Source organism: Leguminivora glycinivorella, chromosome 13 (assembly GCF_023078275.1).
Source record: "Leguminivora glycinivorella isolate SPB_JAAS2020 chromosome 13, LegGlyc_1.1, whole genome shotgun sequence".
Lineage (NCBI taxonomy): Eukaryota > Metazoa > Arthropoda > Insecta > Lepidoptera > Tortricidae > Leguminivora > Leguminivora glycinivorella.
This window is the reverse complement of record NC_062983.1, coordinates 10,277,602-10,349,690: the sequence shown is the minus strand read 5'-3', so window position 1 is coordinate 10,349,690 and position 72,089 is coordinate 10,277,602. Positions and strand designations below refer to the sequence as shown.

General features: G+C 37.8%; 3 protein-coding genes across 4 annotated transcripts in view; all 3 read right to left on the bottom strand.

Annotated features, from left to right (window-relative positions):
* Positions 1 to 24,707, bottom strand: part of LOC125232753 (zinc carboxypeptidase-like) — a 36,912-nt gene extending 12,205 nt beyond the window's left edge. The window contains exons 1-5 of one of the 2 annotated variants that reach the window (XM_048138522.1): positions 24,655 to 24,707; positions 10,467 to 10,642; positions 9,641 to 9,867; positions 9,335 to 9,418; positions 8,827 to 8,919 (exon numbers count right to left, since the gene is read on the bottom strand). In XM_048138522.1, coding sequence (XP_047994479.1) covers positions 8,893 to 8,919; positions 9,335 to 9,418; positions 9,641 to 9,867; positions 10,467 to 10,642; positions 24,655 to 24,671 — 531 coding nt within the window. In that variant the 5' untranslated portion in view covers positions 24,672 to 24,707 and the 3' untranslated portion in view covers positions 8,827 to 8,892. Of the gene's footprint in view, positions 1 to 8,826; positions 8,920 to 9,334; positions 9,419 to 9,640; positions 9,868 to 10,466; positions 10,643 to 24,654 lie in introns of those variants that run through there. The other variant, XM_048138521.1, reaches the window with a different exon arrangement.
* Positions 24,708 to 28,900: 4,193 nt separating this feature from the next.
* LOC125232754 (zinc carboxypeptidase-like) lies at positions 28,901 to 41,732 on the bottom strand. Its single transcript, XM_048138523.1, has 7 exons — positions 41,712 to 41,732; positions 32,185 to 32,474; positions 31,550 to 31,940; positions 31,376 to 31,460; positions 30,891 to 31,093; positions 29,937 to 30,021; positions 28,901 to 29,659 (listed from the first exon to the last, which is right to left on the bottom strand). The coding sequence occupies exons 1-7, from the start codon at positions 41,715 to 41,717 to the stop codon at positions 29,418 to 29,420; spliced, it is 1,302 nt and encodes a 433-aa protein (XP_047994480.1). The 5' UTR covers positions 41,718 to 41,732; the 3' UTR covers positions 28,901 to 29,417.
* Positions 41,733 to 60,796: 19,064 nt separating this feature from the next.
* On the bottom strand, positions 60,797 to 67,107 carry LOC125232756 (zinc carboxypeptidase-like). Its single transcript, XM_048138526.1, has 7 exons — positions 67,085 to 67,107; positions 64,077 to 64,366; positions 63,443 to 63,833; positions 63,265 to 63,349; positions 62,786 to 62,988; positions 61,832 to 61,916; positions 60,797 to 61,555 (listed from the first exon to the last, which is right to left on the bottom strand). The coding sequence occupies exons 2-7, from the start codon at positions 64,358 to 64,360 to the stop codon at positions 61,314 to 61,316; spliced, it is 1,290 nt and encodes a 429-aa protein (XP_047994483.1). The 5' UTR covers positions 64,361 to 64,366; positions 67,085 to 67,107; the 3' UTR covers positions 60,797 to 61,313.
* Positions 67,108 to 72,089: the final 4,982 nt, after the last annotated feature.

The window sequence follows — 72,089 nt, the reverse complement described above, 5'->3', positions numbered from 1 at the left end:
ACCCAAAATCTAGTGCGTTACGAGGCCCAATCCGCCCCGTAATAGTTTACACCGTAGTGCGTTACGGGTATAAAAGTGCCCCGTACGCCTAAGTCTGTTAAAAGTGCTGTAAGTTCCTGAAATATTAGATTTTCCAATATTTTTTTCGACTAACTGTAAGAGTATGAAATTTCCTACGTCTCATTATCCCCGCACGTGGATACGATAAAAACTCACAAAATTATATAGGAAAGAAAATACGGGGTTATTTTATCCCCGTATCGCACTAAAATTGAAAAAATACGGGGCTTAGTACACCCCGTAACGCATGTAATATATTAAGGTCGATAAATTAGTAGTGATGGGAAATAAAAATATCGATGTATATGCTGTATTAATAAAAAAAAAACACATCAAAAATATGATACTTCGCACTCTTGTATTTTTGTGAAAGTAGTTAATATAATTAAGTAACAAAGATAGATAAAATAAGATAAACCAACACCGTTTTTACATATTAAAAACATATATTTAATTACCTGCCTGTAATTAGATGTCAATTTGTGGTGATTTTGACGTATATTGTGTGGGATAACCTTTGTTTTTGGAATATAGTAGTTCTAACGTGTGGTTCGAGCGCTTCATTTTTAATTTGCCGATAACAAGTATTTCAGTAAGCACTGCACTAGCGATAATGTGCCCACAACCCCGTACGGGCCAGCAAATCCTTTTACGGGGTTCACGGAGAACCGTATCGCACTAGAAGGTAATTTTTGTCCCCTGGTCGGTACGGGGTTCCTGAGACCCCGTATATAATTAATATATCAATAAATAATACTTTTGAACAGAAATCCAAATGTATATTTCGTCCCATTACTGCAAATAACGACTATGTGCTAAAAAGTGATTTTGAGATAATGCAGTTTTAATGTTTGAAGGTGTGTTTTTACATTAAAACATGAAAAAACGTACAATAAGTTTATGATATTCAAGAGCCAATATTGTCTTATTTACTATTTTATCTCAAAAAATGTCCTGGCTGTATTAGATTGACAATAAAAATACGATTGTAATGAAACAGTCGCATACTTGGTTGGTTTTTCCTGTAGAAATATTTTTTTTGGATATTTCTCTTATTAATACATGTAAAACAGTTATTCCTTTCAATTAAGCTTTGCTTCATACACAACTTTCTTATGATTTACAAAAGGAGAAAAAAAAGTCATGGGTTTTGAAGTTAATTTAAAATTTACTAAAAATTCTCAATGACATAAGCGGTTTTGGCTGTACAAAATGAGCTTTGTATAATTTTATGTTTTTTAACTTCAAATAACAGCACTAATTACAGTGTTACATTAAAATAAAACGGTTTTTTAAGCTTTCCATCTTAAAATCATACTTTATTTCTAGACTTCGTAGGTTTATCACGAAAAAAAAAAATTGAAAAAAATCTGCTTCAACCGATGTTTATTTTGTTTTCATAAACTACTGAACCGATTTCGATAAAATTTATTGAGTACCACCATGAAGGTACAACCTTTGAATAGTAAAATAATTTTGCAAATCGGTTAAGGCGTTTACACGTAATCGCTTGATATACATACCACTATATTATTTCGCAGGCTCAGCGACCTGAAATAGATCCTTGCTAACGAAACAATTAATTACAATAAATGCCAAATTTAATGTACCTAAGTGACTTCATAACCTGTAGTAACTTTTTTTATAGTTTTGTAGGGAATAACAAAGCCAAAAACCCTGTATTTTAAAATATTTATTAAAAAAAAAATCAAGTTATTACACGCCATGTTTCTTCAAAACTGTGTTACATGAAATCAAAATAATAATAATTAAATGTCCTCTTCATCGCTGCTGGATTCGGATGCAGGGACATCCGGCACACGGTCGACAATGCTAGAGTCACTTTTGAGTGTGTGGAACCACCCGTGGTACTCTTCTGGTATAACACCTTTGGCACAAAGACTGAGTAAGTCTTTTTTCTTAGCCGCAGAGATAGCCCGCCGTTGTTCGTACAATTGATCAAGACGTTCAGCGATATTTACAGGGGTTGCGGGTGGTTCCACAGAACTTGGGTTTGATCTGCATTTTCTTATGCTTTGTCGAGCTCCGGACTGAGGTGTCACTTTCTTGCGACACGGTTGCACAACACTAGTGTCGAAGTTCAAGTAAACGTCAGACACATCGTAATTGAAGTATATTTTTGTATCATTTTTCACATACTTCATTTTTTTAATCTTCAACCAGAGAACTTTATTTCCATTGCAGTCTTTCGTTTTATTTTGTAATGTCACTTCTGCTAGTTTCTTAAGATCATAAAATTCGTTGTATTTAAATTCTTTAACACGGTAAGGAGCTTTATTCACTTTTTTGTTACCAATTTTATAGGTACCTTTCGATCTAGCACTTTTAAAGATGTTTTTCCAGTCTGTCATAGAGAACACGTCTTTGTTTTTCTTCGCACTTTCAATGCTGCTGTGCATTGAATCGGCTTCCATGTAAGAATGCCCAGACTCCAGAAACTTCTGTTCTATAACTTGCAGATGGTCTATTTTATTGACAGCCCAAAGCAATATTGCTGCAATATTCTGGTTACGATTTTGACCACCGCATGTATCAGAAAATAAGGACACACTTGTTACTTCAGTGGAGATACACTTTGATAAGTAATGGTATAGAATTGTACCAATCTCGGCGCTCCCTTTTTTCCCGTGTACTTCAGACCAATTAAAGCAAAAGGCGTTATTAGGGAGTGCACTTTCGTATATGGTTAAATTATATACCGTCAATTTTCGCACGTAATAAAGCAAGCCAACTTTCGAACAAGGTATTTGTAGTATAGCTTGTAAATCAAACGAGACAGATAAAAATGTATTATCGACCCCCGCTTTTTTTTTATCCTTCTCTTTCTCCGCCTCGCAAAGAATTTTTCTTTCTATATGTTCGTTATAAGACGCTTCTAGCGTAATTTTATCGTTTTCCTTTGCTGTAGTATACTTGTTACATACTTGACACTGATCCTTTTTTGGGACGAAGAAACTCAAATTGAACTCAGTCGAGAAAATTCTGCGGTAAGTAATCTCAGATACCGGGTCGTCTTTTTCATACTGGTCCAAGTAAAGTCTATACATTTTGCCTATTGACAGAGTGCTATCTAGATACTTACGCTTAGATTTTTTTCTCACATAGTGGCCCTCCATTGTAGGAAAGGAAGAAATGTGATCCACTACTTCTTGCACCTTTTCTGGAGAGGTCTTGTTTGGTGGAGTTTGATGGCCTCGTCCGTCCTCTCCGCAGTACAATCCAAGATCATTTTTCTGTTTAATAGCGTCTTTAACTACCGAAGGTGAGATCCCTAAGCTTGAGCAAAAGAATTTCTGGCAGACCTGTCGCTTTTCTTCCTCCAAAACAAAATAATATTTCGTAGTGTATTGCCTAACAGGGCGTTTTCTCTCTACTAGAACCTTTTTCGGTGGTTGTACTAAAACACGAGACAATATAAAGTTTTTCTTGCTCACAAAGTCTAAATTCCAATATGATCTGCAAAGTTGTGCTCGATCCTGCTCATTGAACGATTGTGTACATTTGAAAGTGCAGTTGTCACAATCAATGGTCTTTGGGACTTTTGGTGGTCTTATTTGGTTATTGGTTGTATACGGTAATCCTTCTGCACGTCTTTTTTTTGCAACATTTTTTTTCCATCTATGCGGATTAACAATACGCCAACGGGTAATCGTTTTCACTTGATCCCAAACTAAGGCTAAAACATCTTCTAATATAAGGGTAGCGATCTCGGTGGCTGTGCCATCGTCTGCTGCATCTTCATATTGATGACTAGTACCAGGTTGTGGAGATATAGAAGTAGCCGGAATATTTTTATTCGTCTTAGATGAAAGGGCATCTTCTACTAACAGAGCAGCGGCCTCAGTAGTGAAATCGTCATTAAATGCTTCAGATTGGTGATCGTAGTCAGATTGTGGTGAAATAGGGACAGACGGAATGCTTACACTATCGTTTGAGCCTAATAAGTCCTGCAAAGTAATTAAATCACTGTCGGAAGACAACTGTTGTTTATCTTCCTCTGGCCGGTATGAAGGATCGTTATCAGAAAAGTCACCACTGAATAACGACTCTGAGTCGGATGATGTTTCTGAGACTCTCCTTTGGGGTATCTGTAAACTTATCTGTGGTCGCTCTAGATCTGACTCGGCGGTATTATCATCATCATCCTCATCAAAAAAAGTATGACTAATGATTTGCTTCATATCATTAGCAATACGTTCCTGGGACTCGTCGAGATCAGAGGCCTGGTGATGCTCTGCTTGTGGATTGCATACATCTGAAAACAAGTAACAAAATTAAAAGACTGTAGCTTGATTGAAATTACTTTTAAATCTACAATGTTAACTTTAAAATCGGGAACTAATCGCGTGTACTTAGATCAAAACTAATCCCCTGGACCACGGAGACACCTCCGTCCTAGAAACGTTCAAGGTTAGTTCGTAGTTGTATGTGTAATAATCGTGAAAGTTCAAACCAGTAAAACCCACAAACAATTAAATTAAACAATTACATTATAGTTTTTTTTAAATAACACATTACTGAAAAAGAGCATTAAATAAAACAATACCGGTCCTAGCCAGCATCACAATCACCTACGATTCGTAAGCGTATCGTAGCTAACTCTCCCTATCGGTCTTTGATCACCATCTAAATATCACCTATAATAAATATTGTAAAATCATGCACATAGCATTATTAACGTAACAACAAATGCTAAGTAGGTACTTACGAGCAGTACCTACAACGACGAAACCCTTAGGCCGGCACACGACCGAGCAGACGATAGGTACCTACTTATCAACATTAGGTACAACGAGAAATACATTTTCGTTACACTACAAAAGTCTTTATACAACACATATTTATAAGAAGTACTCTTATTTTTAATGTAAAATGACGAATATTCCATACACTTCCCTTTCAAGTAAAAACCTAACCTTAAATTTAAACAATGAAAAAATTCAATAATGTTACTTACGGTCAGTATTCTTGTTCCTCGTGGCGAGGCTAACGAGTTTTCTGCTCCTTGCACTCATTATTACACTAAACTGTCACTCAATTGCCTTTTAAATATTATTTTAACTAACATTTTCGAGAAACAACAACCTGCGACACGGCGCCGGAGTCGCTACTAAGACGTGAAGTTGCTACGGCGTGACGTTGTCCGCGCGCTTAGTTGCTTCTTCCTGTAGAACTTAGCGCCGAAATTCAAATAAAGTTACACGCAAAATCAACTAAGTCGCTAAAGATTCTTTTGGCAGCATGATACTGGCGTTGTTTGAAGTCAAATATGTTCTGGAAAAACCTGTTAAAGACAATTGGTATATATAGCCTGTCGTAAAATGAAAAAAATATTAGATGTCTTAATTTGCAAAAACCAAGTTTGTATACATAAAACTTTTTGCCTGTTGTACAATGTTAAAAAATACTAGATGCCTTAATATGCAAAAACCAAGTTTGTATACATAAAACTTTTTTCTAGAATTTAAAATGGCTACTATAACAAAAGTGTAAAACTGCAAATACACACTATATACCAATAACAGTTTCTTCATGGCGGAAAAAGCAAAAGGCTTTTTATTATAATATACATGTCATATTCTGGCAGTTCATATTGGCTAAGAATGACCATTAAGTGTGTTTAGGGGAAAGCTATCTTTTAAACGCAGAGTCGTATTAAAACATGGGTTTTACCATATGATAGCTCTTGAAAACCTTATTCTAATGGTGTCAAAATCACGATTTCGACAAAAAGTGACTTAGTCGGTATTTGCATTAATGGGACGATTTGTCATTTTCGTAGTTGTAAAAATGATCAAAATACAGCTTCCGCACCAGCGGAGTGAACACGATTTTTCTCACCCGCACTGAGTGATGACAGTGTACGGGGTTCAAAAACCCCCGTAACGCAGTGAACGTGTTAAGATATGTAACTATGTAAACTTTTGTACTTCGAGATCGAAGTACTTGTCAGTATGGCCGTGTTGGATTTGCCATTATAATATTTAATAATTGTAACATTTTAAGGTACGTTTCTCTCAAACATTTAAATTTATGGCAATAATGTCGGTAGACAAAGAAACCGGGTCGGTTGGCAAGTTTACCTGGACTGGTTATAAAAGGGACTGCTCGTCGGCGAGCAGTCACTTTTAGTTCTACCAGCGCCACGAACAGAGATAAGTACCTTAATCTGATTATATAATAATAATAATTGTCTGAATTAATTTATGAGATTATTTGAAGTACCTTAATCTGATTATTTAATAAATACCTGAATTAATTTATGAATTTATTCAATGAAAATTGTCTGAATTAATTTATGAAATGGATTAATGAAAATGTAATTAAAAAGTTAATGTTTTAGTGTTTCGTTATAAACAACTCTACAACGCTGTTTATGTCTGATTATTTAATAATAATTACCCGTATTTAACTATGAAAATTAATTAATAAAAACTACCTGAATAAATTGATGAAACTGACTAATGAAATTGTAATTAAAAATAAGCATATTTTACTATTTCATTATACGTAACTTAATAGTAACCATGTTTATGATTTTACTCCCTTGTTGAGTATTTGATGTGTTTCTAAAGAGTAAATATATAATTGGTGTCATTGCTTTATAACCAACGCAGTTTTATTATGTCCCATATTTGCTAATTGAATTACATATTTAAATTTATCCCAAAAACAAATTTAATTAGGATCGCTTAAATGGAGAATTGCCCGAATTGTAATACAAATAAATGTTTACAATTATTTTATCATATTAGTCACTTCAGGTCATATGACATTTGGGTAAAGCTAATTTGTTCTTTGGAGGTTAGTTATTTCGTCATATTAGTAGTCACTACAGGTCATATGACATTTGAGTAAAGCTAATTTGTTCCTTGGAAGTTAGTTACCTTTCTTGAAGTAAAAACGTTGATTATTATTTTGGACAAAAGGCTGCATATTATACACCTTTAACATACTCGGTCGCATAATTGAATTGATATGATCTCTCATACAAGCATAAAATAAAAACGTTTCATTATATAACCAAAATGCTAAATAATTCAGCTTAGAGATAAAATAATGAAAAGGCAAAAAAAAAATCTGGCTTAACTGCGGTGATGTGGTCGTGGGTTGAAGAAGTTCCATCCAAACCAGTGAATTTTCTCTCTTTTAATTTAGGTATGTACCTTATAGGTAAACATCGCTTGCAGACCAGAAACGTCTGCTTGTTTCGAAATTTATTCTCGAATTGTGTACAGATACTAAACTTAATTGTTAATAATTCAAATTCAATCACCAAGTTTCAAATATTTTATTACTCATTATTTTAACTTAAGTGCGTTTTCACATTATCCGATCCGATATCGGATATCGGACCGATAATCCATACATTACAGGCGCCATCTTGGATTTTTTCTATTGAAATCCTTCCGACATCCGATATCGGATCGGATAATGTGAAAACGGTCTAAAGCTGATATATTTCGCCTCTCTAATGATAGCTATGACTGCATCATATGTCTCCTCACAGGAAGGCAAGACCTGTGCGACAGGTAATATGTGTCCCCAACCGCTGTTGTCTCTCAGCAGGAAAGTAGCTGCTACTGGAGGCTTAAACCTGTATTTTGCCCAGTCGACAAGCACGCCTGTTGATCCATCTAGAAGGAAATAATATCAATGAATTAAAAGACAAAAATATCTAAGTTTAATAGAACCGTTTGCAGATGTCTGCGTTAACATATAGTGTATACAATATTAATCATTAATTAATCGAATCTAATCGAATCGAATCGATGCAGTCTTCTGGCCATAATGCGAAATTAACGGAATCGGCTGGACGAAACCCTATAAGCAAAGAGATACTTCTGCGGAAATGGCGCTGGATAAGGACATGTTACTTTACGAAGGCCAGACGACCACCTGTCCAAGCAAGCTGACTTGAAATATTCCCGGATCAGTGGAAATCCTTCCTAAGAGCTCTATGAGGGACAACAGGATATAATCATCATCATCAATCGTTAATTAAATTAAATGACAGTATTTGGTAGGCATTGAAGAACTGTAAGTAACGATAATACAGTGAAAGAGCCTTTGCATAATAATATATATACCGATGTCTATATGTCTATGATTTTTCAATTTTTTTTTATTGGATCCATCTTATTCTAAAAATCACAAAGTTCGTAGCAAATATTCAAATTTATCAGATAAACGGAATTTAATCCTTATATTTGAAAAATTTCTTACCGTGGACTGCAGCGGAATTTCCAACTAAATATTGAGTGTCATGTTTCACTGCTAATGAACCCATTGCTCTCCGTCCGATAGTAATCTGAAATTATTTATTTCATGAAACTATAGTAAAAAATATACTAAATAAGAAGTAACTGTGATGACATTTTAAACACTCATAGATATCAAGACAATTTATATAATAACAAAGACTTCCAATGGGTCCAATAACCAAGACGAATATTAATGAATTAATTCAGTTTTGTTCTGAATATTATTATAGGATTCTCCTAAGATATACTTTCGCTTTAAGAATTAAACAGTAGCATAGCAGTATTTGGCAAATATGGACACTTGTGACTAATAAAAAAATAGTAACCACGAAATTTTAAACAACTCCATTAAATTTTACTAACCATTTCATTGTAGTTGTCCAAAGGCTCTGACGTATGTGCGTAAGGTATAACCAGCCTCTGCCCAAAACCTCTGAAGGACAAAACTGCGGCTAGATTGTGACCATGATTCGGCTAGATTCCATGTATCTGGAGAGAGCACGGGTTTCTGGTTCGGAGAAAGGACCGATGCCGATGAAGCTGGCTTCTACTGGGCTGAAACTTCCACCGCGAACTGCAATAAATTATCCACTTTTACATACGTACATACAATTACATATTCATGTTTCAGTGCCTAAAGGTTTGACAGAAAAAAAATTGTGATGCTGCAGTGATAACTCACGCCTATATATCCAAACGGGGTAGCACATGAAACTGCTCAAGTTTTAGTGTCACTCCTGGCCTAAAAGGGTTAACATAAAACGGAAATTCTAATACTGAAGTATTTGTAGTGACAGGTTGTCATATCGCCCACACCACAAGCTGACAAGAGGCTGATAACAGTGATAACGTACCTATCACTTAACAATTTTTTCTTTCAACCCCTAAACTGCAAGACTAGTACTAATACTTGTGCAATTTCATGTGATTTGCCTACTCCGTGAGTAAGTAAATCATATGATTGTATGTGTGTTGTAAAATTAACTTACCTCCCCATTGTTCCAATTTCTTGTAAGATCAACTCCAATCTGGTTACCGCGTTGTGGTCTTCGGTTTTTAGTCCATAATCTAACCTGTGCGATGTAAATTTATATCAATCTATAGAATTGAACTCATATCAATGTAAGTATGGATCATTTTGTAAGTCCGATAATTCAGAAATCATAATAAAAGCCTTCGAGAAATTTAAGAATTTCTGAATCAGTACGAGGTTTTTGGCTCGTTTTAAAAGGTTATTTCTTGAACAATAAACATTGTGTTAGAAAAAAAAATTGAAAGCTTATATCTATTCTTACATTGTTATCAGAAAACTCAAAACCATCAGGGTTGACACTAGGGAAGATATGCCACTCGAAATCTCTCGACGCAGCCAATGCATCAGGGTTATCGCCGCGAACCAGTTGGTCCACAATGTAACAGACTACAGTGGGAGATAGCCAGTCAGCTCCGATCTGACCAGCTTCGAGGAAGAATGCTGGCCGGTTAGAGTTTCGGGCTATTTTTATACCGGTGATGTTTCGTCCTGGAATAATATTGACAGGAAATAAGTATGCTGGAATTCATTAAATTGTTAAATCCATTCTTCAAATGTTTAACGATGCCCTTTTGTACAAGTATCATTATCATTAGTTACTGAAAGTAATATATCAATACTATTATGACTAAAAGGTAAAATCAGACTAATAAAGGAAAAAGATTCTGCATGAGAGCAGTGCATTACAGTGCGCAATTGCGTATGCATTTGCATATATGGTTCCGTTCGGCTCACAGCTGACCGTTAGGGAAACAGACTTGTTATCGAAAAAATATATAAACCATATTTAGGAAGACATCGTTTCTCCATCCCACATCGATTTTGTTTAAACAGTAATTATTTAGCAAGTATTTATTTTATTATCTGCCCGTTGTGATGATCTCCGGAGGTCATTTTTAAATAAATATTTATCCTTAGTATATAGTGCCTCTTGATGCTGAACAAACATCGCTCATTAGTGATAACAATGCTTGCTGTCTGCTACATGTATAGTCATTTGTTTTGCCTCCAATGTGTGCCAATAAAGAGTATTCTATTTTCTATCTCTCTGTCAATGTCCAATGGTTTGAATTAGTTGAATTCTTTACCCTCATGTGAAGTACCAGCAGTGACCAAAGTGACGATGTTACTGTGCTGCTCAGCTAGATGTTGGAACCAGTTATTGATATTCTCCAGAGTGTGATAGCCTTCGAAGTGCATGACGGGCTCACGAATCACACGAGGACTGCGTTTCTTTCTGCTGTTTACTTGAGCATCAATGGCTCTGAAAAAGTAAAGTAAATAATATAAGCACTTAAGCTTAAGCAGTTAATACACCTAATTAATTTATTTATGATGATGGCTTCTCTAAAATGCTATCACAGCTTCCCACGGCTTACACCAAAACCTTGATGATGCTTTGACTCCAAGAAATGTATCAACACCTCTAAATTTTTAAATAGTAAAGTGAGTAGTTGTTAGGTTCTATTCACTTTCTCCATACAATGAATGTTATTTTCCATGACTGCCTACATTTTGTTGCATTAGTTTTCACAGTCGCATTGAGTAGTACAATATAACCTACTCGTAGCATTACATTGACATTTGTAAAACCTATGTTTCCTAGGCTATAAGCACACCTCGGACACTGGCGATCAAATATATGAAAGAGGCGCGTTCCGAGCACACAGTCACCCCCGCACGAATGGAAAACGTTTGTCTCGAACCGCACCAGTGAGATTTTGTCCCGTGTCCCGGCGCGCTGTTGGCGTCACGTCCCGTCAGCTGATAACAGCGCTGACCCGGCGTCTCGCGGTCTGCTCCCCGCCGCGCTCGTACAAAATGACTTGTGGCTCCATGGTCCTACATGGCTCCAACACAGTCGCGACTCCTGGCCTATACACAAACCGGTGGTAAACACGAATGAGGAAAAACGCAATACACATGATTCGGCAAGTCTTAGTTACGCATGTGTGTCCACATTGCCTCCTTCCCCGGACGACGACACTCTTATAACGCTATTTTCGTCGCTAGGTAAATTAGTTCGCGTCACAGCATTCATATTTCGTTTCTACAATAAATGCAGGAAACATAAACAAACATTCCCAAAGTACGTCATCGTACCAGAGTACAATTTTGCATTAAATCGACTAATATTGATTACACAACAAAAAGTGTTCGAAGACGACATTAAAAGGATTTCGTCAAATAAACTTCCGTCAATTCGTTTGCGGCGTCTCACGCCCATGATAAGGATGGTTTGTTACGCGTCGGCGGACGTATTCACAAATCGCTTTTACCTTTTGAATCAAAACAACAATTGATTTTACCTAAAAGACATCCTGTTACAAATCTTATTATTGACGATGCGCATATAAAGGAATTACATGCCGGTTCGCAGTGCGTGCAAAACTCGCTCTTACAGCGATACTGGATTATCTCTGGTCGTGATATTGTTCGCCTCCGCGTACATCGTTGTATCAAATGCTTCCGCGCTCGACCGACTCGCTGCCAGCCGCGCATGGGAATGTTACCCTCGGTTCGGCTGCGCCCCGCGCGTGTGTTTAGTAAAACGTCTTGTGACTTTTGTGGGCCATTCTACGTACGCGCTAATAAGGTTCGTAACGCAAAAATAATAAAATGTTACGTTGCAGTTTTCGTATGTATGAGCGTTAAAGCTGTACATCTTGAGTTAGTTTCCGAACTTTCCACGGAAGGTTTTTTAGCCGCGTTGCGACTAGGCCAGTAAAAATAGCTTGACCTGGACATAATTCGGTAACCGTAATTTTCTTTTTCTGTCGTATAAAGTATCATTAGTGATAGTTAAAATACAAATTATTAATCAAATTAGGGTCCGATTCAATTTAAAAAAAATAAAAACGAACTTTGAATAATTTTTGATTTTATAACTAAAGTATTAAATGTAATCCGGAAAAAGTGCTTGTATTATGTTGTGACACCTGCATTTCATATAAAAACATCTAATTTTTATAAATAATTCATACAGAACTATCATTTATAAAGAAGGTTTAGTAAGTTACACATTTTCAGGCGTATTTCACTAGAAAATATTGTTAACCGTAATCCTGCAATTTATTATGAATATAATATTACGTGTGTTGATAAATTATTAAAACTTATACCAATACTTTTGGCGCTTGTTCAAAATCTTAAATATTGATAATTTTAGGAAAGGAAAAATACTTGACTAAATTGAAAGATGGTAAATTTTGCCGTTAATATATTCTTAGTACTATACGAAATCAATTAAACAACAAATATGTAAGATTCATTACTTAATTGATATTTTTCTTACTTGCGCTTTAATATGAACGTTATTTATTACCTGCAGAATAAGGTCGTGCACAGAGTAGGTATAGCTAGTATAGTAGTAGCGGGAACGGGCGGCGAGTCGTCGACACGTGTTTCGCTCGGCGATATCAAGGGCGCCGCGTTTTCAAAACGCTTCGATAACAAATATTTCACCGTCCAGTATAAGAGAGCTCCCTTATTACAAGTGACAAAAGTCATACAAATCAATTAGTCCGATAGGTCACGTTAAACTGGTCAAGTCGTTAGCTCAATAATAGTACCTATCGAGCTTGACGAGATGCTTGGATCACAACAACGTAATATGTATGAAAGCTTGCGGCGCTTAAGACTGTATTCTTTCGAGTCGTGTGTAACGTATTTTGGCGAGGCAAATTTGAAGCACAGTGCGTGTCTGTCTCACTCACTCTTACGGTAAACCTAATGAACTGTTTCACTTTCAGAGGATTTTTGAAGTAATTTGGGTAATGTGACATTGTCACGGTGAGGTCTTTCCGGTACAAATTTATCGGTGGATCTTTTCGGATTTGTGGACGATGAGCCGATGCGATGTCGCTTCATTTTGAAGTGTCGACTCTCGCGAGGGAGTTCTTAGAGGACCGCGAGGAGCGCGTGTGACAGTTGAGTTTTTGAATGATTTGAAGTTTGTGAATGATTTTATTTTGTGTGTATTTGTGTGGGCATGAGGTGTTTGTGTTGCGAGAGTCAAATCAATAATATGAGTGGTACAAATTAGGGGCCTCATGTGTGAGAAACTCAACACTCGAATGCTGCGTAACAATGCGAGCCGAAATCGCCTAATCGGAAGTGTCCGACTTGGTATCGACTAATCTATACACGTTGTAACATGAGAAACCAGAAATCAAAACCTGGTTTCTGGTATCTGGTACCCGGTAACCGGTAACCGGTATCCGATATCCTGTATCCTGTATCCTGTATCCGGTATCCGGTAACCGGTATCCGGTAACCGGTATCCGGTAACCGGTATCCGCTATCCGGTAACCGGTAACCGGTGACAGGTCTCCGGTATTCGGTACTGGTGACCACCATCTGGCTCCATCATCAGACCCTGAGTACCACCTCTTGTCAAAGGTCTTATTGAGACGACCCCATTGAGCCTAAACACGAAGTGGTTTAGTCATATGGTTCATTGGTACTGGTGACCACCATCTGTCTCCATCATCAGACCCTGAGTACCACCTCTTGTCAAAAGTCTTGTTGAGATGAACCCAACGAGCCTAAACACGAAGTGGTTTAGTGACATGGTTCATTGGTACAGGTGACCACCATCTGACTCCATCATCAGACCCTGAGTACCACCTTGAAGTAATTAGAATTGTATTAGACTTATCATCATATTAATATATACTTTACTCTAATACTTATCATATAACAAAAGCAAATATTTGGAATGGGATCTACTTAAATATGATCACAGTTTATAATTATTACTTTAAATTTTAACATAAAATAAAAGTTTGTATCGAGATAGTAGATTGTGGTTGTTATCAAAATTCCATAGGAAGGATCAAGATTGTTTTGTCTATTATTGTAGTGCGAGCGAGTGATAAGACGTGCTGGAAAGGGTCGGCATATTGGGCTCGCGCGGCGGGTAAAATACCTAATTTCGCCCGACGCCGAAATGTTATAACGCTCTTAAGCCTGATAGGGAACAGTTCATAGTCTACATATTGAAAGATAAACGGGGCTCATTTGCTAAGTTACTTATAATTTGTACTGATGATATGCGTAAGAGCGTTTTCACATTATCCCATCGAATGTTGAAAGGATTTATGACAGGCAGATGCCAAAGATGGCGTCCATATAATGGATAATGAGAAAATGCTTTATGGAGCTTTTTTTAAGGAAAGGCACATTATTGTTTAATTTCCCCTCCTTAACACTTCCCTTGTGTACTTAACACAGCAAAAAGGAGTGTACACGTTTCTAATGGGTTAGCAACGCGCATGTGCCACTCCTTGAGTTGCAGGCGTCCATAGCTTACGGTGACCGCTTTTCATCAGGCGGACCGTATGCTTGTTCGTCACCGACGTAGTATAAAAAAAAATCGTAAGTATGGTCACTACCGGCTAGACTAGAAGACTTTCAAAACATATATTTATCCTTGAAAATACCGTTTATCGAATCGGCCTCTAAAAAGTGTCTTGGTCTAATTCACAAATGATTATCAGCTAGATATGAACGCGGAATATAGATAATAATATGTTATCTATATCAATACTAGTAAAACGAATAGCATCTTAAGATGTTATGTTATGATTACTATACTACAAGGTACATTGTAATAAGATGGTACGAGTACTTAAGGTTATAATTGTAATTGAATTTATTAATAAAATCAATGACTCATATTTTATAACATGAAATATTTGTATTATAAGTACTACATGTGCAATACCGCAACAGTACTTTACGATTCAAGTGCGAAGAGTATAATATTCACTACGAGTGGCTATAAATTAAAACATACACCGATAGAAGTATTATTATATTGAGTTGCGAATTACCTATTATGCTATTTACAATACATTTAATCCTATCCTATTTGATTTTAAACATATGCACGTTAACCCTTAAATTGCCACTCTATGACCGCGCAGGATTTTTATAATGAAACTTGGTGTTTTGGGTTCAGTTAGGGTAGATTAAGGGGAAAATGTGTGAAAAAAATATATAACAAAATTGGAAATGGTTTTTTTTAAGCGTCACTTATAAATGACATTGCCAACTACTGCTTAACATAAAGACGTCACTATGGACGGACATTGCCAACTACACATGCACATTGCCAACATAGAAAAATAAAACGTAAACTTAATAAGTTACACTCAACATTGTCCGAAACTAGACCTGCTACCTCTTTATGTCCGGCGTAATATCTACTACGTAATCTACGTTATGAAAAATGCTCAAAACTATGTTGACTGTCCGGATCTGCTGTCAAGCTTGAAGTTCCCACTTCGTAGGCCCCTCACGCCTTGCGTCTCGCACTAAACGAATCTTTCATATCCTCGTCACTAACACTAACTTCAGAAAAAACTCCTTTATTATAAGAGCCACTAAATATTTCAATCAAATTTGATTTGATCATGACTCCATCGATCTGATCTCTGACAGTTTTACATCAGTACGCAAACTACTGACCCAAGCCTTCACCCACTGTTAACTCTCAAATAACACTATAAACAGGTTACTGCTTTTTTCCTTTCTTTTATTGTTTGCTCTCAATCATTGTTTGAACTCATATATAGATATGTATTACATAATCTTTAAATAAATTACACAATTTTCTGTAATTTTGCACGCATGTACTTTGCCCAGTTTCTATCTGTGGAAACTTGTTATTGGCTCGTTGTTTCTACGTTATAAGCCTAATAGTAACTTTATCTGTGAGCTTTCCTAATAAATAAAATAAAAATATAGTCCAGGCAAAAATAAACAGGTACCTACACTTTTAGGAGAAGAAGATTTACTACTGCATTCGTCTCTATAAAATTCTCTAGCTAAGATTCTCATTTTTTCTTCGTTGTCTGATTCTAAATCGGAGTCTTTAGAAGCTGGAGGTGGTATAAGAGCTATTATCCTCTTTGACGTCAAACGTTGCCCAGCCATATTATTGTAAAAATGCAACTAATGTTAACAATACACAAAAAAAAATCGTTTAGAAAAGTTGGCAATGTCCGTTACAAGTGACAAATAGAAAAAACACAATATTTAGTACTAACTGGCAGTGTCACTTTGAAGTGACATATATTATAACTTCAAAAATAATAGTGAAATGTTTGTCATTTATTCACAATAATGATACTAAATAGTAACTTAATTACTATTTCAATAAAATTGAGTGAAAAATACGCATAAACTACTAAAATACTTACATAACAACGACATTTGTCACAAGCGCAAAAAGACCTCTCGGTTGTAATTTTTAAAATTAGTATTTCTTTCAAATTTTGATAAGAGAAAGCAATGCGAAAGTGCGTAAAAATAAAAGGGATAGACGCTAGACCGTGTGGATCACGCCACCTGCGCCAGAGTGCCTAGGAATCTGAGTTAGCCTAGACTTTACAGGACGTCATTTAAAACGGACAAAAACAATTTAAGGGTTAAAAATTCATTGCCGCACTAGTACGGTAAAGTAGCGCCATCATATGCAATGAAAAAAAAACATAAACTTTACTGGTGTAACAACAATGATCTCATTTCACAGAATTTACCAAACTTTTATAACATACTCGTAACATCAAAAATCAAGGAGGTAGGAATCCGCAATAACCTTTTGTCCGATGTATTAACAAAAAGCTGAAATCATACTGGTTACTTACAGTGACGACTTCAACCGACTACTGGGTGTTGGACACCGACTACGAAAACTACGCTTTAGTTTACACCTGCTACAATATTGACCCCGACACCAGAGGAGGTAAAGTTGCTTTAATACACATTTCTACAAGCTACGGCAATCCAAATATTATTAGAGGGGCCTAAACTGTAGTTTAACCTTGATGCACATGAGATACCTATAGTGTTGTGTTATGGTCGTATCATAACAATATTGAAACTAATATCAAACTGGCGAATTAGAATAGGCCTCAGTGTCAAAAGTAAATGCTGCTCACAATTGAGAGATACTGGTATAAATCTTCTTGAGCAGAGTAGACCATATATCACCAAGAATGAACAGGCACCTTGTTAGCACCCTCCATCAGGCCATGTATTCGCCTCGGTTAATACACACGGTTCTATCTATAGATACGTATGTACGCAGCTGCAGAGCTAAGTGACCCCATTTGCACTTGAAATTAGTTCACAAGGGGTCACTACTCTACAGCTTACTGTAGCTACATCAATATGGATGTATGTAGTGTTCTTATTTACAAAATCGTGACTTTTCTGATCATTTCCAGTTTGGAGTTGGAAGCTCAGCAGGACTAAAGAGCTATCAGACGAGGCCAACGCCACAATCAATGCTGTCATTGCATCGATACCTGTTTTGGACGACCGTTATTATCAAATAAGAGACCAGAGTCCTGATGGATGCTTCTACTATCCCGTACCTGAATCGGGAGTACCCGTGATCTTTCCGGGACAATGCGACGAGGGGATCGCTGCTGTGCCTAACTTTAGTTTGGAACAGGTATGTACTTATCTAGTGAGGATAAAATGTATACGATATCAGATAATTCTGAAATTGAACCTCGTTATCTTCTACAACAAAAACTTTGATAAGACAGCATTTGATTGAAGACCAGCGAAACGCTCGCGATAATATCTTTTTCGTAACTATTAGAAGAGATGACCGGTAACCGGTAACCAGTAACCAATGACCGTTAACCGGTATCCGGTAAACGGTGACCGGTATCCGGTAACCGGTAGACGGTAACCGGTATCCGGTAAACGGTAGACAGTAACCGGTAACCAGTATCCGATATACGGTATCCGATATCCGGTTTCCCGTGTTCGGTTTCCCGTTTCTGGTTTGGTTTTGGTTTTGGTTTTAGTTTTAGTTCTGTTAGTTTAAACAAAAACAAAACTGAAAACGAAAACGGAAACCGAAACGGGAATGGAAACGAACACCGAAATCGAAACCGAAACCGACACCGAAACCTACACCAAAACCGACACCGAAACCAAGACCAAAACCGAAAGCGAAACCGAAAAAAATATTTAAGTTCCTAGAAGTAAAGAGTGACAGAGATAGCACTCATGTTAGTCAAACTCGTGGTATGTGCACTTCCCGCACACAGTAAAGAGTGACAGAGATAGCACTATAATCATTTAAGTTCCTGGTAGTAAAGAGTGACAGAGATAGCACTCATGTTAGTCAAACTCGTGGTATGTGCACTTCCCGCACACAGTAAAGAGTGACAGAGATAGCACTATAATCATTTAAGTTCCTGGTAGTAAAGAGTGACAGAGATAGCACTATAATAATAAAATTTATGTTCCTGGTAGTAAAGAGTGACAGAGATAGCACTCTCATAATTAAAGTTCGTGGTAGTAAAGAGTGATAGAGATAGCACTCATGTTAGTCAAACTCGTGGTATGTGCACTTCCCGCACACAGTAAAGAGTGACAGAGATAGCACTATAATAATTTAAGGTCCTGGTAGTAAAGAGTGACAGAGATAGCACTATAACAATTTAAGTTCCTGATAGTAGTAGTAGTAGTAGTAGTAAAACACTTTATTGTACCAGAAAATAAAACAACACACAGGAAAAAGAGCTTATTATAAGTACAAAGGCGAACTTATCCCTTTAAGGGATCTCTTCCAGTTAACCTTTGAGCAATTGAGGGAGAATTGGAGATGGTAGGCATACAGTACAAACGGCGCAGGAAACGGATTCTAGGTAATAATAAATTATAACTTACACTAACATGCCATATATACGAATAAATACATAATATACAACTATACAAATAGCAAATGACATAAATATATAATATATAAATTAAATATATATTTACATAATAAAAGCTACAACTACAAAACCGCATACATCCAATGCCTTAGTCTTCATCAGAGAGCCAAAGCTTTTTTAGATTAGCCTTCAGCGACGCGACCGACTGACACTGTCGAAGAGATAAAGGCAAGGAGTTCCACAATTTAACTGCGTAGATTGTAAACGATTTATTATAGGACCTATGTTGGTGGGGCGGGATACTCAAAGTGAGATTCACACTGGAACGGAGCCGGTGCCCGCTACCGTCAGCCAAGTATTTAAATCGTTCTGAAAGATAGGGAGGGGAAGTAGGAGAAAATAAAACATTATACAGGAGAGAAACCACGTGCATGACTCTACGGCGACGGATGGGCAGCCACTCCAGCTGGGAGCGGAAATGAGAGATGTGGTCAAATTTTCTTAAATTAAAAATGTATCTGATGCACACATTTTGCAAACGTTCGAGCTTGTCAAGTAGCTCCTCGGTAAGGTCCAAAAATGCGATATCCGCATAATCCAGAAGTGGAATCAAAAGCGACTGCGCAAGGACAACCTTTGTACGGAACGGAAGGAAGCTTTGGAGACGTCGAAGCGAGTGAAGAGAGGCAAAGAGTCGCCTGCTAATTTCAGTCACATGGGGTGCCCACGAGAGAGTCTGATCAATGACAATGCCTAAGTTCCTGACGGTAGAAGAGAAAGGAATGTGTGTTCCATCGAAGAAAATTTCAGGCACTGTCACTTCAGACAACTTGGAGATGAAATGAGGACTCCCAATCAAAATCGCTTGCGACTTCTTCGCATTAACCATAAGGCCAAAAGAAGCTGCCCAAGAACAAATAGAGTCGAGATCCCGGTTGATTCGGCTTATTAAAAAATCTAAATTGTCTATGCTAAAGAGTGACAGAGATAGCACTATAATAATTTAAGTTCCTGGTAGTAAAGAGTGACAGAGATAGCATTTTTGTTATTTAAATTTCTGTTAGTAAAGAGTGACAGAGATAGCACTATTGTTATTTAAATTTCTGTTAGTAAAGACGTAAAGAGTGACAGAGATATCACTCACGTTGGTCAAAGACGTGGTTTATGGACTACTATTTGGACCCCCCAATGTCACGCTTTTTTAATCCTTTAACATGGATTGTCACATTTAGTATGACGTAATATATGAATGACGCCTAAAGATTGAGAGAGACAGCAATATTGTTTTAACTATAAAACTCCCGTGAGACTCATACATATTTAAAAATATTTTAAGCGGGTTACTCACGTATTAAGTCGATATAGCGTTCGACATGTTTCGGTTCAATTTCGAGAACCTTTCTCAAGAGTAGCGACACCCCGAAACATGTCGAACGCTATATCGACTTAATACGTGAGTAACCCGCTTAAAATAGCAATATTGTTCTTCAAATTCGTGGTAGTGAGAACAGGGTGCGTAGGCGAATGGCACAAACGCTCACGAAACGAAACGGTAGTAGATATCTATCTCTATCGCTCTTGCGTATTGGCGCGACAGAGCCAGACTGCGTTTCGTTTTCGTTTCGCGTCGGAGAAATGCCATTCGGCTACGGGGCCTGAACAGAGACAGCACCATGTATCGCGCGGCCGCCGACTACGCAAGTCACCGCGTATAATTATAATAACCGTTCGGCTCCTTTTTAGATCGTGTACAGTCAACAACAGAGCTGGCAAGACAAAGTGCCAAAAATATGTATAGAGTATTTTATTTCCTGTACAAGTGTTGGTATTTGGTACATTAAGGTGTGTGTATACATATATTTGGCACTTTATCTGTATTCACAGCTGAGTTGCTGACTGTACCAATAACGATCAACTATGAACTTTTGTGGTTTGTTTTAAATAGTTCTATGCAGATATAGATTAAAATACCTATTCTATCGGTACTTTTTGTATAGGTTATTATAATAACTGGACAAAATAATTATAATCAGGGCCCGCGCACTCCGCGATCACGATTCTTTCGCCGAGCTAGAAGGCCTACAAGGACATGACGGCGGCAGTAGATGGCGACCTTCTCGCGGGGCAGTAGAACTCAATGTCGTCTGCTCGCGTTAGGTACGTTTTTAACCCCCGACGCATAAACGAAGGGGTGTTATAAGTTTGACGTGTCTGTCTGTGTGTATGTCTATCTGTCTGTCTGTCTGTCTATTTGTCTGTCTGTGGCATCGTAGCTCTCGAATGGATGAACCGATTTTGATTTAGTTTTTTTTGTCTGAAAGCTGAGTTAGTCGGAGTGTTCTTAGCCACGTTTCATGAAAATAGGTCCACTAGGTCGCGGTCGGGGGTTTTTTCAAAATTGTAATTTTGTGATTATTGAATGTATGTAGGATGTAGGTAAGAATTATGAAGAGCGGGCGGCATTTTGTGAACCATAAAGCAAAGCAGTGAGTCTTTTATACTTGTACTAATATATATTCTGTGCTGCAAGTTATTATTAGACGACCGGTCTGGCGCAGTCGGTAGTGACCCTGCCTGCTACGCCGCGGTCCCGGGTTCGAATCCCGGTAAGGGCATTTATTTGTGTGATGAGCACAGATATTTGTTCCTGAGTCATGGATGTTTTCTATGTATATAAGTATTTATATATATTATATATATCGTTGTCTGAGTACCCACAACACAAGCCTTCTTGAGCTTACCGTGGGGCTCAGTCAATCTGTGTAAGAATGTCCTATAATATTTATTTATTTATTTATTTATTTATTTTATTATTATGGGATTTTATTTATATTAAATGTAGTGGCTGATGCACATGTACGTTCAACATCGCCTATATTTACGATGAGATTGCATTCATTGCCGATGCGATGAATCGAATTCGCTGTTCAAAGTAAATGTATAGAAGGCAGTTTTTTTTCGATTCGATTCCGCAAGCCTAGTTAACGCCAGGTTTAATAGGTATGTCACTAAAACCTAAAATCGAATCGTTGGTCGCCAGCGGCCACACACTTTTGATCCATCGTTGCGATATTCATGATTGCACAGGATTTTGCTACGATGTCCGATATCATATGCGAACAATGATATCGTTAACGATAACGATATTAAAATAAAAAAAATACATTGTCGATTGGTCCGATCGGTCGTTTCGATTAATGTCTTACGACCGATCGTAAAGATAAAATGCCTTTTGGTAGGTATTACGTTCGCCTTTTGTAAATTTTTTTACTGTGCAATAATGTTTAAATGAATAAATCATACCGTTTATGAGGCCATTAAGTAATAGGGTGCAACGGGGTAATTTCGAAAGTCGTCTAATTTCGAAAGTCACATAAAAATTACAACTTATTCCATCATATCAAGAACCCCTTTCGATATTACCCGAGTATTTCTGTGATTCGAAATCACCCCAATGCACCCTTAGTGACCGACCACACCAGAGCGTCGCGTGTCTCGGGGCGCGCAACGGACGTCTCCGCCACGCCGCCTGAATGTAATTTAACGAGGTGGCGGCGGCGCGGTGGCGGCGACGGGGCGCGGCGTCGCTTGAGGCGCGTCTTACGTCTTTCCTATACAAAATGTACTGAGGAGACGTTTTTTAAATTACACTGAAGCGGCGCGGCGCAGGCGGCGCAGGCAACTCAAGCGACGCGCCGCTAGCAGACACAACTCGAGCGTCGCACAGGTGGCGCGCCGCTTGATATATAGGATGTATTATTTTATCAGCAACAAAAATATGTGATGATATTGAATTAAGGCAAAACAAGACATATAAACGCTCTCCATTATTTCCTCCCTGGTTTATGAAGCTAGAACTATGATTTTTAACACATACGAAATTCGTACACTGAAATAAAGTGATGATACTATAAATATACTCGACATTCAAAGTCGATAATCTAGTGACGTGAGAAGTTATTGATATAACAGAATTTTGCACAAAATAGGCTCACCCTTTGATGTTGAAAATGCCGCCACTCTATAAAACAAACAGACCGCACACGAGCAGCCGACATTGAATTCTATTGCACGGCGCGAAGGTCGAAATCCGCGCCCGCACCTGGGCGTAGGTAGCGAGATCGGGTGCACGTGCGCTTACCTTTGAAATCGCTGACACGCAGGTGTCGCCGTTCGCCCTCTCTTTTCATTTATGTTTCTGTTTCAATCGGTTAGCCGTTTGCCGGCCGGCAATAAAGGTTGTTTTTTTAACCGACTTCAAAAAAAGTAGGAGGTTCTCAATTCGACTGAATGTTTTTTAGGGTTCCGTAGTCAACTAGGAATCCTTATAGTTTCCCCCTGTCTGTCTGTCTGTCCGTCCGTCCGCGGATAATCTCAGTAACCGTAAGCACTAGAAAGCTGAAATTTGGTACCAATGTAAACCGATCCGCCGCGGTGACGCGGCCGGTGCGCGGCGCGCTCTCCCCGGCCCGCGCCCCGCGCGCTCCCCCGCCCCGCGCCAGCCGCTCTACGACAACTTTGCACCCTTTTAAATTACTGACATTTACAGTTTCTTAAGCGCGACCTTCACAGTATTAATTTTGATAAAATCATGATTATAGTACACAAAAACCTGGTCTTAAGCAAAAAAATCTCAGTTACAATTTATACCTACTGAGAAATTCATGTTTCTATAAGCGTTAAAAATATATGTTTAAGATCGGTGCTAAATGTCTATATATACTCAATACAATGCAAATTGATATATATATATATCATGGTCACCATTTTTACCTACCTAGATATTCACATTAAATGAAAACGGTAAAAAAAGTACACAATCAGATTTATTTTCTTTGTAATATCGCAAATAACTGATCGCATTTGAGTGCACCACAAAGTTAATCTAACAAAGTTTTCGGTTAACTATTTTGCTGTTAGCGAAAAGTTGGATAATGTACTATATCTCACGATTTTTATAAGATATGAATACGATCGTATTTTTTTTATCTATGTACATAATTACTATTTGATGCTTAATAATAATACCCGATAAAATATCAAAAAGGACGAGTTATTGAATTATGTCCAGGGTAGCTTACTTTTCTTAGTCTAGACGTTTCACGTCCCGTCGAGGATATTGTACGGATATATATACCGATTGCGGACGTAACTTTGTTGGTTGTAATAATTACCTTCAAGAGTTATATACTTTTTTACGTAATGATTCGGTCATGAGTGCCCTTAATCAACAAACTTTAAAACAAGGGTTAACTTGACATTTTCAACCACCTTATGCTAGTCATTTCGGTGGATTATTTGAAGCGGCTGTTAACACTTTCGCTACCAAGAACCCGACTGTCGGGCACACCGCTCGTAGAAGCGTAGCCGATTACATGGGTTTCCCCGTATGTAGCGAAAATGTCGTAGCGCCGCGTAGAGCCCGGTTTCGAAAGTGTTAAGAGTTTCAAAACTCATTTACATCGCGTAATAGGTACACAAACGCAAACATATGATTGTATGCACACTTTGACGTGTCAAATCGAAGCTGTATTAAACAGTCGTCCGCTCTGCGCTCTAAGTTCGGACTCCGCGGATCCTTTACCTCTTACGCCGGCCCATTTCTTAATCGGTGAGCCCTTAACGGCCCTACCGGACGTTTCTGTGATAGACGAGAACCCTAATCGTCTTACACGTTGGCGCTGGATACAGCAAGCTGTCCAGCATTTCTGGCGTCGATGGAGTCGTGAATATCTCCATCAACTGCAACAAAGTACAAAGTGGCTTCAAGACCGCGGTCCCGCCGTTCGTGAAGGTACTGTTGTTGTGGTATGCGACGACCACCTGCCGCCGCTGCAGTGGAAACTCGCGCGCGTTCATGCTGTCCATCCGGGCAGCGATCAAGTTATTCGCGTCGTAACATTGAAAAGCGGGAACACGTTGTTCAAACGACCTGTTGTGAAGGTCTGTCCCTTACCTTTAGAATAAACTTATACAATCGTTACGACTCTTAATGTTAAGTTAAATATAAGTTTCATAAAATATTTTGGTATACTTTCGTATAGTTTCTTTTTTTATTTCTTTTAAAAGTCACTCCGTGTCTTTTAAGGTGAGCGGCATGTTCCGTCGAGGAACAGAGATTTTTAGTTTTAATTTCTTTTCTTGATATAGTTAAATAGTTATTTCATTTTCATACATACAAGGCAACACAATTTAGAAAGAATACTTTTTCCATGTATATGTAGCACAGTTTTTTGGAGCTGGCAATTACAGAAGTCCCAAAGCGACTTTCCGGTGCGCCTACAACGCCACCTGGCGGGAATAAAGAAAAACTTTCTCTCTTCGATCGTGCGAGCGCCATGATCTGCGCTCCCGTTATTACGAATTAAAAATAGTTATCGGTGCACCGGCGCGACACAAACGTAAAAATTGACATTCAAGTGATATCAAAACCCAGTGACCTAAGCTTCCGTTTATATGTGACAATCGTTTTAGTGTGAGGATTTTCCCAAAGTGTTTCCACGTGGCCCCACAAGCGCCTCTGGACGAATGTAAGTTAGCCTCACCAATTAAACGCCGCTACAGTCTTATTAAACTTATTGACTATAATTACTGTTTAAATATAATTGATTTGTACAATATTGGTTTTTAGTTAAAATATTCGATATTTAATTATTCAAACTTTGTTATTGCAAAATTTAATAACAAAAAGTACAAGTTTAGTGGACTTGGTGCCTTAAGGCATTCCCTTCCAGTCAACAATTTCATAAAATAGAGATAGTTAGTTTGGTGTAGGGAATGCAGAACCGGTACCAGTCCCAGAACCGGGACTGAGATTTCCGGTACTGGGAAAGAACCGGGAAATCCCGGTTCTTCGGTACTTTTCGGTACTGAGGGTTTACTAGTACATTTGTTGTAAAATTATGAATAAAACATAAAATGGAAGTCGTCGATAAGTTTTGCTACCTTAGGTCGACCGTATCCAACAATCTCTCGCTTGATGCAGAGATTGTTGGATACGTATTGGCCAAACATCTCATTATTTTTTATGGTGTCACAAACACCTCATTACTTTTTATTATTATTAAGAGCCTGCGATGTCCCACTGCTGGGCAAGGGCCTCCCCCCGCTTTTTCCATTCCTCCCGGTTTTGTGCAGTCCTCGGCCATTCTTTTAAAAAGGAGTCCAACTCGTTCCGCCATCGCATACGTGGTCTGCCGGGTCCCCGTTTTAGCCTGGGCTGCCACTCTGTGATAATCTTGGCCCATAGCTCGTTCGGCATTCGGCAGACATGACCGGCCCAGTCCCACTTCAGCTTTGCCGCTTTCCGAACTACATTGACTATTTTTGTTTTGGAGCGCAGCGTGGTGTCCCATGTCCATGAGTTTTCGCTTAAGTTATGAGTCGAATGTAACTGGGATATATATTTTGATTGCGTAAAGCTGTGAAAATGGAATTGTGATGAAGACTGTCGAAAGCTTTAGAGTAATCGACAAATGCGATGTAAACTGGGATTTTGTATTCTTGGCATTTTTCGATAATTTGATTAAGGGCTTGTAGGTGGTCGGTGGTGGAGAGGCCTGGAGTCTAGAGATGGGTAGTGAGTAAATACTCAAGAGTAAATATCGAGTAAATACTCAGTATTTACTCAAAATACCCGTATTTACTCGTTTTTACTCAAATTGATGGGTATAAACTATTTCGCGTGCTGAAATGGAAATACAAATTAGAAATATTGGTGTATTTTGTTATCGACTACTAAGTTAAGTAATCAAATTTATATTAATTTTATTTTAAAGACGTGCTCTCCATACATGTAACTATTTTTCACAAAAATAAAATTCAGAAATTACCAGTGTGTTATACATCATCTGATAGGTCTTTAAAAATTAGTTGAATGTTTCTAAAAAAGTTTTTTAATAATATGAACAGTTTTGGAATAAAACGATAATTAAGGCCGAAATAATGTTTATACCTTTATAACTTTCGAATTCGTTGTTGGAGAAATATCCAGAAACCGTCAAATTATTGGCCATATAATACAAAACACAAAACTAGTACTTTAAACGTCACCAGCTGAGCCATTTTTGAGTTTTCTTTAGAAAACCCTTAATAAAAGGTCGTAAGTGCCACATTAACAATCACTTCCGAACGTCATGCCGTTATCTAGAACATCAATTTCATTGAAGTCTCATACTTTTACTGTAAATACCTGCTTTCTTAAAACAAAACTGCTAACTAAACATTATCACTATTTTTTTCTCACAAAGATTACCTTTTTTCGACAAACTAAGACTCCCATAAGCTTCTAATAATATAAATCTCATTTAAACATGTCCACACAGTTAAAATAAACACGACTAAGTACTTAAATCTCATTTTTTAAATTATTTTTAGGTAACAGTTTATACTCACCCAAATGAGTAAATACGAGTATTTACTCGGTGCTTTGAGTAAATTACGGGTAAATACTCAGTATTTACTCACCCCTACCCATCTCTAGCCTGGACGGAATCCAGCCTGTTCGGGCGGCTGGTGCCGATCGAGTGTTCCCGAGATACGGTCTTCTACGATTTTAAGAAATATCTTGTACAGATGGGAGACAAGACTGATAGGACGGGAGTTTCCTATATCAGACTTGTCTTCCTTCTTATGAAGCAGAATGATGTTGGAGTGGCACATTTTTTGTGGAAAAGTTTGAGTGGTTATTATAGTAGTATTAAACAGTTTGGTGATATACGGGATCAAAGTACGTTCTCCTACTTTCAGTGCTTCGGTGGTGATTCCATCCTCGCCAGGGCTTTTCCCGTGTATTTCATTTTTTGAAGAACCATAATAAGAGCCACATATTATATACTTCTTGTTCCGTAACTGGCGGGATAGCTTTGAAGCTTTCTTCTAAATCAGGCACAGGCTGTGGGTATGTGGGAGATTCGGCGTAAAGGGTTTTGTAGAATTTGGTGACTATTGTTAGAATTTTATCCCGGTCGCCTATTATTTAGGACCAAAATTATAGTATACCAGACTGCGTTCTAAGCATACTTTCAAAAACCTGGACGACATGTGCAAGAAACCATACAGACCTCAACTAATTCTAACATTAGCAAAGTTAGTTTGGTTTACCCTCTAAGTATAACCGACGCCGAGGTCCCGATCATAGCCGATGAATACCGAACGGGACGAGTCTAACGCGTTTGAAACTATTTACATTACATTTGTACAGCATTCAATGGATATTCCATCGTTTACGTTCAAATTTTTGAAGTGATTAAATGCGTTTTAGTTTGTAATCTTTGTCCATTTTTCAGTACCGAAAAGTACCGAAGAACCGGGATTTTATAACATCAGTACCGGTACCCAAAGAGTTCAAAAATCCCGGGATTTCCCGGTACTTTTGGTACCGGGAATTCCCGGGAGCATTCCCTAGTTTGGTGCAAGATTATAGAGTCTGTATGAGTTTAGAATGAATAGATACGAATCAAAACTATTGTGAAATAAACATACACACAGACAATAAATAAAAATAAACATCTTCAAAACAATGGGACTTACCTTATCCAATATGTTTAAGATATAAAGTAATATCTTTAAAACGTTCCATTTTAAGCCTTGTCCAATAAAATAATTATCAAAAATACAGGCTAATCTATATAGATTACATTTCACCGCTTTGACATAAATGGTCTTTTATCAAATTATCAACGATAAATACCGAACATCATTATCAATGTTTCATAAAATTAACTGAATAAATTTAAGACGAATAATATACATATTTTATTTATTATTATTTTTTTCATTTGGCTAGTTTGTGGTCAAGAGTAAGTCCATTTCATAATAATAAAATGAAGTCCCGTTTGCAACAATTTTATATATGTGTAAAAATCGTGAAAGTTGAAATAAGTTTTACTACAGTAAACATTGATATTACACAGAATTGTTTTGCTTAAAGAAAATAAGAAAAAAACACTTGAAGCATAAAATCATGAAGTTAAATACGATCTTTATAATGATAAATACAAATATATTAAGAATAACAAATTAATAAAAGTTAAAAATATATCCATTGAAAAACATGTTAAAGGAGCATTCCATGAAATAGGCTACTGGTGTCCCGTACAAAGACGAATTTTCTGAAAATTGGCTGGTGAAAGAGGATCCTTATCTAAGGCATTGTGCAGAATTATGTACAGACAAATTATCAATTGCTTTAAACGCCGAAATAGAAAAATCGCAACGTACGAAATACCAAGCGAAATACAATGCATAGAATGTTCCTAAACTATAATTATGAGCATGAACATGTAAATGATTCTAAAGTTGTCGATGTTTTATCTTCCTCTTAATTTACAAGATATAACAAAACTCCTAGAATCTACTCCTAGAAGCAAACGATCCTGAAATGATAGAAGCAGAATTGAAGTAGCCCAAAGCTCGACCTTCCCTTATTAAGGCGAGTACCGAATCCCAAATTTCTTCATTGTTGGGTAATATTTGCTCAGCGGGCAGAAGATGACCATATTCACCAAGGTATCGAAGTTCATAGGTGTACGAGAGAGGTATACGTAGTTTTTCTTTTACCCAGTCTGTACTAGCTCCCGTTGCTTCATCTAAAAAAAAAAACCGTTACCGTTATTGGCTATTTCAGAAGTTCAAAAAAGTCAAGTGACTGACCGCAACTTCCATTAGCTATAAAAAAATTAATCTTGGCGACTTTTTGTCTTAAATCTATCCTTGGGTCCTAAAGCCTCCTAGAGATAAAACAATTTTAGCATTGTACGCAGAAACCTTTCATTAACTGTGTTTACATGTTTATAGCGTTTTTTAAAGATTTATGTGACTAGCATTTAATAGACAATAAAATACGACTATATGAAAATTACTTACAAACTACTTCAGCCACATTGCCAGCCACATATTGCGTTCCGTATCGCACTGTCAAAGAGCTTATAGCTCTGCGGGCGATTTTCACCTGTAATAAAAAAAAGAACACAAATTATAAATTAACCATAAAAAAGGGACTTTGTAAACATACATAAGGTCTTGCCTATATTCCCAAACGTAAGGGCAGAGTACATGAAACCGCTCAAGCTTCAGTGCCACTCTTGGCAACTAAGGAGTTGAAAAAAAATACTGAAGTGATATAGAAGTGACAGGGTGCCAGCCTATCGCTGACGCCACAATTTAACCCATATCCCACAGATTACTTCTACGACGCCGACACCCACAAAAGTACAAAAATAAGGAGTTGGTAAGTGAGCTACGAAATCGCATGGACAAATTATGAATGAATTTCGTTGATAAATTCGCCATGCACTTTTTCAGCTCACTGTACATTAATCACTTGTTGTCTACTTATAATTTTATAATCTTAATCAGTGTGACTAGCACGTTTTTTTAATACGTAGGTAAGTTATCGCGATAGCGTAAAAATGTTGCGGAAAAATTATATGTATATTTTATTGCAGTAGGTAAAAATTTGGCCCTCTGGTCACTTTCTCCATAAAATTGTAATTTTTCATGATATCTGTATAATACAAAAGGTAAAATTAAAAGAACGACTTCCTACATTAGAGGTACAGGTGTTTTGTAACGCGCTTATTTTTGAAGGCGGTTTTATTTTTTGTTAAAAAGTTTTTACGGAAACGTTCGTATTTGTTATGCTAGTTCAGACTGTATCAGTAGTCAGTAAGTTTTGTACTGAGACTGACTAAAATAGCATGACACGTACTACGTTTCCGTAAAAATACGAAGGAAAATATTTTCGCACTAGAACCTAACTAATGATGTAAGTTCGTTTCAAAAATCAACTTACGAGGATCAGTATGAATTAATAATTACCGAATCTTCATAATTGTCCAACCGGTCAGTAGTATTTCCGTAAGGAACCATAAGCATTTGCCCCGCAGAATGGAAGCTGATATACATTTCCATATTTTCTGCAACGCTTTCTATATAGGCGGCTAAAGAACTTGCTTCGGGTTCGGAAAACGGACCGGTACCAGCATAGATGTCGCTAGAAGGATCATTGCTGGAACCTTTAACTGTAAAGACAAACATTTTTCATTCTAATTATTTCACCAGTCAATTAACTCTTTCTGCAAAGTTCTGCAGGATAGTTTAGATCAAAATAAGTATAGGCACTATTGACCTCGCAAATCAGAGAGATAATTATATAAGGTTTAGATTTCGACTGTAATATTGACACACCCTTTTTATCATTTATTTTTATTGGAATCGTAACATATAATGATTACTTAATGTTAATTCTGCTTACATTTGTGGTACTATTTTTCATTTATTTACTTAACACAAAAGTTACTTACGCATCCAATTGCTGTCCCAATTTCTGTTTAAATCAATTCCAAATTCAGTTCCAACGGGACGCCTGTTTTTACGCCACAGTCTGAACTAAAATAGAAACCAAAACATTAAAAAAAATCTTCACTATAATAATTAAAAAAAATTCAATGTGTTCTTTAATACATATAGAAACTTACGTCTGTCCATGTCCAAACATAACCATCAGGGTTTGTGCAGGGAAATATGTACCAATCGAAATCTCTAGCAGCAGCTTGCGCTTCCGGATCTTCACTATACAAAAGCTGAGTAATAATATAGTTGACCGTTGCATAAGATATCCATTCTCTAGCATGTATACCTCCTTCAATAAATATAGACTTTCTACCGCTGCCGTGAGAAATTTTAACTCCTTTAATTTCTCTTCGTTCATATGACTGTCCTCCTTTTATTATTGTAACAATATCACTGTTGTCAGCAGCTATATCATCAAGCCAAGAGTATATGTCTTCTAAAGGATAGTACGCGTCCCATGTCATAGATTGCACATTGCGTTGAATATATTTACCGTGTTTTTCGTTGTCAATTACCCTACAAACAGAAACATCTTAAATTGAGTTGAATTGAGAAAAAAAAAGTTGAATCATCTTTTCACTGATCAAACAATCATGTGATACAAAAGGTTGGCTAATCGCGTTTGACCCTGAATTTTATTTTTAATATATACTCTCATCTCTGTGTGACCATTATTTTCCGTGCGTTACCTATATCTTCTCACTGTTCAATAAGTCCTATGTAATATTATGTTTTAGGGGATCATGCTTAAATTACTTACGTTTGTATATTTTCAATAGTAACTTCAGCATCAATACTATTTGCTTTTAATATATCATCAAACGTTTTTCTGTATCCAGGTGATGTTACTACGCTGACCATTTCATTGACACTTACTGGATCTTCGAAGAAATCTAACTGAGGGTTAGATAGCATGGAATTTAGTATTTCTAGTTCTTCAGCGGTGCTCGGGGTTACCCTGTATAGGGCGTAATTTGTGAAATTGAACTTTTCACTATTTGCATAGCTGCTTAATAAAAGCAAGGTGGCTAGTAGTTTTAACATATTGTCCTGAAAAAAAAAGTAAAATAAGCAATTGTAGGTACTTACATACGGTTAGGGAACTACTCTGTTTTTTTTTTGTTGGATTAGCGTATCACAGTGCACAGACATAATATATTTTTTGCAACCAAATGTTCGGTGTATTTAAAACGGTTGTGAAATAGGGTGACGAATGACAATTATACACACTGGTTACAACAATTTTGTTAATTTTTATTACTTTTTCAAATAAAATCAAACATTTAAAAGGGACATTAAAATGGGATTTAACTGAAAATCACAATATCAAATGAAATTAAACTATAAAAATTATAAACTTCAGGTTTGTGGTTAATTTTACCATGTTTTTTTTCCGATTAATACAAACGGATCATGCTTAGTTATAAGAGACTTGCACAAAAATATTACAAATTAATTTATTTGTAACGAAAAAATATTAATTTCTAAGGCCACTTACTTGTTTTCAATATGTCTATGAACTAAATAATAGCTTTGATAGTATATCTTTTAAACCTTATGTTATAAACCTGTCGGAGGCTCAGACTGAAGCCTCATTAAAGAAATATACCAAAATATTTTTAAAGAATGCAGTGCAGTTGACTGCGATACTTTCCAATTCAAATCTAACTGACGGTTCCTCTCAGGATACCAACTCACCACCGCTTTCCTTAATGTCATCTTAACCAGCCAGGAACTAATCCATTTAAGCTGTTCGGGTCATATAAATAACAGACACAGTATCGCAGTCAAACACACTCAAGCATAGACTATTTCCATAGACTATATCTTGACATTCCAACATCCGCAGCCGTCATGCTGCGACACGGCCATTCTGACCTTCCACACGTCCGCGTGTGGATAATACGATCAGGACCGCACAAGTAAACACTTTAGGTACAGGAGCAAACATCCACTCGGTTATCCTGACCACAATCATACATGCAAAAGCCAAAACAAGTTCGCAATAACCATTTTTAAATGAGTAATGAAAATGAAACAATGCCCTAATTGCGTAACCCGCAATCTGCATCATTGGCTAAAACCACCAATGAAAATCAAACGGCACACAGCCCTTATTGCGTAACCCGCAATCTGCATCATTGGCCAAAACGACCAATGAAAATCAAACGGCACACAGCCCTTATTGCGTAACCCGCAATCTGCATCATTGGCCAAAACGACCAATGAAAATCAAACGGCACACAGCCCTTATTGCGTAACCCGCAATCTGCATCATTGGCCAAAACGACCAATGAAAAACACACGGCACACAGCCATATTGCGTAACCCGCAATCTGCATCATTGGCCAAAACGACCAATGAAAAACACACGGCACACAGCCACATTGCGTAACCCGCAATCTGCATCATTGGCCAAAACGACCAATGAAAAACACACGGCACACAGCCACATTGCGTAACCCGCAATCTGCATCATTGGCCAAAACGACCAATGAAAAACACACGGCACACAGCCACATTGCGTAACCCGCAATCTGCATCATTGGCCAAAATGACCAATGAAAAACACACGGCACACAGCCACATTGCGTAACCCGCAATCTGCATCATTGGCCAAAACGACCAATGAAAAACACACGGCACACAGCCATATTGCGTAACCCGCAATCTGCATCATTGGCCAAAACGACCAATGAAAAATGTATGTATGAAATGAAGGTACAGGAGCATTATTGAAGTACTCATTGCGAACTTGATTCAGCCTATGCTTCATCAGTATCGTCACCATCTAGATTAGTTGGATGTAGTATTGTGTCATTTTAAACTAATGTAGGGGATGTTATTGTTGGTAAACCGATTGCCAATTAATGGTTCTAATGTGTTCTATCACTTTTGTCTTCCGTTGTTACTAGGTAGGTACTAGGCACTCAAAAGGCATTTATTCGAAACGATGCACGATAGCACGGCTCAGCTGTCCTACAGCAAACTATATAGGTACGGTCCACCATTGTACCCCGCAACATGATGTACATAAAGGTATCTAATTGACTGGTAATACACATCCTCTGGGTTCCATTTCAAATTAAATCCGTTTCGCATCAAGTCGTATTTTCATATCACGTTTAACCAATGCTGTTATTCAACCAATCATATGCAACCAATCATCATTCACGAACGCTTTTTGTTATGTAATACTGGTCAGTATTTTACACTTGACGACGTGAACTTTATGATATCATCCATCGTAATATTTGAACGGAATAGGAATGCGATTTAAAAGTACAGTGAGCACATCAATACTTGCATTAATTAACTATTTAATATGATCATTATTTTCTTCTCATAAGATCGGAAGTGATTCTGAGTTAATTTAAGTAACAAGGAGAGAGATAGAGAGAAATACTGGAAACCTAAAATGAAAATTTGAAAATATAACTTTTAATATAAATTTCTTAACACCTTCGTTGCGGCAATTAAAGTATGTATACTTCGTAAGAAGTCTAAAGACCCCCTACTGCAGTGAAAGTGTTAATCCATCCTTCCATTAAAAATGTGAATAGTGAACATTTTCACTTAGTAGATACATGGCTTTTATTTTCTATGCTGTTCCTGAAATGAAGACTATTGATTGTGTACTGAATTGAGTATTTTCATTTATCCGCATACTCTACTGTGATAAATTTCACCTTATTAAACACAACTTAAATATGGCAAATGTGCTTAATCGCATTCTCGTCGCGGTTCAGGACCTAGTAATAAAGGAGCCAGGATTTTTCGATTTCCTTTGTTTTAGTAAGTGTATACCTATGCTAGAATAGCTATTTAAAAACTAACGTCATTTTATATCTCATTGTCATCGCTGGGCATTTTAAATAAACAGAAAACAAATAATAATTGTAATTGACAACGTTGTTATTTGACTTTCTTGATTTGTTGATTTGATTTCCATTCATCCTACCCCTTGGGAGAAAATAAAAAAAAAAAATCGAATGAAGGTAGTCTTATAACCCGCTGCATTTTAAGCCGTTGTACGCCGCGCTGCACACATGTGACCGTTTTTTGTATGCGAAAATTAAGAGCGTGAAGACGTGCGAACGAAGCATTTAAGCAGAAAAAAATTCAGCAATGAGATTAAACTTTCGACACTTGCATTCAGTGTCCAAACTTCTATAAGGATTGCCAAGATTTAAGCCCAAGAAAATATCAATCACGCAATTTAGGAGGTAAGTACATTTAATCGTCAAGTAATTATACTATAACCGTAGAATTACGCATTTCAATGTTAAGTTAAACACACTTCTTTTTTTTTTATGGACTGGCATCAAGACGGTTCTAATAAATTCAAACATATGTAAACTAGTAAACTATGTATATCGCTTGAAAGAAACGTTATAATACGGAGTCGATCGGGTATTATAATACCTAATCTAGACATTAGTAATTTCTGGATAAACTGATATCTGAATCCGTAATAGTATTTTATGCAACTGGTGGTTAAAAGAGGTCAAAAAAGGTGAGTGGCGTGGGTAACAATTTGAGGCGAAGCCGAAAATTGTTAATAAAGACGCCACGAGCATTTTTTGACTCAGTTAAACACCGTTGCATACAATACTTTTTCTACGACCAAGCACTTATTTTGAAAGAAAATTATAAATTCAACAAATACCTACTTTCAGTCATCTTAGTTATCTAGGTGGACCGCCTACCATTTTGAATATGCAGTTTGAGTGCAAACATGAAAATAAAACTGTCTATGGTATGGTTCTTTGAAGCCTGGCCACTAAGACGAATCGAGCCGAGTTGAATCGAGTTCTATACATTTGAATGCGATTCGACGCGTCGCCAATGAACGCAGCAGAAAACGAAGGAGTCTCGACTCTGCGAATTGGTTTGTTAAGTTGGTAGCAATGTATTTACTGAACTGTAAAACAGCTATATCGTGCGACTGCTACTAAATGTTTTCAGGGTATAGACTAGATAGACTTGTCCTGACATCTTTTATGTAGGGTTTTAAAGTTCTATGCACGACCTTGTAACTCACGAATAACAGTACGGGAGTAGAAAAAACTAATAATGTTAGCTTTACACATTATACAACACATCAGCTTCAATCGCTTTAGTGCCAATTCACGTAAACAAACTACGTATTTTTTTGTTTTTAAACGTTATGAAGAGTGAACGGCTCTATTTAATTTTTGTTTATCAATGTCGAGCAGTCATCTTAATTAAGTGTATGTCATATTCATCAATCTTACCAAAAGATAGACAATTTTTTTATTGTGTTAGAGGCGTCAATGTCGCAAATATCGTTCAAAGATAATGGATAGAGAGGATTTTTGTCAAAGCAAAATTTGTAGCCAAGTTTTGCACAGTCCGACACACCCCGTAACAGAGTCGAATCAGGGCTTAAGTCGTAGTTATGGTTCCGAGGTACGTTTTTTTTTTTACTTTTCTTTTATCTTTATTGTCGTTGTCTGATCAAGTGATCACCATGAACAAAGGCGTTTAAAGTTGTCGTGCCCGCCGCAGTTAGCGCATAAACAACTTTAATACATCAAATGCAGAAATGAAGAGAAAGAAGATACAGTTTCTTTGTCAGCACGGTACCTAGCCAACGTCACAATCGCTCACACTTCGCAAGCGCATCGCAGTCAGCCCTCCCCATCGCTCCTCTGCAGCGGCGCGACAGAGCCAGACTGATGCGTTTCGATTGCCGCGCAGCGCTCACGACTGACACTTCGGCTAAGCTCGCAGCACATTTAAGATGTTTTTTGTAGTATGTGATTTTATTGCAATTTATAGCAAAAGAGCGTAAAGTCAGGTGCAGTAAAGCAGTTTACTGCTTAGGTTGTAACGAATTCAAATATGTGAAAAACAAAGGTTCATAAATTCTTTCTTCAATAGTCGTACCAAAATCAGCCAATGTACTAATTCCGATCGAATTAAAAGAGCGCATTATTCTCATTATTTTTCATACTAGCTTCGTAGTCGCTCACCGCGTTTAATACAGTTTCACACAATAAATATTCTTGCCAAAATATTGGCTGCGTGTTAACTAAAACATTTTTGCTATCAAAAAGTCACCAACATGAAAACGGCTCACCAAATCTGTCAGGTGCATCGTCAGCAGGACAGGAGCGTTCCTTCAATCAAGTCTCCACACCAACACCAACCGGACACGAAGTTAAACAGTTTAAGCGGCGTGCAGCATGCAGCTGAAGCAATTATAGCAGCAGATCTTCTGTTTACCATAGCAAGACTTTCCTGGAATTGTGTTTATATGGCATGAATACTAAGCAGTCATTTTTTTTTCTAAGGATGTGTGTGGTACGGCGCACCTACCAGCAGAATTTTGACCACATCTCAACAATCATAAAATATGAAAGTGCAAATAATATTGGTTGGAAAACAAACTAAGTAGGTAGTTAATATTTTCATGGCGTTGACTTCAACCTCGTAGTTTTAGATATTGTATGATTTTAAACCTCGCTTATTCTTCTCTAACAAAATCATTAATGTGAAAATTCCATTTCAACAACGTTTTTCTGGTACCTACTGGCCAATGGGACAGATTCAAGCCTCAGAACTCTTTATCAGTAGCAGCAAGATATTTGACATCATATGTAAAATATAAACACATTTCTACTATGAAAAATACAGTTTAAAATCGAATGAGTAAGTCAAACGTCAAAATGGTTAAAGGGTTAATTTTAAACGTAAATAAATTCATACATACTTTAAAATGGTGTCGATAATCGTGATGTGTTAAAGTCAGCGCGAAACCATATTCACGCGAGTAGTATGAGCAAGCAAGTAACCAAGCGAGGCATGTATAGACTTTACTGTTGAGGGTTGCGCTATTATCGTGGGAAAAACTAAATTTACTTATGCCTTAATGTAGAAATCAACAGCAATAGTATTTTGTTGCTGCACATGAAGCGAAGCTCACGAAATGGCAACCATTGTTGTAAGCATAGTTCTATGCATAGTTTACGGCGATATATCGGTGAGAATTTTGTGATTTATTAATATAATCAAAGATTCTTGCCGCAACTTCCTGCAAAGCTGTCGTCAGTGTACCCCTAAATACACGTAAAAGTAGAACGAAACCTTCCTTTAATTACACCTCAAGAAGACGGACAGGGCTACGTGCGCTCATACGTTTGCTGGTGTTCGTGGGTCGTGTCTGTCTGATATACATCCAGGTGAATTCCGTGAAGGCCCGGGCTGCCGGAGGACACTACGCTCAAGTAGGTTCACCTGTAATGTTAATTTTCATCCGAGCATGACAAGTTTTAGATGTAAGCACGAACACAGTTTGTAATGTCATGGATCATACCTGAACTGTAATTAAAATCTTAATTAGTTAACTTTTCTATTTAAAATATAACATCTATGTTTTGACAGTTGTTTACCAACATAACAGTTGCCAGGCAACTATGTTTGTAATCATGATTTGTCATGATGTACATGAAGGAAAAGGTTCGTAACCTTTTTAATAATAATAGGTCTATAATGTACTAAATTATCGGAATTTATGGAAAATAAAATCCCTATCGTAAGAGTTTCACCTTAGGGACAATAAACAGCCGAACTTCGTATGTACCTGCTCGTCATCACATGCACATTTTTAGGAAGCCTCTGGTATCCTTCACCACCGTGGTAACCACCAAGAAGATGGAAAATGGAACTCAGTCAATTAATATTCTCTATATAAAACATGCGAGCATGCTAGAACTCACCGGATGTATGTTCATAAAATAGCTGATCCGTACATCTAGATGTAGCCTTACCATTACCAAAATATGCACAATGGTCCGTGCGTGAAACAACTTATTTATAAATGATTCTGTGGGAACAGGTCCAAGGGAGAGGTCTGGCAGATCGTGGTGCTTTGCCTCCGCCTTTTAACGACCACTTCTGATGTCGGAGGCTCAGACTGAAGCCTCATTAAAGAAATATACCAAAATATTTTTAAAGAATGCAGTGCAGTTGACTGCGATACTTTCCAATTCAAATCTAACTGACGGTTCCTCTCAGGATACCAACTCACCACCGCTTTCCTTAATGTCATCTTAACCAGCCAGGAACTAATCCATTTAAGCTGTTCGGGTCATATAAATAACAGACACAGTATCGCAGTCAAACACACTCAAGCATAGACTATTTCCATAGACTATATCTTGACATTCCAACATCCGCAGCCGTCATGCTGCGACAAACCTATTATCGAAATGTAGTCTAATCTTTATGGATATGGTTTAAAGCCATTTATTGTTTTTAGGATTCCGTAGTCAACTAGGAACCCTTATAGTTTCGCCATGTCTGTCTGTCCGTCCGTTCGTCCGTCCGTCCGCGGATAATCTCAGTAACCGTTAGCACTAGAAAGCTGAAATTTGGTACTAATATGAATATCAATCACGCCGACAAAGTGGTAAAATAAAAAGTGGAAAAAAATGTTTTGTTAGGGTACCCCCCCTACATGTAAAGTGGGGACTGTTTTTTTTTTCATTCCTACCCCAACGTGTGATATATTGTTGGATAGGTATTTAATAATAAATAAGGGTTTACTAAAATCGTTTTTTGATAAATTTAATATTTTCGGAAATAATCGCTCCTAAAGGAAAAAAAGTGTGTCCCCCCCCTCTAACTTTTGAACCATTTGTTTAAAAAATAATATGAAAAAAATCACAAAAGTAGAACTTCGGAACTTGAGCCCCTACACTGAGCGTGGCCCGACACGCTCTTGGCCGATTTTTTTTTATTAGCACCAAAATATCGTCGACCGAGTGTGCTGATAGGTGACCCAGGACTCTATCTCTGACTTGCTTTGGCTGGCGTTAGGGATATAATTAACGATCGGGTTGAAATGAAAAAAAATCTAATAGGCGAGGTGGCGCTGTGTAGTAGAATTTTTTATCCTATAGACAGGTATTTCATTCACCATTTTCATCCAACAGCCTAGTTCATTTTAGATTCCATGAACTCTCAAAGAATCTTTGCACCCTGGCGGGTGCTGCTTCTGCGTGTGTCCCATGACTCATACATTCCTTATGGGTTTCCTATAATCTGCATATCTAAAACTTTTCAGAACAGTTTCAGAGATTAGGGGCGGAATATTTATTGAAACTTTATTGCACAATGAATAACGGATTACGCCCTTAACTACCAGTTGACTAGGGCAAGACACAAATTCTTGAATTCAGCTTAGAGATAAAATAATGAAAAGGCAAAAAAAAAAATCTGGCTTAACTGCGGTGATGTGGTCGTGGGTTGAAGAAGTTCCATCCAAACCAGTGAATTTTCTCTCTTTTAATTTAGGTATGTACCTTATAGGTAAACATCGCTTGCAGACCAGAAACGTCTGCTTGTTTCGAAATTTATTCTCGAATTGTGTACAGATACTAAACTTAATTGTTAATAATTCAAATTCAATCACCAGGTTTCAAATATTTTATTACTCATTATTTTAACTTAAGTGCGTTTTCACATTATCCGATCCGATATCGGATATCGGACCGATAATCCATACATTACAGGCGCCATCTTGGATTTTTTCTATTGAAATCCTTCCGACATCCGATATCGGATCAGTCAGCTCCGATCTGACCAGCTTCGAGGAAGAATGCTGGCCGGTTAGAGTTTCGGGCTATTTTTATACCGGTGATGTTTCGTCCTGGAATAATATTGACAGGAAATAAGTATGCTGGAATTCATTAAATTGTTAAATCCATTCTTCAAATGTTTAACGATGCCCTTTTGTACAAGTATCATTATCATTAGTTACTGAAAGTAATATATCAATACTATTATGACTAAAAGGTAAAATCAGACTAATAAAGGGAAAAGATTCTGCATGAGAGCAGTGCATTACAGTGCGCAATTGCGTATGCATTTGCATATATGGTTCCGTTCGGCTCACAGCTGACCGTTAGGGAAACAGACTTGTTATCGAAAAAATATATAAACCATATTTAGGAAGACATCGTTTCTCCATCCCACATCGATTTTGTTTAAACAGTAATTATTTTATTATCTGCCCGTTGTGATGATCTCCGGAGGTCATTTTCAAATAAATATTTATCCTTAGTATATAGTGCCTCTTGATGTAACGCCACGCAATTTTATTATGGGAAAACAAATATCGCTCTTTAGTGATAACAATGCTTGCTGTCTGCTACATGTATAGTCATTTGTTTTGCCTCCAATGTGTGCCAATAAAGAGTATTCTATTTTCTATCTCTCTGTCAATGTCCAATGGTTTGAATTAGTTGAATTCTTTACCCTCATGTGAAGTACCAGCAGTGACCAAAGTGACGATGTTACTGTGCTGTTCAGCTAGATGTTGGAACCAGTTATTGATATTCTCCAGAGTGTGATAGCCTTCGAAGTGCATGACGGGCTCACGAATCACACGAGGACTGCGTTTCTTTCTGCTGTTTACTTGAGCATCAATGGCTCTGAAAAAGTAAAGTAAATAATATAAGCACTTAAGCTTAAGAGGGCTTTCGTGTGAAAAACAGTGAAATCGCAACCGAGCGCTCGATAATACCGTGTGTGGTATCAATTTAAAGGGCTTTGCGAGTGGTTTACAAATATATATCACATTATAGGACTTTTTCTACTTGGTCTAACAAAATATGAGAAAATGTCCAAAAGTGGTAACAATTGTACCGGTGAATGCTCGTTTTCAAAAAATTGCCAAAAATTAATAATAGCAATTTATAATTACTAAGGCATAAAAGCAATTTAAGTAAACGTTGCAGATTAATTAAGTACAAAAATTACTTCGATGTGATGTAGATTTTCAAAGAAATTGACACTTAATTTTGGCTGATTTCTGAAAAAAATTGAATTCGTCTTAGCCTCGTTTACTCTTTTTCAAAACCTTATAATAAAAATGTAGTCTGAGAAGATTGCAGTACAGGCTATACTAATTATAAATTTACCTGTTTTAGTATTCAAAATTGTCCAAATTTTACAAATAAGATCGACTAATTCCGCTCTATATGTGAGTTTTTCTAAACGTGCATTAGAGAAAAATTCATAATTAATTCAGTGAGTTAATTTTCAAAAATCCAGTCTTACAAAAATCAAGATAATAAGACGCTCTAACTGAAACTTGAAGTAAATAAATCCATTGGATAACGGAAAGTGTAGTATTTCACCGACTAAAACTATCAATTTTACATTCTTACATTATTTTGACGTTTTTTTTGAAAGCAGCCTTAAGCAGTTAATACACCTAATTAATTTATTTATGATGATGGCTTCTCTAAAATGCTATCACAGCTTCCCACGGCTTACACCAAAACCTTGATGATGCTTTGACTCCAAGAAATGTATCAACACCTCTAAATTTTTATTGGGTTGGTAAGAAAGTAATGAGCGAATCATAACCAATATTGTAATTTTTATTTAATTTATTATTTTAATCATTTATCAAAAATATAACGGCCTTCGTTATCTACTACTTGTCTCCATCGTTCTGGTAAAAAATGAATAGCATCGGCGAAGAAGTTCTTAGGTTTAGATTAAAAAACCTCAGCTATGTACTGTCGTAGATGGGCTTGATCATCGAACTTTTTTTCATTCAAGGCATTGCTTAGCGATCTGAACAATGCGTAATCCGTAGGTGCCAAGTCTGGAGAGTACGGTGGATGAGGTATCACTTTCCAACCTAGCTCCAATAGATTTAGCCGAGTCACTTTTGCAATGTGTGGGCGAGCATTGTCGTGTAAGAAAAAAACTTTAGCATGCTGTGGACGATTCTGACAGATTTTTTGGTTTAAATTTTCAAGCTGATTACAGTATACTGATGCGGTAACAGTCATTCCACTTGGTAGGAGTTCCCAGTGAATAATACCATGAATATCCCACCAAACGGACAGCATAACTTTTTTCGGGTGAGGCTCTGTTTTTGGTGCCTCTATTCCTTTTTCGTTTGTAGCTAGCTACTGACGTTCGCGTGTGTGATTTATATATAAGACCCATTTTTCATCTCCAGTGATAAGATGGTCCAACCAGTTGAATGTGCGGCGAAAAGACAGAAGTTGTATGCAGATATCGGCACGGCGGTTTAGTTGATCTCTATCAAGTTCGTGCGGTATCCAAACACTGTATTTGTAGTTTTTTCCCAACTCGTGTAAATGTGTTTCTATGGTGACATGAGAGCAGCCTAACTCGGTAGCAAGAGTACGACTTGTTAGCCTCGGATCTCCTTCAATTAAGGTTTTTAATTTGGCCACATCAATCTTCACCGGTCGACCAGACTTAGGTTGATCTGATAATGAAAAGTCGCCACTACGAAACCGCTGGAACCATCGTTTCGCCGTGGCCTCAGACACAACTTCAGGAGCAACACGCTGACATATATTACGCACTGCTTCGGCGGCTGAATGGCCAGACTGAAATTCATATAGTAAGCAATGCCTTACATGCACTTTTAATTCGTCCATTTTCTTCCTTATATTAGCTCGGCGACAGCTAGTGAATGACTTAGTTGTCAAAGCGGACCCCAGGCTCCCATGAGCCGTGGCAAATGCCGGGATAACGCAAGGAGGATGATGATGATGACAGCTAGTGAATGACTGACGAGAAACTGTGCGACTCGCCCTTTACATACTTTCGACCATAGAAGATTCTAGAACTCTCTCAAAAATTTTATGTGGAATTCAATCGATCGCTCATTACTTTCTTACCAACCCAATAAATAGTAAAGTGAGTAGTTGTTAGGTTCTATTCACTTTCTCCATACAATGAATGTTATTTTCCATGACTGCCTACATTTTGTTGCATTAGTTTTCACAGTCGCATTGAGTAGTACAATATAACCTACTCGTAGCATTACATTGACATTTGTAAAACCTATGTTTCCTAGGCTATAAGCACACCTCGGACACTGGCGATCAAATATATGAAAGAGGCGCGTTCCGAGCACACAGTCACCCCCGCACGAATGGAAAACGTTTGTCTCGAACCGCACCAGTGAGATTTTGTCCCGTGTCCCGGCGCGCTGTTGGCGTCACGTCCCGTCAGCTGATAACAGCGCTGACCCGGCGTCTCGCGGTCTGCTCCCCGCCGCGCTCGTACAAAATGACTTGTGGCTCCATGGTCCTACATGGCTCCAACACAGTCGCGACTCCTGGCCTATACACAAACCGGTGGTAAACACGAATGAGGAAAAACGCAATACACATGATTCGGCAAGTCTTAGTTACGCATGTGTGTCCACATTGCCTCCTTCCCCGGACGACGACACTCTTATAACGCTATTTTCGTCGCTAGGTAAATTAGTTCGCGTCACAGCATTCATATTTCGTTTCTACAATAAATGCAGGAAACATAAACAAACATTCCCAAAGTACGTCACCGTACCAGAGTATAATTTTGCATTAAATCGACTAATATTGATTACACAACAAAAAGTGTTCGAAGACGACATTAAAAGGATTTCGTCAAATAAACTTCCGTCAATTCGTTTGCGGCGTCTCACGCCCATGATAGATAAGGATGGTTTGTTACGCGTCGGCGGACGTATTCACAAATCGCTTTTACCTTTTGAATCAAAACAACAATTGATTTTACCTAAAAGACATCCTCTTACAAATCTTATTATTGACGATGCGCATATAAAGGAATTACATGCCGGTTCGCAGTGCGTGCAAAACTCGCTCTTACAGCGATACTGGATTATCTCTGGTCGTGATATTGTTCGCCTCCGCGTACATCGTTGTATCAAATGCTTCCGCGCTCGACCGACTCGCTGCCAGCCGCGCATGGGAATGTTACCCTCGGTTCGGCTGCGCCCCGCGCGTGTGTTTAGTAAAACGTCTTGTGACTTTTGTGGGCCATTCTACGTACGCGCTAATAAGGTTCGTAACGCAAAAATAATAAAATTACGTTGCAGTTTTCGTATGTATGAGCGTTAAAGCTGTACATCTTGAGTTAGTTTCCGAACTTTCCACGGAAGGTTTTTTAGTCGCGTTGCGACTAGGCCAGTAATAAATTTATAGTTTAAAAAACTCTAGAAAAACACGCTTTTATAAATGCACGTAAAAGCCAAAAATAAATTATGGATCGTTCAAGTTGTCTCTATTGCTGGGATGAAGAGTAAACTATGTGCTTTTAATTATAATATTTGATTGTAAAAGCGTGGGGCGCTGCAGTCTTGCTGCAAGTCCAGTTAGCGCGCCAATCTGTGTACAAACTGCTTCTCGTAATATAGCTTAACTTGATTTCTCAGCAAGTTATACAAAAAGTTTTTCCTGTTACAGCGCCCCACGCTTTTACAATCAAATATTATAATTAAAAGCACATAGTTTACTCTTCATCCCAGCAATAGAGACAACTTGAACGATCCATAATTTATTTTTGGCTTTTACGTGCATTTATAAAAGCGTGTTTTTCTAGAGTTTTTTAAACTATAAATTTATTTTATACTTTTTAGTGGTTAATATTTAAAATTTAAACAAAAATATAATTTCAAGTAGGCGAATTTCGCAAGCCATTTGTGGCTTAACACGTATTGCTACTTAATAAGAATTAATACCACCTGATGTATAGGTACCAAGTTTATCGCAATAAAGTCATTCATTTAAAAAAATTTCATAGTGCTGCGCTAATTTGAAGATTAATGCAATACAGGACTTAAGGATTTCATCTTACAGAGTAGCAAAAAGACAAAAGGTTGAATTTTCTCAGTCGCTCTCTAGTATATTTGCGTGGGGTTGAACCTGGATATGGAACGTGGACGCGACAGTTTGCTAAGCAACTAAAAGACTGATAGTGGCTCTGGGATCTGTAGACCTTCGCGACATGCTTAGCAGTGGCGTGGCATGAAATTTTTCGTTGATAAAGCCCTTACTTTTGCCCCCCTTACTTTTGCTCTTAAGGGTCACAAGAAAACCCTAACCCAACTTATTTTACATACTACGATGATCCTTTTTTTTGCGGGGGCTTCGCCCCCGAGCCCCCTTTCTTTGCTCGTAAGGGTCACAAGAAAACCCTAACCCAACTTATTTTAAATATTACGTTGATCTTCCTTTTATGCCGGGGGCTTCGCCTCGGGGGGCGACCGAGGCCCCCTTTCTTTCCTCTTAAGGGTCACAAGAAAACCTAACTCAACTTATTTTAAATATTACATTGATCATTTTTTAATGCGGGGGGCTGCGCCCCCCGAGCCCCCCTTTTTTTGCTCTTGAGAGTCACAAGAAAATCCTAACCCAACTTATTTTAAATATTACATTGATCATTTTTTTATGCGGGGGGTTCGCCCCCCGAAGCCCCCCTTTCTTTGCTCTTGAGGGTCACAAGAAAACCCTAACCCGACTTATTTTAAATATTACGTTGATCTTTCTTTTATGTGGGGGCTTCGCCCCCCGAGCCCCCCTTACTTTTGCACTTAAGGGTCACAAGAAAACCCTAACCTAATTTATTTTAAATATAACTTTGATCTTTTTTTATGCGGGGGGCTTCGCCCCCGAGCCCCCCTTACTTTTGATCTTAAGGGTCAAAAGCCCTAACCCAACTTATTTTAAATATTACATTGATCTTTCTTTTGTGCGGGGGGCTTCGCCACCCGAGCCCCCCTTTCTTTGCTCTTAAAGGTCACAAGAAAACCCTAACCCAACTTATTTTAAATATTACGTTGAACTTTCTATTATGCGGGGGGCTTCGCACCCCGAGCCCCCCTTACTTTTGCACTTAAGGGTCACAAGAAAACCCTGACCTAATTTATTTTAAATATTACGTTGATCTTTTTTTATGCGGGGGGCTTCGCCCCCCGAGCCCCCCTTACTTTTGCTCTTAAGGGTTACAAGCCCTAACCCAACTTATTTTAAATATTCCATTGATCTTTCTTTTATGCGGGGGGCTTCGCCACCCGAGCCCCCCTTTCTTTGCTCTTAAAGATCACAAGAAAACCCTTACCCAACTTATTTTAAATATTACGTTGATCTTTCTTTTATGCGGGGGGCTTCGCCTCCTGAGCCCCCCTTACTTTTGCACTTAAGGGTCACAAGAAAACCCTAACCCAACTTTTTTTAAATACTACGTTGATCTTTCTTTTATGCGGGGGGCTTTGCCCCCCGAGCCCCCCTTTTGTTTATTTACTCTTGAGGGTCACAAGAAAACCCTAAACCAACTTATTTTACATACTACGTTGATCCTTTTTTTGCGGGGGGCTTCGCCCCCCGAGCACCCCTTTCTTTGCTCTTAAGGGTCACAAGAAAACCCTAACCCAACTTATTTTAAATATTACGTTGATCTTTCTTTTATGCGGGGGCTTCGCCCCCCGAGCCCCCCTTACTTTTGCACTTAGGGGTCACAAGAAAATCCTAACCTAATTTATTTTAAATATTACGTTGATCTTTTTTTTATGCGGGGGGCTTCGCCCCCCGAGCCCCCCTTACTTTTGCTCTTAAGGGTCGCAAGCCCTAACCCAACTTATTTTAAATATTACATTGATCTTTCTTTTATGCGGGGGGCTTCGCCGCCCGAGCCCCCCTTTCTTTGCTCTTAAAGGTCACAAGAAAACCCTAACCCAACTTGTTTTAAATATTACGTTGATCTTTCTTTTATGCGGGGGGTTTCGCCCCCCGAGCTCCCCTTACTTTTGCACTTAAGGATCACAAGAAAACCCTAACCCAACTTATTTTAAATACTACGTTGATCATTCTTTTATGCGGGGGGCTTCGCCCCCCAAGCCCTCCTTTTGTTTATTTACTCTTGAGGGTCACAAGAAAACCCTAAACCAACTTATTTTGAATACTACGTTGATTTTTTCCCCCCCCTTTATTTGCTCGTAAGGGTCACAAGAAAATCCTAACCCAACTTATTTTAAATATTACATTGATCATTTTTTTATTCGTGGGGTTCGCCCCCCGAAGCCCCCCTTTCTTTGCTCTTGAGGGTCACAAGAAAACCCTAACCCAACTTATTTTAAATATTACGTTGATCTTTCTTTTATGAGGGGGCTTCGCCCCCGAGCCCCCCTTACTTTTGCACTTAAGGGTCACAAGAAAACCCTGACCTAATTTATTTTAAATATTACGTTGATCTTTTTTTATGCGGGGGCTTCGCCCCCGAGCCCCCTACTATTGCTCTTAAGGGTCACAAGCCCTAACCCAACTTATTTTAAATATTACATTGATCTTTCTTTTATGCGGGGCTTCGCCCCCGAGCCCCCCTTACTTTTGCTCTTAAGGGTCACAAGCCCTAACCCAACTTATTTTAAATATTACATTGATCTTTCTTTTATGCGGGGGGCTTCGCCGCCCGAGCCCCCCTTTCTTTGCTCTTAAAGGTCACAAGAAAACCCTAACCCAACTTGTTTTAAATATTACGTTGATCTTTCTTTTATGCGGGGGGTTTCGCCCCCCGAGCCCCCCTTACTTTTTGCACTTAAGGATCACAAGAAAACCCTAACCCAACTTATTTTAAATACTACGTTGATCGTTTTATGCGGGGGGCTTCGCCCCCCGAGCCCCCCTTTTGTTTATTTACTCTTGAGGGTCACAAGAAAACCCTAAACCAACTTATTTTGAATACTACGTTGATATTTTTTTTTGCGGGGGGCTTCGCCCCCCGAGCCCCCCTTTATTTGCTCGTAAGGGTCACAAGAAAATCCTAACCCAACTTTTTTTTAATATTACATTGATCATTTTTTTATGCGGGGGGGTTCGCCCCCCGAAGCCCTCCTTTCTTTGCTCTTGAGGGTCACAAGAAAACCCTAACCCAACTTATTTTAAATATTACGTTGATCTTTCTTTTATGCGGGGGCTTCGCCCCCCGAGCCCCCCTTACTTTTGCACTTAAGGGTCACAGGAAAACCCTGACCTAATTTATTTTAAATATTACGTTGATCTTTTTTTATGCGGGGGCTTCGCCCCCCGAGCCCCCCTTACTTTTGCTCTTAAGGGTCACAAGCCCTAACCCAACTTATTTTAAATATTACATTGATCTTTCTTTTATGCGGGGGGCTTCGCCACCCGAGCCCCCCTTTCTTTGCTCTTAAGGGTCACAAGCCCTAACCCAACTTATTTTAAATATTACATTGATCCTTCTTTTATGCGGGGGGCTTCGCCGCCCGAGCCCCCCTTTCTTTGCTCTTAAAGGTCACAAGAAAACCCTAACCCAACTTGTTTTAAATACTACGTTGATCTTTCTTTTATGCGGGGGGTTTCGCCCCCCGAGCCCCCCTTACTTTTGCACTTAAGGATCACAAGAAAACCCTAACCCAACTTATTTTAAATACTACCTTTATCATTCTTTTATGCGGGGGGCTTCGCCCCCCGAACCCCCCTTACTTTTGCTCTTAAGGGTCACAAGAAAACCCTAGCCCAACTTATTTTACATACTTTGTTGATCCTTTTTTGCGATGCCATGCCATGCCATCATGGAATGCCAGTGCCAATCTTCGGGCTTCACTATCAGACCTTGAAACCTAGTCGTGGTCAAAGTTCATTGTAAGACTTTTCTAAGAAACCAGAAAACAGCTATGATACGAAGTTCCATCATGTAGTTCCAGTTCATATCTTCCGGCTCCATCATCAGACCTTGAAACCTAATCGTAGTCAAAGTTCATTACAATACTTTTCTAAGAAACCCAAAAACAGCTATGATACGATGTTCCATCATGTAGTTCCAGGTCATATCTTCCAGCTTCATCATCAGACCTTGAAACCTAATCGTAGTCAAAGTTTATTACAAGACTTTTCTAAGAAACCCAAAAACAGCTATGATACGATGTTCCATAATGTAGTTCCAGGTCATATCTTCCAGCTTCATCATCAGACCTTGAAACCTAATCGTAGTCAAAGTTCATTACAAGACTTTTCTAAGAAACTCAAAAACTGCTATGATACGATGTTCCATCATGTAGTTCCAGTTCAATATCTTCCGGCTCCATCATCAGACCTTGAAACCTAATCGTAGTCAAAGTCAATTACAAGACTTTTCTAAGAAACCCAAAAACAGCTATGATACGATGTTCCATCATGTAGTTCCAGTTCATATCTTCCGGCTCCATCATCAGACCTTGAAACCTAATCGTAGTCAAAGTTCATTACAAGACTTTTCTAAGAAACCCAAAAACAGCTATGATACGATGTTCCATCATGTAGTTCCAGTTCATATCTTCCGGCTCCATCATCAGATCAGTTCAACAGTATCATATTATTGTATTGTCATCATAACTACATACAGCTGCCAATTTTCATTACGCTACGATCCTTGGAAGATGGTTAAATTAGCCTCCGCAGATTCCATTACATAGTTAGTTACATACACGACGACCTAATAAAAGCGTGTTAAAAATAGCTTGACCTGGACATAATTCGGTAACCGTAATTTTCTTTTTCTGTCGTATAAAGTATCATTAGTGATAGTTAAAATACAAATTATTAATCAAATTAGGGTTCCGATTCAATTTAAAAAAAAATAAAAACGAACTTTGAATAATTTTTGATTTTATAACTAAAGTATTAAATGTAATCCGGAAAAAGTGCTTGTATTATGTTGTGACACCTGCATTTCATATAAAAACATCTAATTTTTATAAATAATTCATACAGAACTATCATTTATAAAGAAGGTTTAGTAAGTTACACATTTTCAGGCGTATTTCACTAGAAAATATTGTTAACCGTAATCCTGCAATTTATTATGAATATAATATTACGTGTGTTGATAAATTATTAAAACTTATACCAATACTTTTGGCGCTTGTTCAAAATCTTAAATATTGATAATTTTAGGAAAGGAAAAATACTTGACTAAATTGAAAGATGGTAAATTTTGCCGTTAATATATTCTTAGTACTATACGAAATCAATTAAACAACAAATATGTAAGATTCATTACTTAATTGATATTTTTCTTACTTGCGCTTTAATATGAACGTTATTACCTGCAGAATAAGGTCGTGCACAGAGTAGGTATAGCTAGTATAGTAGTAGCGGGAACGGGCGGCGAGTTGTCGACACGTGTTGCGCTCGGCGATATCAAGGGCGCCGCGTTTTCAAAACGCTTCGATAACAAATATTTCACCGTCCAGTATAAGAGAGCTGCCTTATTACAAGTGACAAAAGTCATACAAATCAATTAGTCCGATAGGTCACGTTAAACTGGTCAAGTCGTTAGCTCAATAATAGTACCTATCGAGCTTGACGAGATGCTTGGATCACAACAACGTAATATGTATGAAAGCTTGCGGCGCTTAAGACTGTATTCTTTCGAGTCGTGTGTAACGTATTTTGGCGAGGCAAATTTGAAGCACAGTGCGTGTCTGTCTCACTCACTCTTACGGTAAACCTGTGAACTGATGAACTGTTTCACTTTCAGAGGATTTTTGAAGTAATTTGGGTAATGTGACATTGTCACGGTGAGGTCTTTCCGGTACAAATTTATCGGTGGATCTTTTCGGATTTGTGGACGATGAGCCGATGCGATGTCGCTTCATTTTGAAGTGTCGACTCTCGCGAGGGAGTTCTTAGAGGACCGCGAGGAGCGCGTGTGACAGTTGAGTTTTTGAATGATTTGAAGTTTGTGAATGATTTTATTTTGTGTGTATTTGTGTGGGCATGAGGTGTTTGTGTTACGAGAGTCAAATCAATAATATGAGTGGTACAAATTAGGGGGCCTCATGTGTGAGAAACTCAACACTCGAATGCTGCGTAACAATGCGAGCCGAAATCGCCTAATCGAAAGTGTCCGACTTGGTATCGACTAATCTATACATGTTGTAACATGAGAAACCAGAAATCAAAACCTGGTTTCTGGTATCTGGTACCCGGTAACCGGTAACCGGTATCCGGTATACTGTATCCTGTATCCTGTATCCTGTATCCTGTATCCTGTATCCTGTATCCTGTATCCGGTATCCGGTAACCGGTATCTGGTAACCGGTATCCGGTAACCGGTATCCGGTAACCGGTATCCGCTATCCGGTAACCGGTACCCGGTAACCGGTAACCGGTGACAGGTCTCCGGTATTCGGTGACCGGTAACCGGTAACCAGTAACCAATGACCGTTAACCGGTATCCGGTAAACGGTGACCGGTATCCGGTAACCGGTAGACGGTAACCGGTATCCGGTAAACGGTAGACAGTAACCGGTAACCAGTATCCGATATACGGTATCCGATATCCGGTTTCCCGTGTTCGATTTCCCGTTTCTGGTTTGGTTTTGGTTTTGGTTTTAGTTTTAGTTCTGTTAGTTTAAACAAAAACAAAACTGAAAACGAAAACGGAAACCGAAACGGGAATGGAAACGAACACCGAAATCGAAACCGAAACCGACACCGAAACCTACACCAAAACCGACACCGAAACCAAGACCAAAACCGAAAGCGAAACCGAAAAAAATATTTAAGTTCCTAGAAGTAAAGAGTGACAGAGATAGCACTCATGTTAGTCAAACTCGTGGTATGTGCACTTCCCGCACACAGTAAAGAGTGACAGAGATAGCACTATAATCATTTAAGTTCCTGGTAGTAAAGAGTGACAGAGATAGCACTCATGTTAGTCAAACTCGTGGTATGTGCACTTCCCGCACACAGTAAAGAGTGACAGAGATAGCACTATAATCATTTAAGTTCCTGGTAGTAAAGAGTGACAGAGATAGCACTATAATAATAAAATTTATGTTCCTGGTAGTAAAGAGTGACAGAGATAGCACTCTCATAATTTAAGTTCCTGGTAGTAAAGAGTGATAGAGATAGCACTCATGTTAGTCAAACTCGTGGTATGTGCACTTCCCGCACACAGTAAAGAGTGACAGAGATAGCACTATAATAATTTAAGGTCCTGGTAGTAAAGAGTGACAGAGATAGCACTATAACAATTTAAGTTCCTGATAGTAAAGAGTGACAGAGATAGCACTATAATAATTTAAGTTCCTGGTAGTAAAGAGTGACAGAGATAGCATTTTTGTTATTTAAATTTCTGTTAGTAAAGAGTGACAGAGATAGCACTATTGTTATTTAAATTTCTGTTAGTAAAGACGTAAAGAGTGACAGAGATATCACTCACGTTGGTCAAAGACGTGGTTTATGGACTACTGTTTGGACCCCCCCAATGTCACGCTTTTTTAATTCTTTAACATGGATTGTCACATTTAGTATGACGTAATATATGAATGACGCCTAAAGATTGAGAGAGACAGCAATATTGTTCTTCAAGTTCGTGGTAGTGAGAACAGGGTGCGTAGGCGAATGGCACAAACGCTCACGAAACGAAACGGTAGTAGATATCTATCTCTATCGCTCTTGCGTATTGGCGCGACAGAGCCAGACTGCGTTTCGTTTTCGTTTCGCGTCGGAGAAATGCCATTCGGCTACGGGGCCTGAACAGAGACAGCACCATGTATCGCGCGGCCGCCGACTACGCAAGTCACCGCGTATAATTATAATAACCGTTCGGCTCCTTTTTAGATCGTGTACAGTCAACAACACAGCTGGCAAGACAAAGTGCCAAAAATATGTATAGAGTATTTTATTTCCTGTACAAGTGTTGGTATTTGGTACATTAAGGTGTGTGTATACATATATTTGGCAATTTATCTGTATTCACAGCTGAGTTGCTGACTGTACCAATAACGATCAACTATGAACTTTTGTGGTTTGTTTTAAATAGTTCTATGCAGATATAGATTAGAATACGTATTCTATCGGTACTTTTTGTATAGGTTATTATAATAACTGGACAAAATAATTATAATCAGGGCCCGCGCACTCCGCGATCACGATTCTTTCGCCGAGCTAGAAGGCCTACAAGGACATGACGGCGACAGTAGATGGCGTCCTTCTCGCGGGGCAGTAGAACTCAATGTCGTCTGCTCGCGTTAGGTCCGTTTTTAACCCCCGACGCATAAACGAAGGGGTGTTATAAGTTTGACGTGTCTGTCTGTGTGTATGTCTATCTGTCTGTCTGTCTGTCTATTTGTCTGTCTGTGGCATCGTAGCTCTCGAATGGATGAACCGATTTTGATTTAGTTTTTTTTGTCTGAAAGCTGAGTTAGTCGGGAGTGTTCTTAGCCACGTTTCATGAAAATCGGTCCACTAGGTCGCGGTCGGGGGTTTTTTCAAAATTGTAATTTTGTGATTATTGAATGTATGTAGGATGTAGGTAAGAATTATGAAGAGCGGGCGGCATTTTGTGAACCATAAAGCAAAGCAGTGAGTCTTTTATACTTGTACTAATATATATTCTGTGCTGCAAGTTATTATTAGACGACCGGTCTGGCGCAGTCGGTAGTGACTAGGGTATGCAAAAACCGGTTAACTTAAAAAACCGGTTAATAACCGAGACTTTTCCTTCAAAACCGGTTAACCGGTTTTGAGGATTTTTAGTAAATGGCCGGTCTACGCAATAATTACCATTACCTTTAAGAATTCTGATGTTGATGATATCGTAGCAGGTATTACTTGCACGATGAAGATCATTTTTATCCAGCTTTTGGAAATTTGGTAAATGCGGAAATTGCTAATAAAGGCTTGTGTGGTTTGAATGTGATTCGTCAGTTTTGCGTCTTCTAGGCATGTCGCGAAGGTCTACAGCTCCCAGAGCCCCTAGTAATACAAGCAATTGATGTAAGAAAACCAAGATCTCCATTTTACCTTTCTTTTAAAAAATATAGTTTGAAATATACGGTAGACTCCGGTTACAACGACGCTCAAGGGACCGCCGATCTGATATTACGTCGTACTAACCGGATGTCGTACAAAACGAATTTCATTTCTTTTAATTAAAAGTAATATCTACATCTCTATTACTAAAACATTTCAATCAATAGGTTTATTTACAGGGTATTATTATCATAGTATTAATATCTTATTTTATTGTGACTTGTTTAGTTAGAAAAGTCCTTTTTAGTATGCGTACTTGCTCATCATTTGTAAGTAAAACTAGTTTGTACGCAATCGAAAAATACAAATTGGGTTCTATTTAGCTTATAAGATTAGAGCGAACAAATTGATAAAATTTTAAGAGCAATACTTCAAAAAGTTACATGGCCACAATGCAATCTCCGCCGCCAGCCGTGCTCGGGTGGAAGTAGCTTTGTTTCCTCAATTTACTAGTAAAACTAAAAACGTTGTCGCTCGTCGTTGCAACCGGACTTGACGGACGGATTCTGAGTAAAATGTGTCGTAAAAAGCGGCTGGTCGTTAAAATCGGAGTCGTAATAAACGGATGTACTTTCATACTATCACATACGAAAAACAAATAAATACCTGTGCTTATGTCGTTGTAAGAGGTTGGACGTTAGGTCTATGCGGAGTCGTAATATACTAACCGGACTCTACTGTATAAACTGTATTGTACAAAATGTTTAATTGAGTAGACTCGGGACTAATTTTTAAAATAAAATCATTACAGATAATAATCTAGTTAATGAAAAGTAATGAATAAATCTTTATTTTTACAAAAATTAAATAATTACGTATTTTTGAACCTTTTAATGCCTAATTTTCCAAATTTTGAGAAATAAATACAGTTTCGGTTATTAACCGGTTATAGACTATAAAAACCGGTTTTTAACAGAGGCCAAAAAGTCTCGGTTAACCGGTTTTTCGGTTAACCGGTTAACCGGTTTGCACACCCTAGTAGTGACCCTGCCTGCTACGCCGCGGTCCCGGGTTCGAATCCCGGTAAGGGCATTTATTTGTGTGATGAGCACAGATATTTGTTCCTGAGTCATGGATGTTTTCTATGTATATAAGTATTTATATATATTATATATATCGTTGTCTGAGTACCCACAACACAAGCCTTCTTGAGCTTACCGTGGGGCTCAGTCAATCTGTGTAAGAATGTCCTATAATATTTATTTATTTATTTATTTATTTTATTATTATGGGATTTTATCTTATACTTTTAAACGAGCAATTCTTGTATATTTATTTATTTATTTATATATATATTTATTTACACTGACGATCTCGGAAACCGCTCTAACGATTTCGCAGAAATTTGTTATGTGGGGGTTTTTGGGGGTGAAAAATCGGTCTAACTTATCCTTAGGTCCCGGAAAACGCGAATTTTCGAGTTTTCATGCGTTTTTCTTCGCGCGCCATCTCGTGTGCAGTAGTTGTACTGTTAAGACAGAATTATTTCGGTCGATGTAAGTACTATTTATTGCAAACACTAGATGGCGACACAGGTCAAGGCTAAAACGAATAGAAAATACACTATTTGAGTTTTTGTGGCGAAATGCGCGCCATCTCGTGTGGAGTAGTTGTGTTGTTAAGGCTGAGAATTCTTTCGCTCGATGTAGGTACTATTCATTTTTGAACTAGATGGCGACACATGTCAAGGATACAAAACAGAACCGAGCGAAGCTCGGTTGCCCAGATATTTTATATTAAATGTAGTGGCTGATGCACATGTACGTTCAACATCGCCTATATTTACGATGAGATTGCATTCATTGCCGATGCGATGAATCGAATTCGCTGTTCAAAGTAAATGTATAGAAGGCAGTTTTTTTTCGATTCGATTCCGCAAGCCTAGTTAACGCCAGGTTTAATAGGTATGTCACTAAAACCTAAAATCGAATCGTTGGTCGCCAGCGGCCACACACTTTTGATCCATCGTTGCGATATTCATGATTGCACAGGATTTTGCTACGATGTCCGATATCATATGCGAACAATGATATCGTTAACGATAACGATATTAAAATAAAAAAAATACATTGTCGATTGGTCCGATCGGTCGTTTCGATTAATGTCTTACGACCGATCGTAAAGATAAAATGCCTTTTGGTAGGTATTACGTTCGCCTTTTGTAAATTTTTTTACTGTGCAATAATGTTTAAATGAATAAATCATACCGTTTATGAGGCCATTAAGTAATAGGGTGCAACGGGGTAATTTCGAAAGTCGTCTAATTTCGAAAGTCACATAAAAATTACAACTTATTCCATCATATCAAGAACCCCTTTCGACATTACCCGAGTATTTCTGTGATTCGAAATCACCCCAATGCACCCTTAGTGACCGACCACACCAGAGCGTCGCGTGTCTCGGGGCGCGCAACGGACGTCTCCGCCACGCCGCCTGAATGTAATTTAACGAGGTGGCGGCGGCGCGGTGGCGGCGACGGGGCGCGGCGTCGCTTGAGGCGCGTCTTACGTCTTTCCTATACAAAATGTACTGAGGAGACGTTTTTTAAATTACACTGAAGCGGCGCGGCGCAGGCGGCGCAGGCAACTCAAGCGACGCGCCGCTAGCAGACACAACTCGAGCGTCGCACAGGTGGCGCGCCGCTTGATATATAGGATGTATTATTTTATCAGCAACAAAAATATGTGATGATATTGAATTAAGGCAAAACAAGACATATAAACGCTCTCCATTATTTCCTCCCTGGTTTATGAAGCTAGAACAATGATTTTTAACACATACGAAATTCGTACACTGAAATAAAGTGATGATACTATAAATATACTCGACATTCAAAGTCGATAATCTAGTGACGTGAGAAGTTATTGATATAACAGAATTTTGCACAAAATAGGCTCACCCTTTGATGTTGAAAATGCCGCCACTCTATAAAACAAACAGACCGCACACGAGCAGCCGACATTGAATTCTATTGCACGGCGCGAAGGTCGAAATCCGCGCCCGCACCTGGGCGTAGGTAGCGAGGTCGGGTGCACGTGCGCTTACCTTTGAAATCGCCGACACGCAGGTGTCGCCGTTCGCCCTCTCTTTTCATTTATGTTTCTGTTTCAATCGGTTAGCCGTTTGCCGGCCGGCAATTAAGGTTGTTTTTTTAACCGACTTCAAAAAAAGTAGGAGGTTCTCAATTCGACTGAATGTTTTTTAGGGTTCCGTAGTCAACTAGGAATCCTTTTCTTTCTTAAGCGCGACCTTCACAGTATTAATTTTGATAAAATCATGATTATAGTACACAAAAACCTGGTCTTAAGCAAAAAAATCTCAGTTACAATTTATACCTACTGAGAAATTCATGTTTCTATAAGCGTTAAAAATATATGTTTAAGATCGGTGCTAAATGTCTATATATACTCAATACAATGCAAATTGATATATATATCATGGGCACCATTTTTACCTACCTAGATATTCACATTAAATTAAAACGGTAAAAAAAGTACACAATCAGATTTATTTTCTTTGTAATATCGCAAATAACTGATCGCATTTGAGTGCACCACAAAGTTAATCTAACAAAGTTTTCGGTTAACTATTTTGCTGTTAGCGAAAAGTTGGATAATGTACTATATCTCACGATTTTTATAAGATATGAATACGATCGTATTTTTTTTATCTATGTACATAATTACTATTTGATGCTTAATAATAATACCCGATAAAATATCAAAAAGGACGAGTTATTGAATTATGTCCAGGGTAGCTTACTTTTCTTAGTCTAGACGTTTCACGTCCCGTCGAGGATATTGTACGGATATATATACCGATTGCGGACGTAACTTTGTTGGTTGTAATAATTACCTTCAAGAGTTATATACTTTTTTACGTAATGATTCGGTCATGAGTGCCCTTAATCAACAAACTTTAAAACAAGGATTAACTTGGCATTTTCAACCACCTTATGCTAGTCATTTCGATGGATTATTTGAAGCGGCTGTTAAGAGTTTCAAAACTCATTTACATCGCGTAATAGGTACACAAACGCAAACATATGATTGTATGCACACTTTGACGTGTCAAATCGAAGCTGTATTAAACAGTCGTCCGCTCTGCGCTCTAAGTTCGGACTCCGCGGATCCTTTACCTCTTACGCCGGCCCATTTCTTAATCGGTGAGCCCTTAACGGCCCTACCGGACGTTTCTGTGATAGACGAGAACCCTAATCGTCTTACACGTTGGCGCTGGATACAGCAAGCTGTCCAGCATTTCTGGCGTCGATGGAGTCGTGAATATCTCCATCAACTGCAACAAAGTACAAAGTGGCTTCAAGACCGCGGTCCCGCCGTTCGTGAAGGTACTGTTGTTGTGGTATGCGACGACCACCTGCCGCCGCTGCAGTGGAAACTCGCGCGCGTTCATGCTGTCCATCCGGGCAGCGATCAAGTTATTCGCGTCGTAACATTGAAAAGCGGGAACACGTTGTTCAAACGACCTGTTGTGAAGGTCTGTCCCTTACCTTTAGAATAAACTTATACAATCGTTACGACTCTTAATGTTAAGTTAAATATAAGTTTCATAAAATATTTTGGTATACTTTCGTATAGTTTCTTTTTTTATTTCTTTTAAAAGTCACTCCGTGTCTTTTAAGGTGAGCGGCATGTTCCGTCGAGGAACAGAGATTTTTAGTTTTAATTTCTTTTCTTGATATAGTTAAATAGTTATTTCATTTTCATACATACAAGGCAACACAATTTAGAAAGAATACTTTTTTCCATGTATATGTAGCACAGTTTTTTGGAGCTGGCAATTACAGAAGTCCCAAAGCGACTTTCCGGTGCGCCTACAACGCCACCTGGCGGGAATAAAGAAAAACTTTCTCTCTTCGATCGTGCGAGCGCCATGATCTGCGCTCCCGTTATTACGAATTAAAAATAGTTATCGGTGCACCGGCGCGACACAAACGTGAAAATTGACATTCAAGTGATATCAAAACCCAGTGACCTAAGCTTCCGTTTATATGTGACAATCGTTTTAGTGTGAGGATTTTCCCAAAGTGTTTCCACGTGGCCCCACAAGCGCCTCTGGACGAATGTAAGTTAGCCTCACCAATTAAACGCCGCTACAGTCTTATTAAACTTATTGACTATAATTACTGTTTAAATATAATTGATTTGTACAATATTGGTTTTTAGTTAAAATATTCGATATTTAATTATTCAAACTTTGTTATTGCAAAATTTAATAACAAAAAGTACAAGTTTAGTGGACTTGGTGCCTTAAGGCATTCCCTTCCAGTCAACAATTTCATAAAATAGAGATAGTTAGTTTGGTGCAAGATTATAGAGTCTGTATGAGTTTAGAATGAATAGATACGAATCAAAACTATTGTAAAATAAACATACACACAGACAATAAATAAAAATAAACATCTTCAAAACAATGGGACTTACCTTATCCAATATGTTTAAGATATAAAGTAATATCTTTAAAACGTTCCATTTTAAGCCTTGTCCAATAAAATAATTATCAAAAATACAGGCTAATCTATATGGATTACATTTCACCGCTTTGACATAAATGGTCTTTTATCAAATTATCAACGATAAATACCGAACATCATTATCAATGTTTCATAAAATTAACTGAATAAATTTAAGACGAATAATATACATATTTATTTATTATTATTTATTTCATTTGGCTAGTTTGTGGTCAAGAGTAAGTCCATTTCATAATAATAAAATGAAGTCCCGTTTGCAACAATTTTATATATGTGTAAAAATCGTGAAAGTTGAAATAAGTTTTACTACAGTAAACATTGATATTACACAGAATTGTTTTGCTTAAAGAAAATAAGAAAAAAACACTTGAAGCATAAAATCATGAAGTTAAATACGATCTTTATAATGATAAATACAAATATATTAAGAATAACAAATTAATAAAAGTTAAAAATATATCCATTGAAAAACATGTTAAAGGAGCATTCCATGAAATAGGCTACTGGTGTCCCGTACAAAGACGAATTTTCTGAAAATTGGCTGGTGAAAGAGGATCCTTATCTAAGGCATTGTGCAGAATTATGTACAGACAAATTATCAATTGCTTTAAACGCCGAAATAGAAAAATCGCAACGTACGAAATACCAAGCGAAATACAATGCATAGAATGTTCCTAAACTATAATTATGAGCATGAACATGTAAATGATTTTAAAGTTGTCGATGTTTTATCTTCCTCTTAATTTACAAGATATAACAAAACTCCTAGAATCTACTCCTAGAAGCAAACGATCCTGAAATGATAGAAGCAGAATTGAAGTAGCCCAAAGCTCGACCTTCCCTTATTAAGGCGAGTACCGAATCCCAAATTTCTTCATTGTTGGGTAATATTTGCTCAGCGGGCAGAAGATGACCATATTCACCAAGGTCTCGAAGTTCATAGGTGTACGTGAGAGGTATACGTAGTTTTTCTTTTACCCAGTCTGTACTAGCTCCCGTTGCTTCATCTAAAAAAAAAACCGTTACCGTTATTGGCTATTTCAGAAGTTCAAAAAAGTCAAGTGACTGACCGCAACTTCCATTAGCTATAAAAAAATTAATCTTGGCGACTTTTTGTCTTAAATCTATCCTTGGGTCCTAAAGCCTCCTAGAGATAAAACAATTTTAGCATTGTACGCAGAAACCTTTCATTAACTGTGTTTACATGTTTATAGCGTTTTTTAAAGATTTATGTGACTAGCATTTAATAGACAATAAAATACGACTATATGAAAATTACTTACAAACTACTTTAGCCACATTGCCAGCCACATATTTCGTTCCGTATCGCACTGTCAAAGAGCCTATAGCTCTGCGGGCGATTTTCACCTGTAATAAAAAAAAGAACACAAATTATAAATTAACCATAAAAAAGGGACTTTGTAAACATACATAAGGTCTTGCCTATATTCCCAAACGTAAGGGCAGAGTACATGAAACCGCTCAAGCTTCAGTGCCACTCTTGGCAACTAAGGAGTTGAAAAAAAATACTGAAGTGATATAGAAGTGACAGGGTGCCAGCCTATCGCTGACGCCACAATTTAACCCATATCCCACAGATTACTTCTACGACGCCGACACCCACAAAAGTACAAAAATAAGGAGTTGGTAAGTGAGCTACGAAATCGCATGGACAAATTATGAATGAATTTCGTTGATAAATTCGCCATGCACTTTTTCAGCTCACTGTACATTAATCACTTGTTGTCTACTTATAATTTTATAATCTTAATCAGTGTGACTAGCACGTTTTTTTAATACGTAGGTAAGTTATTGCGATAGCGTAAAAATGTTGCGGAAAAATTATATGTATATTTTATTGCAGTAGGTAAAAATTTGGCCCTCTGGTCACTTTCTCCATAAAATTGTAATTTTTAATGATATCTGTATAATACAAAAGGTAAAATTAAAAGAACGACTTCCTACATTAGAGGTACAGGTGTTTTGTAACGCGCTTATTTTTGAAGGCGGTTTTATTTTTTGTTAAAAAGTTTTTACGGAAACGTTCGTATTTGTTATGCTAGTTCAGACTGTATCAGTAGTCAGTAAGTTTTGTACTGAGACTGACTAAAATAGCATGACACGTACTACGTTTCCGTAAAAATACGAAGGAAAATATTTTCGCACTAGAACCTAACTAATGATGTAAGTTCGTTTCAAAAATCAACTTACGAGGATCAGTATGAATTAATAATTACCGAATCTTCATAATTGTCCAACCGGTCAGTAGTATTTCCGTAAGGAACCATAAGCATTTGCCCCGCAGAATGGAAGCTGATATACATTTCCATATTTTCTGCAACGCTTTCTATATAGGCGGCTAAAGTACTTGCTTCGGGTTCGGAAAACGGACCGGTACCAGCATAGATGTCGCTAGAAGCATCATTGCTGGAACCTTTAACTGTAAAGACAAACATTTTTCATTCTAATTATTTCACCAGTCAATTAACTCTTTCTGCAAAGTTCTGCAGGATAGTTTAGATCAAAATAAGTATAGGCACTATAGACCTCGCAAATCAGAGAGATAATTATAAGGTTTAGTTTTCGACTGTAATATTGACACATCCTTTTTATCATTTATTTTTATTGGAATCGTAACATATAATGATTACTTAATGTTAATTCTGCTTACATTTGCGGTACTATTTTTCATTTATTTAACACAAAAGTTACTTACGCATCCAATTGCTGTCCCAATTTCTGTTTAAATCAATTCCAAATTCAGTTCCAACGGGACGCCTGTTTTTACGCCACAGTCTGAACTAAAATAGAAACCAAAACATAAAAAAAAAATCTTCGCTATAATAATAAAAAAAATGCAATATGTTATTTAACACATAGGTATAGAAACTTACGTCTGTCCATGTCCAAACATAACCATCAGGGTTTGTGCAGGGAAATATGTACCAATCGAAATCTCTAGCAGCAGCTTGCGCTTCCGGATCTTCACTATACAAGAGCTGAGTAATAATGTAGTTTACTGTTGCGTCAGCTATCCATTCTCTAGCATGTATACCTCCTTCAATAAATATGGACTTTCTACCGCTACCGTGAGAAATTTTAACTCCTTTAATTTCTCTTCGTTCATATGACTCTCCTCCTTTTATTATTGTAACTATATCACTGTTGTCAGCAGCTATGTCATCAAGCCAAGAGTATATGTCTTCCAAAGGATAGTACGCGTCCCATGTCATAGATTGCACATTGCGTTGAATATATTTACCGTGTTTTTCGTTGTCAATTACCCTACAAACAGAAACATCTTAAATTGAGTTGAATTGAGAAAAAAAAGTTGAATCATCTTTTCACTGATCAAACAATCATGTGATACAAAAGGTTGGCTAATCGCGTTTTACCCTGAATTTTATTTTTAATATATACTCTCATCTCTGTGTGACCATTATTTTCCGTGCGTTACCTATATCTTCTCACTGGTCAATAAGTCCTATGTAATATTATGTTTTAGGGGATCATGCTTAAATTACTTACGTTTGTATATTTTCAATAGTAACTTCAGCATCAATACTATTTGCTTTTAATATATCATCAAACGTTTTTCTGTATCCAGGTGATGTTACTACGCTGACCATTTCATTGACAATTACTGGATCTTCGAAGAAATCTAACTGAGGGTTAGATAACATGGAATTTAGTATTTCTAGTTCTTCAGCGGTGCTCGGGGTTACCCTGTATAGGGCGTAATTTGTGAAATTGAACTTTTCACTATTTGCATAGCTGCTTAATAAAAGCAAGGTGGCTAGTAGTTTTAACATATTGTCCTGAAAAAAAAAAGTAAAATAAGCAATTGTAGGTACTTACATACGGTTAGGGAACTACTCTGTTTTTTTTTGTTGGAATAGCGTATCACAGTGCACAGACATAATATATTTTTCGCAACCAAATGTTTGGTGTATTTAAAACGGCTGTGAAATAGGGTGACGAATGACAATTATACACACTGGTCACAACAATTTTGTTAATTTTTATTACTTTTTCAAATAAAATCAAACATTTAAAAGGGACATTAAAATGGGATTTAACTGAAAACCTACAATCATAATATCAAATGAAATTAAACTATAAAAATTATAAACTTCAGGTTTTGGTTAATTTTACCATGTTTTGTTTCGATTTATACAAACGGATTATGCTTAGTTATAAGAGACTTGCACAAAAATATTACAAATTGTAAGGGGATGAAAATCCGTAGAGGGGTGGGGCGTGCGCGAGAGCGTAGTGAAAGGGCGGCGTGTAGCAGACTTAGGCTTTTATTTCCAGTCGGCACTATGCTAAGTACAATAAACTAGGTATCAAAGGCCGTACAGCGTCCTTGAGGACAGCAGTCGAGCGCTAAGGGAGCGATGATAGATTTAGTCAAATGGTCCACCAAAGTCCCGATACGGTACATAAGGTGTGCACGAATTGACTCCTAACTATTTCTCAAATTAAACATTGTTCAGTGGATGAGGTCGTTATCCCAGGAAAAATCTTAATAGCGTCAACTAGCTTTGGGATGCGCCACAGCACAGCGACATCTATTGAGTTTTGTGTGTAACAGATAAGTTGATCTTAGTACTAACATTGTTGTTTGTTTTTTACATGTTTGACTACTTATTTACAATCTTTACATTTACTAGTTACTTCAGTAAAATATACAAGTTACGGGAACCGTGTCCCATGATTTAAATATTTAAACATCGAAGTTCAATATCACAATATTGATACCCGTGGCGCCATCTGTTGACGGACGGCCAAACTAACAATTTGACGAATTTTATCTAAGAGTTACGTATTGACTTGATTACTATAAAATTCTAGGCACCCGTTAACACATGTTGCACTAGGTTTTAGAATTTTAAGTCTACGGGAACACTTAAATATTTGCTAAGTTCACTCGGAAAACCAGTACCGGTGGCGCCATCTAGTAGCGGCCGGTTAAACTAAGCTTGTTTGCACTGAGTTTATACGTTTTTGGTAAATATTCGCGTTACAGTCTCCCCCTCTGGAACTGCAGTCGACCCGGCGCAGTGACAGGAAAGTCGACGTTGAGTTGTAGTCAGTGTGGGAGCACGTCCGCGTTCATTTCCGGTTGCTGGTACAGGGGTAGTCTCTGGGTCTCCCCCTCTTCCATAAGACTGTAGGTGCGTTCCGTAGTGTTTAGCTACTGCACACTTCGGGCAACTGCTCCTAACAACGCCTGGCGTACCGCACCCATAACAAGTGTTGACGGGCGGTGGCGGAGACGGCGCTGGCGCTGCTGTCGCGGTTGTCGCAGTACAGGTAGTGGTTGTGGCTGGTGGCAGCACTTCAACTTTCACCGCTTTTCGAGCGGTCGCTTGTAGAGGCAAACTACATATTGCGTCATTGAGACGTTTGAAACACGTAGCTGCTGTCAGGAACGTTTGCACGCAGGCTGGATCCCGTTTACCGACGAAGAAGAAAGTTGCCTTCGCGAAGGAGCTACGCTTCACCGGCGGCGGAGCAGGACGTACAGCGCTGGTGATCGCCTCCAATAGCTGCTGGAACTGTCCTTCTGACATGTTAACAGCCATTTCTACACGTTGCCGCAAAATCTTCGCTCTTAGTGTCTCGACAGTCATCGACCTCGCGACGTCACAGCACGGCCTCGAGTTGGGCGCCAGATGTAAGGGGATGAAAATCCGTAGAGGGGTGGGGCGTGCGCGAGAGCGTAGTGAAAGGGCGGCGTGTAGCAGACTTAGGCTTTTATTTCCAGTCGGCACTATGCTAAGTACAATAAACTAGGTATCAAAGGCCGTACAGCGTCCTTGAGGACAGCAGTCGAGCGCTAAGGGAGCGATGATAGATTTAGTCAAATGGTCCACCAAAGTCCCGATACGGTACATAAGGTGTGCACGAATTGACTCCTAACTATTTCTCAAATTAAACATTGTTCAGTGGATGAGGTCGTTATCCCAGGAAAAATCTTAATAGCGTCAACTAGCTTTGGGATGCGCCACAGCACAGCGACATCTATTGAGTTTTGTGTGTAACAGATAAGTTGATCTTAGTACTAACATTGTTGTTTGTTTTTTACATGTTTGACTACTTATTTACAATCTTTACATTTACTAGTTACTTCAGTAAAATATACAAGTTACGGGAACCGTGTCCCATGATTTAAATATTTAAACATCGAAGTTCAATATCACAATATTGATACCCGTGGCGCCATCTGTTGACGGACGGCCAAACTAACAATTTGACGAATTTTATCTAAGAGTTACGTATTGACTTGATTACTATAAAATTCTAGGCACCCGTTAACACATGTTGCACTAGGTTTTAGAATTTTAAGTCTACGGGAACACTTAAATATTTGCTAAGTTCACTCGGAAAACCAGTACCGGTGGCGCCATCTAGTAGCGGCCGGTTAAACTAAGCTTGTTTGCACTGAGTTTATACATTTTTGGTAAATGTTCGCGTTACAAAATTAATTTATTTGTAACGAAAAAATATTAATTTCTAAGGCCACTTACTTGTTTTCAATATGTCTATGAACTAAATAATGGCTTTGATAGTATATCTTTTAAACCTTATGTGACAAACCTATTATCGAAATGTAGTCTAATCTTTATGGATATGGTTTAAAGCTATTTATTGTTTTTAGGATTCCGTAGTCAACTAGGAACCCTTATAGTTTCGTCATGTCTGTCTGTCCGTCCGTTCGTCCGTCCGTCCGCGGATAATCTCAGTAACCGTTAGCACTAGAAAGCTGAAATTTGGTACTAATATGTATATCAATCACGCCGACAAAGTGGTAAAATAAAACCGGCCAAGAGCGTGTCGGGCCACGCTCAGTGTAGGGTTCCGTAGTTTTACGTATTTTTCTCAAAAACTACTGAACCTATCAAGTTCAAAATAATTTTCCTAGAAAGTCTTTATAAAGTTCTACTTTTGTGATTTTTTTCATATTTTTTAAACATATGGTTCAAAAGTTAGAGGGGGGGGACGCACTTTTTTTTCCTTTAGGAGCGATTATTTCCGAAAATATAAATATTATCAAAAAACGATCTTAGCAAACCCTTATTCATTTTTAAATACCTATCCAACAATATATCACACGTTAGGGTTGGAATGAAAAAAAAATTCAGCCCCCACTTTACATGTAGGGGGGGTACCCTAATAAAACATTTTTTTCCATTTTTTATTTTTGCACTTTGTCGGCGTGATTCATATACATATTGGTACCAAATTTCAGCTTTCTAGTGCTAACGGTTACTGAGATTATCCGCGGACGGACGGACGGACGGACGGACGGACGGACGGACGGACGGACGGACGGACGGACGGACGGACAGACAGACATGGCGAAACTATAAGGGTTCCTAGTTGACTACGGAACCCTAAAAAGTGGAAAAAAATGTTTTGTTAGGGTACCCCCCCTTCATGTAAAGTAGGGACTGATTTTTTTTTTCATTCCTACCCCAACGTGTGATATATTGTTGGATAGGTATTTAAAAATAAATAAGGGTTTACTAAAATCGTTTTTTGATAAATTTAATATTTTCGGAAATAATCGCTCTTAAAGGAAAAAAAGTGTGTCTCCCCCCCCTCTAACTTTTGAACCATTTGTTTAAAAAATAATATGATAAAAATCACAAAAGTAGAACTTCGGAACTTGAGCCCCTACACTGAGCGTGGCCCGACACGCTCTTGGCCGATTTTTTTTTATTAGCACCAAAATATCGTCGACCGAGTGTGCTGATAGGTGACCCAGGACTCTATCTCTGACTTGCTTTGGCTGGCGTTAGGGATATAATTAACGATCGGGTTGAAATGAAAAAAAATCTAAGAGGCGAGTTGGCGCTGTGTAGTAGAATTTTTTATCCTATAGACAGGTATTTCATTCACCATTTTCATCCAACAGCCTAGTTCGTTTTAGATTCCATGAACTCTCAAAGAATCTTTGCACCCTGGCGGGTGCTGCTTCTGCGTGTGTCCCATGACTCATACATTCCTTATGGGTTTCCTATAATCTGCATATCTAAAACTTTTCAGAACAGTTTCAGAGATTAGGGGCGGAATATTTATTGAAACTTTATTGCACAATGAATAACGGATTACGCCCTTAACTACCAGTTGACTAGGGCAAGACACAAATTCTTGAATTTGTTGGATTTGCCATTATAATATTTAATAATTGTAACATTTTAAGGTACGTTTCTCTCAAACATTTAAATTTATGGCAATAATGTCGGTAGACAAAGAAATCGGGTCGGTTGGCAAGTTTACCTGGACTGGTTATAAAAGGGACTGCTCGTCGGCGAGCAGTCACTTTTAGTTCTACCAGCGCCACGAACAGAGATAAGTACCTTAATCTGATTATATAATAATAATAATAATTGTCTGAATTAATTTATGAGATTATTTGAAGTACCTTAATCTGATTATTTAATAAATACCTGAATTAATTTATGAATTTATTCAATGAAAATTGTCTGAATTAATTTATGAAATGGATTAATGAAAATGTAATTAAAAAGTTAATGTTTTAGTGTTTTGTTATAAACAACTCTACAACGCTGTTTATGTCTGATTATTTAATAATAATTACCCGTATTTAACTATGAAAATTAATTAACACGTTCGCTGCGGCAAGCCAAAACCTTAACCCAAAATCTAGTGCGTTACGAGGCCCAATCCGCCCCGTAATAGTTTACATCGTAGTGCGTTACGGGTATAAAAGTGCCCCGTACGCCTAAGTTCGTTAAAAGTGCTGTAAGTTCCTGAAATATTGCATTTTCCAATATTTTTTTTGACTAACTGTAAGAGTATGAAATTTCCTATGTGTCATTATCCCCGCACGTGGATACGATAAAAACTCACAAAATTATGTAGAAAAGAAAATACGGGGTTATTTTATCCCCGTATCGCACTAAAATTGAAAAAGTACGGGGCTTAGTACACCCCGTAACGCACGTAATGTATTAAGGTCGATAAATTAGTAGTGATGGGAAATAAAAAAATCGATGTATATGCTGTATTAACAAATAAATTACACATCAAAAATATGATACTTTGTACTCTTGTATTTTTGTGAAAGTAGTTAATATAATTAAGTAAAAAAGATAAATAAAATAAGATAAACCACCACCGTTTTTACATATTAAAAACATATATTTAATTACCAGCTTGCAATTAGATGTCAATTTGTGGTGATTTTGACGTTGATTGTGTGGGATAACCTTTGTTTTTGGAATAAAGTAGTTCTAACGTGTGGTTCGAGCGCTTCATTTTTAATTTGCCGATAACAAGTATTTCAGTAAGCACTGCACTAGCGATACTGTGCCCACAACCCCGTACGGGCCAGCAAATTCTTTTACGGGGTTCACGGAGACCCGTATCGCACTAAAAGGTAATTTTTGTCCCCTGGTCGGTACGGGGTTCCAGAGACCCCGTATATAATTAATATATCAATAAATAATACTTTTGAGCAGAAATCCAAATGTATTGTAAAAATGACCAAAATACAGCTTCCGCACCAGCGGAGTGATCACGATTTTTCTCACCCGCACTGAGTGATGACAGCGTACGGGGTTCAAAAACCCCCGTAACGCAGTGAACGTGTTAATGAAAACTACCTGAATAAATTGATGAAACTGACTAATGAAATTGTAATTAAAAATAAGCATATTTTACTATTTCATTATACGTAACTTAATAGTAACCATGTTTATGATTTTACTCCCTTGTTGAGTATTTGATGTGTTTCTAAAGAGTAAATATATAATTGGTGTCATTGCTTTATAACCAACGCAGTTTTATTATGTCCCATATTTGCTAATTGAATTACATATTTAAATTTATCCCAAAAACAAATTTAATTAGGATCGCTTACATGGAGAATTGCCCGAATTGTAATACAAATAAATGTTTACAATTATTTTATCATATTAGTCACTTCAGGTCATATGACATTTGGGTAAAGCTAATTTGTTCTTTGGAGGTTAGTTATTTCGTCATATTAATTAGTAGTCACTACAGGTCATATGACATTTGAGTAAAGCTAATTTGTTCCTTGGAAGTTAGTTACCTTTCTTGAAGTAAAAACGTTGATTATTATTTTGGACAAAAGGCTGCATATTATACACTAGGCTGGGTCGATTTTGAAAAAAAAAATTTTTTGATGCTGGGTATGTTTAAAAAGTTGCGTTTTGGTCTATTTAGCATAAGAAAAATAATTTAAAAAAAATCTGATATAACTTTTAGCTCTCTACCATAGCTTGAATATTAAAAAAAAAAGAATTTTCCGACGTTTTTAATTTTATTTTTAAAATGTGTTATAAAGCGTTTCGTAAGATTTTTTAAGTTTATTCATTAATTGCGAGTATCAGAACGTACATTACAGATACTTTTTTTTTACATCATAGACAATGGTAAGCGTACTTGCGTCAAAACTGTCAACTCAATTTACGCGTTTACCGCCAATTTGTTCATAAAAACTTCAAGTAAGAGTTCTCATAATTACTTAGTTTTATTTGGTGGTTTTTATGTAAAAAACTATATAATCGAGTGGAAAACTGATAAAAAGTTTAGTGAACGGTATAATATGTAAAATAAATTCAAGTTCTATTCCTAAAAATGAGTGCTAAACAGACTGCCGTCAAAACACGAAGTGAAGTTATTTGCCCTTTGTTTGGACCACCTTCAGACCTTAATGTGAAACTATTACCTACAATATCAGACACTATCAAATATATACTTATCGTAAGACACCGTTTGCAAGATCTCAATTCAGGAAAGCAACCGTCAATAACCGAAGTTTTTGGTTGTGTGAGCAGCGACATTGCGAAGATCTGGGCTTCTGCTTCTATCCCTACTGTAAGTCCCAAGAGAATAAAAGAGTTGTTAAAAAAGTATTACGATGAATACCTAAAGATAATACGGCACCCTAAAAGTAAAATGAATGATACATATAGGAATAAATTAACTAGCTTCAAGAACGATTGTTTAACGCGACTTTTCGACATTGCAGCATGCAAGTGCACGATTGTACTGACTACCAATTATTGTTCCTGTGCTAAGCAAAATAAAGTGCCAATCATCGAACAAACATTTTTGCTAGATCAACGATCTCACAGACAAATGATTATAGCTGGTGTAGACAAAATACAGACACAAAAAAATTGCATAAAAATTAAAAGACAGCAAAAGTTGCAGGACCGTATAACGGACTTTTATAACTCTCAACCAGATTTAAGCTCTAACCGAAAAATAACACGTACTTCGCCTCTTTCTAGAACTGATTACAATTCTATAACTACTCCACCTGTAATATCAACGCCGATGGCAGAACCAAGTGATCCATCTTATAACTACCTAAAATTACCAGAACTGGCAAAAACGTGTGATCGGTATGGAATTTCTAATCGATCCGGAGCTGCAATCGCAACTGCAGTGCTACAAGACGTAGGGCTTATATCTCACGATGACAAAAACTTAGTAGTGGATAAAAGCAAGCTACAACGGGCTCGACATAAC

Bases quoted from the DNA above. Each gene is read 5' to 3' on its own strand.
- LOC125232754 (XM_048138523.1), bottom strand. The intron at 31,094-31,375 runs GTAAGTAACTTT...TTGTCTTTACAG, and splicing joins TTGGGACAGCAATTGGATGC to TTAAAGGTTCCAGCAATGAT. The intron at 30,022-30,890 runs GTAATTATTAAT...TTTTTATTACAG, and splicing joins TGGACAATTATGAAGATTCG to GTGAAAATCGCCCGCAGAGC.
- LOC125232756 (XM_048138526.1), bottom strand. From the start codon at position 64,360: ATGTTAAAACTACTAGCCACCTTGCTTTTATTAAGCAGCTATGCAAAT. The intron at 62,989-63,264 runs GTAAGTAACTTT...TTGTCTTTACAG, and splicing joins TTGGGACAGCAATTGGATGC to TTAAAGGTTCCAGCAATGAT. The intron at 61,556-61,831 runs GTAAGTAATTTT...TTTTTTTTTTAG, and splicing joins CAATGTGGCTAAAGTAGTTT to ATGAAGCAACGGGAGCTAGT.